Source organism: Coregonus lavaretus (genome assembly GCF_964263955.1).
Source record: "Coregonus lavaretus genome assembly, contig: HAP1_SCAFFOLD_2150, whole genome shotgun sequence".
Taxonomy (NCBI): domain Eukaryota; kingdom Metazoa; phylum Chordata; class Actinopteri; order Salmoniformes; family Salmonidae; genus Coregonus; species Coregonus lavaretus.
Window position 1 is genome coordinate 20851 of NW_028160937.1, and position 67133 is coordinate 87983.

General features: G+C 43.4%; 1 protein-coding gene across 1 annotated transcript; it reads left to right on the plus strand.

The window, feature by feature from the left end:
- Positions 1-27662: 27662 nt before the first annotated feature.
- LOC311121278 (RING1 and YY1-binding protein B-like) lies at positions 27663-57642 on the plus strand. Its single transcript, XM_084195787.1, has 5 exons — positions 27663-27762; positions 28653-28778; positions 51279-52121; positions 52232-52315; positions 53754-57642. The coding sequence occupies exons 1-5, from the start codon at positions 27737-27739 to the stop codon at positions 54001-54003; spliced, it is 1329 nt and encodes a 442-aa protein (XP_084051913.1). The 5' UTR covers positions 27663-27736; the 3' UTR covers positions 54004-57642.
- The last annotated feature ends 9491 nt before the right edge of the window (positions 57643-67133 follow it).

Here is a 67133-nt window from a genome sequence, read left to right on the forward strand (position 1 = left end):
TACTGGCTCAAATAGCCGACCAATCAGCCTGTTACCAACACTTAGTAAACTTCTGGAAAAATTTGTTTTTGACCAGATACATTGCTATTTTACAGTAAACAAATTGACAAAAGACTTTCGGCACGCTTATAGAAAGACTTTCAGCACGCTTATAGGGAAGGACATTCAACAAGCACAGCACTTACACAAATGACTGATGATTGGCTGAGAGAAATTAATGCTAAAAAGATTGTGGGGTCTGTTTTGTTAGACTTCAGTGCGGCTTTTGACATTATCGATCATAGTCTGCTGCTGGAAAAACATGTGTTATGGCTTTACACCCCCTGCTATATTGTTGATTAAGAGTTACTTGTCTAACAGAACACAGAGGGTGTTCTTTAATGGAAGCCTCGCCAACATAATCCAGGTAGAATCAGGAATTCCCCACGGTAACTTTTGTCAATGTTGACTAACGACATGCCACTGGCTTTGAGTAATTTCAGTAAAGCCAGTGTGTCTATGTATGTAGATGACTCAACACTATACACGTCAGCTACTACAGCAACTGAAATGACTGCAACACTTAACAAAGAGCTGCAGTTAGTTTCAGAATGGGTGGCAAATAATAAGTTAGTCCTAAATATTTCTAAAACTAAAAGCATTGTATTTGGGACAAATCATTCACTAAACCCTAAACCTCAACTACATCTCGTAAAGAATAATGTGGAAATTGAGCAAGTTGGGGTACTATACTGCTTGGAGTAACCCTGGATTGTAAACTGTCATGGTCAAAACATATTGATACAACAGTAGCTAAAATGGGGAGAAGTCTGCCCATAATAAAGCGCTGCTCTGCCTTCTTAACAACACTATCAACAAGGCAGATCTACAGGCCCTAGTTTTGTCGCACCTAGACTACTGTTCAGTAGTGTGGTCAGGTGCCACAAAGAGTACACAGCTCGAACACCCATGCATACCCCACAAGATGCCACCAGAGGTCTCTTCACAATCCCCAAGTCCAGAACAGACTATGGGAGGCGCACAGTACTATATAGAGCCATGAATACATGGAACTTTATTCCACATCAGGTAACTGATGCAAGCAGTAGAATCAGATTTCAAAAACAGGTAAAAATACACCTTATGGAACAGTGGAGACTGTGAAGAGACACACAACGGTACAGACACACGCATACATTGTAATATTGTTGTATGGTGGTATTATACATTTTGTATTGTAGATATGTGGTTGTGTAATAATGTTATATGATGTACTGTTTTATATTTTGTTGTTTTGTGCTTTAATGTGTTTGGACCCAAGGAAGAGTAGCTGCCTTGGCACCAGCTAATGGGGATTCCTAATAAATACAAATAGTACTGAGACTGCACTTGTTAAGGTGGTAAATTACCTTTTAATGGCGACAGACCAAGGCTCTGCATCTGTCCTCGTGCTTGACCTTAGTGCCGCTTTTGACACCATCGAGCACCACATTCTTTTGGAGAGATTGGAAACCCTAATTGGTCTACACCGACAAGTTCTTGCCTGGTATAGATCTTATCTGTCGGAAGGATATCAGTTCATCTCTGTGGATGGTTTTTGTCCTCTGACAAATCAATGGTAAGTTTTGTTGTTCCTCAAGGTTCTGTTTTAGGACCACTATTGTTTTCAACGTACAGTATATTCTACCTCTTGGTCATATCATTTGGAAACACAATGTCATATTTCACTGCTATGCAGACATTTTACATTTACATTTTAGTCATTTAGCAGACACTCTTATCCAGAGCGACTTACAGTTAGTGAGTGCATACATTATATATTTTTTTTTCATACTGGCCCCCCGCGGGAATCGAACCCACAACCCTTTCATTGTAAACGCCATGCTCTACCAACTGAGCTACATCCCTGCCGGCCATTCCCTCCCCTACCCTGGATGACGCTGGGCCAATTGCGCGCCGCCCCATGGGTCTCCCGGTCGCGGCCGGCTACAACCGAGCCTGGATTCGAACCAGGATCTCTAGTGGCACAGCTAGCACTGCGATGCAGTGCCTTAGACCACTGCGCCACTCGGGAAACCCACACACTGCTGTACATTTCGATGAAACATGATGAAACCCCAAACTTGCCTACCTTGGAAGCCTGTGTTTCAGACATAAGGAAGTGGATGGCGGCAAATGCTTTCCTTTTAAACTCGGACAAAACAGAGATGCTAGTTCTAGGTCTCAAGAAAGAAAGAGATCTGTTGTTTGATCTGACAATTAATCTTGATGGTACAGTCGTCTCAAATAAAACTGTGAAGGACCTTGGCGTTACTCTGGACCCTGATCTCTCTTTTGATGAACATATCAAGAATATTTAAAGGGCAGCTTTTTACCATCTTCGTAATATTGCAAAAATCTGAAACTGTTTGTCCAAAGATTATGCAGAAAAACTAATCCATAATTTCGTCACTTCTAGATTAGACTACTGCAATGCTCTACTCTCCGGCTACCCGGGTAAAGCACTAAATAAACTTCAGTAAGGGCTAAATAAAGCTGCTAGATTCTTGTCTAGATCCCAAAAATTTGATCATATTACTCCAGTGCTAGCCTCTCTACACTGGATTCCTGTTAAGGCTAGGCTTGATTTCAAGGTTTTACTGTTTACCTACAAAGTATTACATGGACTTGCTCATACCTAACTCTCCGATTTGGTCCTGGCGTACATACCTACACATATGCTACAGCCACAAGATGCAGGCTTCCTTATTGTCCCAAGAATTTCTAAGCAAACAGCTGGAGGCAGGGCTTTCTCCGATAGAGCTCCATTTCTATGCAATGGTCTGCCTATCCATGTGAGAGATGCAGACTCGGTCTCGACCTTTAAGTCTTTACTGGAGACTCATCTCTTCAGTAGTTCCTATGACACCACAAGATGGCGCCGACAGACATGGCAGCTCTGCTTCTAGCTCCTAAGCAACTTTTCAGTATTCTGTTTTGTTGTGTGTTATTTCTTACATTATTAGCCCAGAACTTTTATTACATACAGCCGGAAATAACTTTTGGATATCAGAGCGGCGGTAACTCAAAAGCATTACGACCAGAAATATGACTTTCCTGAATTGGATCCTTTGTTCGTACCCCCTGGGAAATTTAACTTATCCCAGAGGCTGCTCCAAGACACCGCCGGCAGAGAAGAGGTATTCGGAGTGGACTTCTAGTCTGACTCAGGAGGAGTGCACACCATCCACCGCTTCTGAGAATTTTACTCGCTAATGTTCAGTCCTTGGACAATAAAGTAGAGCTCAGGGCGAGGATCTCCTTCCAGAGAGACATCAGGGACTGTAACATACTCAGTTTCAAGGAATTTCAAGGACTGTCCCCGTCCATACAGCCAGCTGAGTTCTCAGTACATCACGCAGACCGGAATAAAGAACTCTCCGGGAAGAAGAAAGGCGGTGGTGTATGTTTCATGATTAACTACTAAGTTGAGTTTGAGTTTATTTTTACAGGGACAGTGCACATTAATCAACGTTTCAGTAAAAGTGCCGGTTTTAGCCAGCCGGCTAATTTTCAACCGCAGTCCCTGGGCAGGTTATTAAAAACAATTACAATATAGACAATAACAACATAGAACAAGACATAGCATACAGACATAGCAACATAGGACAAGCAAGATGTAGCATACAGACAGAGCAACATAGAACAAAAAGCAGCAAGACAAAATTCATAAAAGCAACAAAGTGTTTCCACACCTCACAAGTTACAGACAACAGACATGGAAAGCGGCAACACACAGCTAGGGACCATGTTCACAAATCTGATTGACCTTTAGCCATGTCTTCAAGCATTTTGTGAAAGTGTGATATGTGGTGCAGTTGTGTGTGTCTGATGGCAGTGTATTCCAGACATGGGAAGCTCTCACAGAAAAAGCAGATTTACTAAAGGTGCTTTTCCTTAGGGGAACTACACAGTCACCTCTCATGGCAGACCTTGTGGATCTGCTGCCATATGTTTGGGTTTTCTGTTTAACAAAAATACTGAGTGGAGGGGGAGCCAAGCCATTTAGGATCTTGAATACAAGACATTTAGGATCTTGAATACAAGACATTGCACAAGATTTTCCCAACTCAGGAGCTCATGCTTTCTAAGGATGTGACAGTGATGATGGCTATTGGGCTTCCTATCAAGCACTTTGAGAGCCTGTTTGTAGACAGACTGAATAGGTCTTACTGTTGTACAGCAAGCTTGGGCCCAACTAGTCAAGCAGTATGTTAAGTGGGGGAGTATCATAGATTTGAAGTACAGTTTTGCTACCTCTGTAGTCAAACAATTTCGTATAAATCGGAAATTAGCTAGGTTGAATTTGGTTATTTGAATTACCTTTTTCACATGCTTTTTAAAAGAGAGGTTGGAATCAAGTATGATGCCAAGGTACTTAAAATCAGATACCCCCTGGAGCTTCTCCCCTGACACATAGACTTCTGGCTCAGTAGCATCTGTTGCCCTCTTTGTGAAGAACATGCAAACAGTTTTTTTCACATTGAGATGCAAACACGAGTCACTGAGCCACTTTGTAACCTGGACCATTACAGTAGTGAGTTCTTGTGCAGCTTGTTGTTTGCTCTTTGCATGCACATATATCACTGTATCATCTGCATACATTTGAACTTCAGACCCAGTACAGACAGAAGGCAGATCATTAATGTACAGGCTGAACAGGAGGGGCCCCAGTATTGACCCTTGGGGCACACCCACATCATAGCTAAGAGTGGGCGACAGCTCATTGCTCACTCTGACACACTGAGTTCTGCCTTCAAGGTATGATTTCATCCATCTCAAGGCATCGGGGGAAAAGTTGAACTTGGACAATTTTGTGATGAGAATCTCATGGTTAACAGTATCAAAAGCCTTCCTTAGGTCCAGAAACACAGCCCCAACAACGCCCCCTTTGTCCATCTTGGACTTCACATTCTCCAGAAAAAAGCAGTTGGCCATTTCTGTGGAGTGTTTCGCTCTGAAGCCAAACTGCATGGAATGTAATGTGAAGGGGCTGTTGTTGAGGTGGGCAATCAGTTGTTCTGCTACACACTTTTCAACAACCTTTGACACCACAGGTAGTATACTAATGGGCCTGTAGTTACTCACGTCAGCAGGGTCGCCTGATTTAAAGATGGCCGTTATTATGGCCGACTTCCATACCCTTGGAAACACCCCGAGACCAATAGATGTGTTGGTGACCTTAGTAATGGGGCCAATGAGTGACTCTTTGTAGTTTTTAAGAAAGGTAGAGTCCATCCCAAACACATCTTTGGCTTTAGAGTTCTTTAGTGAGCTAATCACCTTGTCTACCTTTGACTCAGAAACCTCCCTTATGATGAAGACAGGTTGAGCATCATTTACTAGCACTGAGCCCAAGAAACCAGTGGAGGGGTTCTGTGTCAGTACCCTGACAGAGTCAATAAAGTAGGAATTGAAGGCTATTGCTATTTCGACTGCATCCTGTGTTAGATTGTTATTCACCATGATTTCTAGTCTTTTTGCAGTGTTACTATGGTCTTTCCCTGTTAACTTTTTTAGATTCTCCCAGATCAGTTTAGAATTTCCCTTTGCTTCACCAATTATGTTAATAAAAAAGTTTGCCTTGGCCTGTCTGATTTCTTTCATCACCTTATTTCTCAACATGGTAAACCTACGTCTGTCATGCTCTAATTTGGATCTTAGGGCTATTTTTAGATAATAATCTCGTTCTTTCATCAATTTCCAGATTTCTCCATTTAGCCAAGGAAGAGTGCTCTTTTGGCCAGGTTTGGATTTGATTTTTTTTAGGAAACCATTTAATGTAGTCTGGATTGTGGATAGAAAAACTTGACTATCAGCTTCCACGTCTGCATAGGACAAGAGATCATTCCAGTTAATTCCCTTAATTGCATTTTCAAAATAGCTTAATTCACTCTTAGGTATTCTTAGTTGATCAGGCTTTCTAACAGTAGAGAGGTTAAACCTGCTCTTAGACAGCTTTCTGGCTATAAGTGTCAGATTATGATCAGATAGCCCAGTAACCATATTGAATGATTTAGTCACTCTCTCTGGTTTATTACTGAACACCAAATCAATCTGTGTTTTAGAGCAACAAGTCACCCTGGTTGGCCCTTTAACTAGCTGTGTAAGGTCAAAGGTATTAGTGATCCGTTTGAGGGTTTTCCTACAACACTTGTCTTCATAATTAATGTTAAAATCTCCCATTAAGATGACCTCTTTCCCAAAATCACATTCCCTAAGCATGTTATTAAACTGATCAAAAAACACACTTTTGGTGGAAGGTGGCCTACACATTCCAATGAGGGTAAAAGACATTTGGGGAGACAGTGTAATGTTCAGGCCAATAAATTCTAGTTCATTATCACATGACCACTCAATTTGTTTACATCGGATATGTTCTTTAATATAAATCATCACACCCCCTCCTCTTCCTACTCATGGTGTGATTGTGATAATGTACAGGAACTCAAGTCCTTTTGTTCACCCGACCTAAAATATCTCACAATCAAATGTTGACCGTATTACCTCCCAAGAGAATTCTCTTCGGTTATAGTCACAGCCGTGTATATTCCCCCTAAAGCCGATACCACGAAGGCCCTCAAGGAACTTCACTGGACTTTGTGCAAACTGGAAACCACATATCCTGAGGCCGCATTTATTGTAGCTGGGGATTTTAACAAAGCAAATTTGAGGAAAAAGCTACCGAAGTTCTATCAACACATTGCCTGTAGTACTCGCGCTACAAGAAATCTCGAACATTGTTACTCTCCCTTACGGGATGGCTACAAGGCCCTGCCCTCCCTCCCTTCATCAAATCAGATCACAACTCCATTTTGCTCCTCCCTTCCTATAGGCAGAAACTCAAACAGGAAGTACCTGTGCTAAGGTCTATTCAACGCTGGTCTGACCAATCAGAATCCATGCCTCAAGATTGTTTTGATCACGCAGACTGGGATATGTTCCGGGTTGCCTCTGAGAATAACATTGACGTATACACGGACACGGTGACCTGTGTTCATCAGGAAGTGTATAGGGAATGTTGTTCCCACTGTGACTATTAAAACCTACCCAAACCAAAATCCGTGGATAGATGGCAGCATTCACGCAAAACTGAAAGTGTGAACCACCGCATTTAACCACAGCAAGGTGACTGGGAATATGGTCCAATATAAACAGTGTAGTTATTCCCTCCATAAGGCAATCAAACAGGCAAAACGTCAGTACAAAGACAAAGTGGAGTCGCAATTCAACGGCTCAAACACGAGACGTATGTGGCAGGGTGTACACTGACGTCTTGCTCCCGGACAAGATTCTTCGCCCGCTTTGAGGGTAACACAGTGCCACCAATGCAGTCCGCTCCAAGGACTGTGGGCTCTCGTTTTCCGTGGCCGACGTGAGTAAGACATTTTAAGCGTGTTAACCCTCACAAGGCTGCCGGTCCAGACGGTATCCCTAGCCGCATCCTCAGAGCATGCGCAGACCAGCTGGCATGCGCAGACCAGCTGGCTGGAGTGTTTACGGACATATTCAATCTATCCCTATCCCTGTCTGCTGTCCCCACATGCTTCAAGATGTCCACCATTGTTCCTGTACCCAAGAAAGCAAAGGTAACTGAACTAAATGACTATCGCCCCGTAGCACTCACTGCTGTCATCATGAAGTGCTTTGAGATGCTAGTTAAGGATCATATCACCTCCACCTTAGCTGACACCCTAGACCCACTTCAATTTGCATATCGCCCCAATAGATCCACAGATGATGCAATCGCCATTGCACTGCACACTGCCCTATCCCATCTGGACAAGAGGAATACCTATGTAAGAATACATTGACTATAGCTCAGCCTTCAACACCATAGTACCCTCCAAGCTCATCATTAAGCTCGGGGCCCTGTGTCTGAACCCCACCCTGTGCAACTGGGTCCTGGACTTCCTGACGGGCCGCCCCCAGGTGGTGAAGGTAGGAAACAACACCTCCACTACGCTGATCCTCAAAACAAAATGTGTCTTCCGCATTTAACCCAACCCCTCTGAATCAGAGAGGTGCGGGGGGCTGCCTTAATTGACATCCACGTCATCAGCGCCCAGGGAACAGTAGGCTAACTGCCTTGCTTAGGGGCAGAACGACAGATTTTAGCCTTGTCAGCTCGGGGATTCGATCCAGCAACCTTTTGGTATCTGGCCCACCGCTCCTACCTACCAGGCTACCTGCCCCACAAGGGTGTGTGGTCAGCCCCCTCCTGTACTCCTTGTTCACCCATGAGGGTCTTAAGGGTCTTAGGGGCCAAGCACGCCTCCAACTCAATCATCAAGTTTGCAGATGACACAACAGTAGTAGGCCTGATTACCAACTATGACGACACAACCTACAGGGAGGAGGTGAGGGCCCTGGCAGAGTGGTGCCAGGAAAATAACCTCTCCCTCAACGTCAACAAACATAAGAGCTGATCGTGGACTTCAGGAGACAACAGAGACAGCACCCCCCCCTATTCACATCGATGAGACCGCAGTGTAGAAGGTGAAAAGCTTCAAGTTCCTCGGCGTACACATCACTGACAATCTGAAATGGTCCACCCACACAGACAATGTGGTGAAGAAGGCGCAACAGCGCCTCTTCAACCTCAGGAGGCTGAAGAAATTTGGCTTGGCCCCTAAGACCCTCACAAACTTTTACAGATGTACAATTGAGAGCATTCTGTCGGGCTGTATCACCACCTGGTACGGCAACTGCACCGCCCGCAACTGCAGGGCTCTCCAGAGGGTGGTGTGGTCTGCCCAACGCATCACAGGGGGCACACTGCTTGCCCTCCAGGACATCTACAGCACCCGATGTCACAGGAAGGCCAAAAAGATCATCAAGGACATCAACCACCTGAGCCACGGCCTGTTCACCCAGCTATCATCCAGAAGGCGAGGTCAGTACAGGTGCATCAAAGCTGGGATTTGTGTGTATTGTTGTGAATTGTTAGATACTGCTGCACTGTTGGAGCTTGGAACACAAGCATTTCGCTACACCCGCAATAACATCTGCTAAATATGTGTATGTGACCAATAAAATGTTACTTGATTTGATTGAGTGTAGTCTGGCCCAGGGGTGCGAAGGTAAACGGCAAGGCACTGGAGTGACGAACCGCCCTTGCTGTCTCTGCCTGGCCAGGCTCCCCTCTCCGCTGGGATTCTCTGCATCTGACCCTATTATGGGGATTGTCATTGGCTTACTAGTGCTCTTCCATGTCGTCTCTAGGAAGGGTGCATCATGTTATGTCAGGCTTTTTTCGCTATACTCTACTTGATTGGGTTGAGTCACTGACGTGATCTTCCTGTCCGTTTATGCGCCTCCTTGGGCTCGTACGGTGGAGGAGATCTTCGTGGGCTATGCTCAGCCTCAGTCAGTCTTTCCTCAACTCTTAGCTAAGAGAGACTGGCATGCATAGTATTTATATTAGCTCTCTGGTTGCAATGAAGAGCAAGATGTGCCGCTTTGTTCTGGGCCAACTGCAGCTTAGCTAGGTCTTTCTTTGCAGCACTTCACCACATGACTGGACAATAATCAAGATAAGATAAAACTAGAGCCTGCAGGACTTGCTTTCTGGAGTGTGTTGTAAAAAAAGCAGAGCATCTCTTTATTATGGACAGACATCTCCCTATCTTTACAACCATTTAATCTATATGTTTTGACCATGACAATTTACAATCTAAGGTAACACCAAGTAATTTAGTCTCCTCAACTTGTTCAACAGCCACACCATTCATTACCAGATTCAGCTGAGGTCTAGAGCTTTCCTTTGTTTGCTGAAGCACTAAGGCCCACCTGAATTCTTATCTACCAAATGTATTCATTTTGAAATGTTGATTACTTCTCCTTAACATGATCATTGACCTGATGATAAGACAACATTTTTGCTAACGTATGATGGAGGTCCCTGGGAGGGGGTCCCTGGGCAAAAAAAGGTTGAAGACCCCTCTGTTCTATCAGTCAGCTGCAGGGGTGCCTTTCCGGGAAGATATTTGCAGCAGTACAGTAAGCCCCTACAGAAGCTCTAGATTGATCGGAGCGGAGTGGAGGAGATTGGCGTCTAAACGGGACACACAGCAGTGTACAGGAGGAGTGATTGATTCATCTGGCATGAATGGAGGAGTGCCGTCGACAAGCTCAATATCATCATCAGCTGCTTGCATCTCGCGGGCCAGGATAGAAAACAAACAAGGAAGCACATGTCACGTCAGGCAGATAGATGAGGGCTCTGTGTGGAGCTGAGAACAGGATCTGTTTGTTTGAGAGATAAGAGCGCCTCAAGCAGCGCATAGATAGAGGGCCAGAGAGCAGGCAGAGACAAACCGCCACACTCCATACATACCGATACACATGCCAGAACTGCTGTGGAGGAGCACTCATACAGAAGAGTATGAGTTCTGAAGTGATATACCACATACTAGCACAGGCAGCAGCACCAGTGAAGGACATGCTTAAATGAGTGTCAATCAGAAACATAGCTCTCCAGGAGGAGTGTTGGCCACCACTTCTTTGATGGGAGAACTTACCAGGGTCTATGATGCCTACAGCACAGGAGGCTGCTGAGAGGAGACGGCTCATAATAATGGCTGGAATGAAGTCAATGGAATGGTATCAAACACATGGAAACCATGTGTTTGAGTTAGATTACCATTCCATCTATTTCGTTCCAGCCATTACTATGAGTCCATCCTCCCCAATTAAGGTGCCACCAACCTCCTGTGGTCTACAGTATAACTAAAGTGAAAGTGGGTGAGAGAGAGAGTGATCGTGCATCATTGTAGCACATGGGTGGCAGACTATAATATTTCCTGAAGGATATTGCAGAAGAAAGGCTCAGGAGCCAGTGGTGATGATGGTTTCTTAGGTAGGTGGTCTCTGTAGTATTGGGTTAGGGAGATGGATGGTGTCGTTAAGCGAGTCCCAAGAAGAGGCAACCTCCCTAACAGCCCCTAGGTGCCCTAATCATCAGTGTGACTGGGATGAGGTGCAGTATGAGACTGTGGCCCATTTATAGCCTCCTCCATTCTGGGGACTGTGTGGCCCTGTGGGATGTGGATGCCTCTCCCTACTGGCTTTCACATTGATTAAGTGACACTAGGTTCCATAGCCGTTTTTCCTCCTAAAGTGGCCTCGGTATCTCCCATTACCGCAGCCTTCTCAGAGCTCGACAAGAGGACCACAGCCAAGCTCTGCATTTCAGTTTGTGCTTCTGCAATTAATACTGGTCACCAAGGAACATTTTTCAATGGACTACAGTACAGTTTAAATAATGTGCCTTTTATAAATTATACAAGGCATTAATTAATGGAATGTGTATGCCGTGTTTTGACTGAGATTTGATAAATAGGCCCACTTCTGTGGCACTGTGCTTGCCCTTTGACCCCAGGGGTCAACACACAGCAGTAATTACTCTTTGGTCTGGGCTAATGAGAGCGATTGCCCTGTCTATCCATCACTGCTGAAGATAAGAAGAAAGGGTCAGACCAGATTGTAGTTGGGACTGGTGGTGACATCTGCTTTGTGTGAGTAGATGGTCAATTCATTTTATTATTTATTTAATTTAACTAGGCAAGTCAGTTAAGAACAAATTCTTATTTACAATGACGGCCTACACCGGCCAAACCCGGACAACGCTGGGCTAATTGTGCGCCGCCCTATGGGACTCCCAATCATGGCCGGTTGTGATACAGCCTGGAATCGAACCAGGGGATCTGTAGTGACGTCTCAAGCACTGAGATGCAGTGCCTTAGACCGCTGCGCCACTCGGGAGCCCATGGAGTTTGAACCGATGGAAGAGCAACAGTATAATGACTGTCTTGGGTCAAATGTCTCTGAAGACACATGTTCTGCAGAGGAGGACCAATAGTGGTTTACTGTCACTGGTAATGCTTACTGTATTTGCTGAGACCTTGTTGCTCCTCAGTACTAAGCACACTGTAAAGGTGGAAAATCCTACATAAAAATGGGGACCTTTACTGTATTATTCCAGATGGAAAACGCATTTCCTCTCCTGTTTTCAATGGGAGGGCGGGGGGCAAGGACAGTGTAGTCACAGTCACAGTCCTCTCCACACACACAGAGCAGCGGCTTTTAGTTCATACTAATAGTAAACTCCATCTCGTCTCCCCTTCCTGAGAGGCATAGTGATCTTGTGCTTGAAAATATGAATAGCCCTCAAGAAGAAATGTATCAGGTGGTCTCCAGAGCTTGACTCCTCCAATGGGTGTGCAAATATAATTTATTTTGTGCTCCCTCTTTCTAACATGCTGCTATGTGGCGCAGGCGGCTCTGTTCTCCCTTTGTGGCCCTGGTCTACAGTATCATGTTTCCCCAGGCTTCATGGTGCTGAAACCAAGAGCAGCTTCAGAGGACAGGAAGGGAACCAGGTGTCCCGGCCACTACCTCATTTTGTCATGCTTTGTATACCCTCATCATGACATGGCTGACATGAGCTGATGTGACCTCAGTATTGTATGAAAAGTAGGGTGTTGGTGTACTTGGGCCTGTCTGTCTCTCTCGCCCAGCTATTCTGTAGCCTCTTCCCATGGTTTTCACTCTGATACCAGTAGGGTAGACTTCAGTGTTGATATATAGGCCATGTTATAGCACTGAACTGTTGGCCTTCTACAAGTAATGTTTATTGCACTTTTTTCTTTTGACTGCAATGGAATGTTGGAGGTTGTTTCAGGAGTTTCTCCCATTCTTCTCTGCAGATCCTCTCAAGCTCTGTCAGGTTGGATGGGGAACGTCGCTGCACAGCTATTTTCAGGTCTCTCCAGAGCTGTTCGATCAGGTTCAAGTCCGGGCTCTGGCTGGGCCACTCAAGGACATTCAGAGACTTTTCCCGAAGCCACTCCTACATTGTCTTGGCTGTGTGCTTAGGGTCGTTGTCCTGTTGGAAGGTGAACCTTTGCCCCAGTCTGAGGTCCTGAGCGCTCTGGAGCAGGTTTTCATCAAGGAACTCTCTGTACTTTGCTTCGTTCATCTTTGCCTCGATCCTGACTAGTCTCCCAGTCCCTGCCGCTGAAAAACATCCCCACAGCATGATGCTGCCACCACCATGCTTCACCGTAGGAATTGTGCCAGGTTTCCTCCAGACATGATGCTTGGCATTCAGGCCAAAGTGTTCAATCTTGGTTTCATCAGACCAGAGAATCTTGTTTCTCATGGTCTGAGAGTCTTTAGGTGACTTTTGGCAAATGCCAAATGGGCTGTTATGTGCCTTTTACTGAGGAGTGCTGCAGAAATTTTTTTGTATTGTGTGTAGATTGCTGAGGATTATTATTTTTTTAAATCCATTTTAGAATAAGGCTGTAACGTAAAACAAAATGTGGAAAAAGTCAAGGGATCTAAATACTTTCCGAAAGCACTATATGTGTCTGCGTGTATGCACGTGCACAGCATTGCACACCTCTCTCATGATTATACTCCATTCATCTCATTAAACACTGGCCGTCTCTTTTGACACTGTGCTTTTCCCAGCTGTTCCAGAGAAAGAGTCATGAGATGGAGCTGCTAGCAGTGTTCTTTTACACCAGGACAGGTCATAGGGTCATATTAACATTCTACCTGGAATGTTTTGAATGTTGCCCCACGGAATATAATAAACCTCTTGTCTCTGACTTTTTAGCTATTTCCAGTCCTCATCTGGGATTTGTTTGCTTTCCCAGCCACAATCCTTTATTTGTTTTTATAGTTTAAACAGCTGTCAAACATGATTAATATTTTAGCATGAGATACTGCTGGAGGGAGACAGTAAGTGCTGTGGGAGTATTTAAACAACAAGCCAAAGCTACTCCGATGTTCACTCTCGCTTCTTCCCTCTGTCTTCTCCTATCCTCTCTTCTGTTTTTTCATCGTGCTTCAAAGTGCTTCTTTTATGAGTCCTGAAATGAACTAGCGCCGGATGAAGAACAAAAAGTAAACCAGGGACAGGTCTCATAACGTCAATGAGCTCTTGATGGATCACTTCATTTTAAGCCGAGCGCCGGATTTACAATCATCATAAAGGTGCTTACACGTTTCAAGAAATATTTCTTCTTCAAAGCAAAAGAGTCGCTGCGCTGTAGCACTGAGCAAAGAGGCTCACATGTCAGCCTCAGAGGCAGGCAGCATAGCAGGGGCTGTGTTTGTTCTGTGGTTGATGTGTCCAGGGGACACTGACCTCTGACCTCTCTCTGAAGTGCCTGTGTCTGTTCTCCCCTTTCTCTCTGTGCTCAGCACAGACCAGCCTGCACTCTAATGATGCCTCATGGACATTAGCATGTAGCTAACAGGCCTGGAACAAATGCTCTCCATGCACACGCCTCCCTACACACTCTACAAATGAGATCCCTTGACACTCTAAACACAGGCTTCTGGCAGGATTCTACATGCATACACTCTCTGTAAACCGGGTCTACAGTCTAAAGGGCTCCTGCTCCTGTCATTAGCTCTAAGCAAACAACTGCATGGGCTTTCCACTGCAATAATAATCCACTCGATGTTCAAGTTTTATTTGTCACATGCACAAGTACAGTGAAATTCTTAACTTGCAAGCCCTACCCAACAGTGCAGTATTCAGTATCAAAATAGTATAACTAATAAAAAAATATATACTAATAAAAACACGAGAAATAATAAATTAAATAGGAAGCTATATACAGGGTCAGAGCCAGTACCAAATGTACAATGTGCAGCGATACTGGAGTATGTAAAAAGGGCCCTGAGTGCTGTCTCTAGTACCTCACTCTCTAATCTCAGGCTGTTTCTCTCTCCCAGTCTCTCTCCCTTTATCAGTCTGTAATTCAGTCTTTCTCTCTCCAAACGGCTCCCTTAATCTCAGTCTCTCAAGTTCTCATTTTCTCAATGTCCCTCACTCTCTCTCGCAGTCTCTCAATCCTTGTGTCTCACTAGGCCTCTCTCTCTTTTTCTCAACGTTTCCCTCTGTCTCTAACTCCCTGTCTCTGTCTCTCTGCCAGGAGTCTGGCTGTCACACGCCTCCAGTGTTCCGAGGCCATTCAGTTTCACCTCAGTATGCATCACAAAGGTCGCCCTCGCTGCAGCCCCCTGGGACGACATGTATGAAAGCAGATCCCCTTACATGTCGCTACGCCAAGCCTGTCAGCCTGTCACCGAGGAGGCGCCCTCTGTGATTCAATCGCTGCTCTCAGCACTAAGAGGTGTAGATTACATCTGTATGGCACGCCGAGAGAGCCTCTCAGCCGACACACACCAGCAGCACCAGAGAGGGGGAAGAGGTTTAGACGGGGAGAGAGAGGGGGGGGAGGAGGTTTAAATAGTGGGAGGAGATGTGGGAGGGAGCAGCAGATTCCCATCAGCGTGGCATGTCATTAGAACATGTCACATGGCTGTCTGAGCCTTGCACTTCCTCTCTGTTTATTTAGATGGGTCCCTGGGACCTCCTGATTGTCATCACAGGATTAGACCTGAGGCAAAAACGAAATGCGCAAATAAGCGTGTTAGAAGAAAGACAGGAACGACAAGATCGGGACGTCACCTCTTTAAGTAGTCTGTGTGGTAAAGCACAGGCCTCAGTTCCTCTGTGTACAGTACTGTACGTCTACTGTGGTGTGACTGGCAGTTTGTTAGCTGAGGAACGCTCAACTCCGTTCTCTTATATCAAGGTGGTGTTGAGTTTTGATAGCAACAACATTGAGTCACCATCAGTCGATTCTTGTAAAAATGTCAATTCTGAAAACGCAGTGGTTGTATTCGCTAAAAGTTTATATTAAAAGTATGAATTTCAGCACCCCACAGAAGGACCGCAGTTGTACAGGACAAACATAGGTACAGGTAAGTGTTTTCTGAATTAACATTTTTACAAGTATCAACTGATGGTGACTCAATGTTGTTGCTAGCAAATCCTGTGACCATTTATCAAAACTCAACTCCGCCTCGATATAAGAGAATGGAGTTGAGTGTTCCTTGGCTAGCAGTTTGTGGAATTATCCTGACATACAGCAATGGAATACCCATGTAGTATGGTAACGGTGTTTTAGCCTACATTGTGTCATGCCCTGGAAAGTGTGTTGGATGCGATAAAGAATACTAATGGGTAATAAAACTGCTCTGCTCGCTGTAGGAGCTCCACTGGGGAAAGGAGCGCTATTGGCCAACAGGCTCTTACAGAGAGACCATGGAACTCTGGTCCTCCAGTAAGTGCCTGCGGGACTGACCTTTAGATGGGCCGTTCAATGGCGCTTGTTGATAATTAAGTGGGCCTGTGTGTGAATCTATTATTTGTTTATGGGGGTAGTCTGAGGACTGCATCCCTCACTTGGACTATTGAATGTTTTAAGCTGTTATTATCAGGGAAAAATATGGGTCAAAAGCTGTTCTCACTAGTCAGCATTGTCCAGCAGAGCTGATTGTGGTGTTAGAGGAATATGCAGTTCTAGAGATCCATTGCAGAGGTAGATTGATGATTAAGCACTAGGCAGAGCTGAGAGGCAGGCAGGCAGTCTCTGCAGAAGAATCCTCTCTGTCTCCTGGAAGCATAACACTGTGCTAGCACAGACACAACTCCTGACTGGGACCAGACCAGTCTCTGAGCTGAGGACGGGAGGAATTTGCACTGGGGCTAAAGGGGTATGTTCCACTAAATATATCCCATCCCTGAGTGTGTAACCTTAACATGCACTAATCTTTCCGACACAAAATCAATGAGGCGGCCACCCACACACCATTCATCTCCTGTGGTGGCAGACTGTGGGCTCCCAGTTTAAAGTCAGGGAAAACTCCAGCCTCCTCACATCTGTGCAGTGTTATCATTGCTTCCAGATGTATTAGTGTTGAAGAACCACAAATGAGCGCTCACACACCTTCCCTTCCCCCCAGAGCAGCTGCATGGGGTAGCTCCGGAACACATTCTACTGTACATCGTACAGACATTTTGGAGGTTTTGGAAATGTGCAGCATAAGATTATCTTACACTCTTAGATAAAAAGGTGCTATCTACAACCTAAAATAGTTATTCGACTGTCCCCATAGGAGAACCCTTTGAAGAACCCTTTTTGGTTCCAAGTAGAACCATTTTGGGTTCCATGTACCCACTGGGCAAAAACAATGTGATGACGTTGAATCAAAGTGGAAAACTGACTGGACTTGCATAAAGTCAACGTAAGGGAATTTCGTCTTTTTTTTCCACACAACTTTGAACCTAAATCCAATGACATGGTGAATTTTTTCAGGATTTCACGTTGAATTCATGTTAGTTGACAACTCAACCAAATGGATGTCTGTGCCCAGTGGGTAGAACTCTTTCCACATAGGGTTCTATCTGGAACCAGAAAGGGGTTTTACCTGGAACCAAAAATAACTCTTTTGGAACCCTTTTTTGTAACAGTGTACTTTAGATATTCTATAGCATTGAGATTATGTACAGTAGGTCTACATGTGTCAAGGGTTCAAGATTTAAAATACAACTGACAGATAATATTCCAGCTGTTGGGTGGCTGCAGGGAGTAAATCTATGAGAGGAAGGTCTTTGTCTGTGATAGCTACTCAGAGTTTGGTGCCAGAAGTTGCTGCTGGCCTAGCTCTCTGACTGCCCCATTCTTGGAGATGCTCAGATTGGCATCGTTAGGTTCAGCCTGAACAAAAATGTGAAACACTGAACACATCGTGACAGCCTCTAATCATAAACAGACCTGATTCTGAATAACTAGCTAGAGTGAGGGAAAAAAGTATTTGATCCCCTGCTGATTTTGTACGATTTTGTACGCATGTCAAAAATGTTATAAATTGATTTGCATTTTAATGAGGGAAATAAGTATTTGACCCCCTCTCAATCAGAAAGATTTCTGGCTCCCAGGTGTCTTTTATACAGGTAACGAGCTGAGATTAGGAGCACACTCTTAAAGGGAGTGCTCCTAATCTCAGATTGTTACCTGTATAAAAGACACCTGTCCACAGAAGCAATCAAACAATCAGATTCCAAACTCTCCACCATGGCCAAGACCAAAGAGCTCTCCTAGGATGTCAGGGACAAGATTGTAGACCTACACAAGGCTGGAATGGGCTACAAGACCATCGCCAAACAGCTTGGTGAGAAGGTGACAACAGTTGGTCCGATTATTCGCAAATGGAAGAAACACAAAATAACTGTCAATCTCCCTCGGCCTGGGGCTCCATGCAAGATCTCACCTCGTGGAGTTGCAATGATCATGAGAACGGTTAGGAATCAGCCCAGAACTACACGGGAGGATCTTGTCAATGATCTCAAGGCAGCTGGGACCATAGTCACCAAGAAAACAATTGGTAACACACTACGCCGTGAATGACTGAAATCCTGCAGTGCCCGCAAGGTCCCCCAGCTCAAGAAAGCACATATACAGGCCCGTCTGAAGTTTGCCAATGAACATCTGAATGATTCAGAGGAGAACTGGGTGAAAGTGTTGTGGTCAGATGAGACCAAAATTGAGCTCTTTGGCATCAACTCAACTCGCCGTGTTTGGAGGAGGAGGAATGCTGCCTATGACCCCAAGAATACCATCCCCACCGTCAAACATGGAGGTGGAAACATTATGCTTTGGGGGTGTTGTTCTGCTAAGGGGACAGGACAACTTCACCGCATTAAAGGGACGATGGATGGGGCCATGTACCGTCAAATCTTGGGTGAGAACCTCCTTCCCTCAGCCAGGGCATTGAAAATGGGTCGTGGATGGGTATTCCAGCATGACAATGACCCAAAACACACGGCCAAGGCAACAAAGGAGTGGCTCAAGAATAAGCACATTAAGGTCCTGGAGTGGCCTAGCCAGTCTCCAGACCTTAATCCCATAGAAAATCTGTGGAGGGAGCTGAAGGTTCGAGTTGCCAAATGTTAGCCTCGAAACCTTAATGACTTGGAGAAGATCTGCAAAGAGGAGTGGGACAAAATCCCTCCTGAGATGTGTGCAAACCTGGTGGCCAACTACAAGAAACATCTGACCTCTGTGTTTTGCAACGCCAGGGTTGTGGGTTCGATTTCCACTAACTGTAAGTCGCTCTGGATAAGAGCGTCTGCTAAATGACTAAAATGTAAATGTAATTGCCAACAAGGGTTTTGTCACCAAGTACTAAGTCATGTTTTGCAGATGGGTCAAATACTTATTTCCCTCATTAAAATGCAAATCAATTCATAACATTTTTGACATGCGTTTTTCTGGATTCTTTTGATGTTATTCTGTCTCTCACTGTTCAAATAAACCTACCATTAAAATTATAGACTGATCATGTCTTTGTCAGTGGGCAAACGTACAAAATCAGCAGGGGATCAAATACTTTTTTCCCTCACTGTATATTGAGAGAAGACAAGGCATGTTGTAATCTGTCAAGCAGTGGGAATATCTATTTTCCACAAAACAAATATATTTAAATTAAAAGAGTTACTAACAGGTTAGCGCTGAGATATCTTAAACATAAATCAAAGTCAATGACTTCCTCTGTCAGTGTAGCTGATTGACGCTCGTAGATTTTATGTGATGAATCTGGTCAGGCACTTTGTTGAAGAGCGGCGTTGGCAGCGGTCATGGTATCAGTGTATGATATTTTCCTACTGCAGTTCCATGGATCAATGCATTACACATGACTTGCCCTAGGCACACGTTTTACTGTGATAACACTCACTCCATTGGACATGCTACAACCCTCCTTGACTCCCCTGACCACTGGGCTGTGTAAAAGCTGCTTGTCCAAATGGTGATGATGCGCGGTTCAAAATGAGATTCGCTGTTCACATTGTAATGATATTATGTGCATATTTAGAATTAAAATGGGAAGAGAATGATTTGGTCCCTATAGCTTTTCTTTTCCCTAGAAGAAAGGTTGACATTGGATAGGTAGGTCCACTATCCTAATACTGTTGTACATTTACTATCCTCTGTGGTTTGGTGTATTTGACAATTACTTTTTCAGTATGTTTTCATTATCTAATCCTAGACCTCAAACTCAGGAGTCAGTGGTAATAACAACAACTTGTGAAATGTATCATGTATCAGCCACATACACACAGGGGCTAGCATCATTTCCCTGCAGACAGGAAAGGGCAAACTATCACCCCAGGCTAGGAAATCCAGGTGTATTAACAAGTCAATGAGAAATTCATGTGTGGATTATTTCACAGTGAGCACATGTGACCTTTGTTAATGATGCCACTCAAAGCTGCAGGTGGTGTTTCACTGACTGCCAAATTAACTCCCAGAGGACCACAATGCACTGCAACACAAGTACTAAATCCACAGAATTCCTCTTGACCCTATGGTAAGCTGCTGTCATACTGTTTGTGAACAGTAATCTGTGCATAGAAATGTTTTTCACAAGTTTAGAGAAGAAACCAGGCTTTTTCATTCACAGCATGCCACTGTGGAGAACACGTAAATCCTCAATGTGCTGTTTTTGCGATGAATCACTCTTGAGATTATTTTCAATTAGAACTCACAACCCGCTAAAGCTACAAGCAAAGTCAGCCATACACATAAAACCTTTTTCTGCTTAATAAAGACATCCTTACACTCTCTATCCATAGAGCCTTTTAAAGCAGAGGTGGAGCGCCATCTCTCATCTCCCCAACCCTTCTCCTGTGCCCACCTCCTATTACTGCCACAGCATGTTCTTCTCTTTCTATCTCTGTCTCCCCCCATAACCACTCTCCATCTCCTGCTGACTCACCATCTCATCTTCCTTTCCTACCACCTCTCCTTCCGTAGGGGAGAGCCGGGACAAAAGTAACACGCCCATTTCCTCAGATAGCCCAGAAGCTAGAATGACTTAGTGAATGAAATCAGAACGTTCCTAATGTGGAGGACGACCTCCCTGCAAAAAAACCAGCTCAGTCTGACCATGTTATCAACAAAAAGGGGTTTTGAGCGATGTAAGTGTTTTTCGGTTGTAGAGTTGTGTTTAGTTGTTTAAGGTTCCGAACATATGTCATTTTCTTAACACATCTAGTGACCAAAGGACAGCATAGGTTTCAAGTATCATGCTAGCTAGTCTTGGGTGTTAGCTTGGGAGAAGTTACAGGAGAGACGGGTGGGACGAAAGTAACACAATGTAAACTAATGACCTGGAATCATATTGCTTTTATAATGTTAGCAAATATGAACAAGTGACAATGTTTGAAAATGATATATGACATCATTAGAATTATGCCTTAATCAATTGAATGGATGGATCAGCTTCTCAAATAAGCTTTTATTGACAGGTTAGTGGTTAAAAACATATCTTTATGATTCTGGAGGTCAATTACCTTATGTCAAACCATGTAAATGTGATAAGCATGATGAGTTTGCCGTTTGTGAGGAGAATAAAGACATTTATTCTATCAAGACACGAGGAGCGCGCATGACAAGGACAGCTGCAGCGCACCTGATTGGTAGGGCTAAGCATGAATAGTAATTGAAAATGGTGAAAAACATCTCCTACTACATTCTCATTAATGTGAGATGAGAAAATGATGGTTAATATAGCTATTATGGGATCCATTTTAGTCCAGTTAATATTTTAAGGCAGAATATTGTGGTTGTGCAACATTGCCATGGTTCATTTTCATACTTTTTTTACCTATAGCATTAATTATTCAAATCCACACAAACATTACATTATGGCTGATAGTACATTTGTTGAAAGTAACGATCATTACGAACCAGAAACATGGAGTTAAGACAGATTTTGCAATTTATTTTCCAGCTGTTACTTCCGCCCAGCCGGGAGGTACAAAAGTAACGTTGCGGTAGTTCTGTTCTTGGTCTATTTAATTTCAACTCATTTACCCTAGAAATCAAATTACAGTTGCTAATGGAAGAGGACATACTGAGTATACCAAACATTAGGAACGCCCCCTCAGAACAGCCTCAATTCGTCGGGGCATGGACTCTACAAGGTGTCGGAAGCATTCCACAGGGATGCTGGCCCATGTTGACTCCATTGCTTCCCACAGTTGTGTCAAGTTGGCAGGATGTCCTTTCGGTGGTGGACCATTCTTGAAACTGTTGAGCGTGAAAAGCCAGCAGCGCTGCAGTTCTTGACACAAACCGGTGTGCCTGGCACGTACTACCATACCCCGTTCAAAGGCACTTACATTTTTTGTCTTGCCCATTTACCCTCTTAATGGCACACATACACAATCCATGTCTCAAGGCTTAAAAATCCTTATTTAACCTGTCTCCTCCCCTTCATCTACACTACAAGTGACATCAATAAGGGATCATAGCTTTCACCTGGATTCACCTGGTCAGTCTATGTCATGTTCTTAATGTTTTGTATACTCAGTGTATATAAGTTGTTTGTCATACAATATGGTGTCTCTAGCTCTATTGATCTCTGAGTAATTAGGGGAACAAATGTGTGACTTTCATCCCGTTTCTCCCCTACCCTTCCTCTTTCCCTTGTCTCTCCTCTTACTCTTGAGGCTCTTTGCATCTCACGCTTATTGTGTCCAGTATCATAGGAATCTAATGTGAAGGCTGGCCACTCTGGCTGCTTAGATCTCTACATATTGGAGCCCAAGGGTATCTGCAAGGAAGTGTGAAGACTGCATCAAGGTCATTTACTCCACCCTGACGCAAAGTGATGGATGTCTCGATTTGGTTGTCCTACTTGAGGGAGGCACATCCCTTAGCACTTGGTGAGAAGGGGATAGTGTTTCGTTTCAGAGGACGGCCAGATAGCCATCGAGAGAGAGAGCGAGAGAGAGAGACTTGCTTTGGCAATGTAAACATGTTTCCCATGCCAATAAAGCCCCTTAAATTGAGAGAGAGAGAGAGAGTTGGTTGAGAAAAGAAGCAACATAATAGCCATGAGAGCCCAGGGAGGGAATCGTCCATGGGTTACTGTGTCAGGGCTTGAACAAACATTTCACAGGATGATAAAGTATGTATTGATTGCTGGTTGGATGGTGCTCCGTCTATCAATGCACTAATCTGCCAAATTGACAGCAGCTCTGCAGCGTTGTGTGACCAAACAGCTGGATCTAGTCTTAACACCATAAACACTATCCATACATGGCTGAAACCTCTTCCTAGGGCCACTGATTTATAATCAGGGAATTACTATATAAGAACATTGCAGAAAACCTTTCCAATCTCTCTCCCACTGCTTAGTAAATGACGAGCTGACGCACATACACCGGAGATGCATTGATAATATTTCCATGTTTTGACATTTGACTATGGTTGACTATTCTGTCTAAAATATGTGTCCCTCTAGGCTCATGTCTCGCATATTTGTGAGAATGCAATTGAATGATATAGTGAAAACTGGTTGGAATCTTTGTATTTTACACAGATGGTCAATTGCAGTTTGTGGGAGATATTACTTTAACTAAATAATGATGTAGTCTCAAATTATGTCTCAAATGATTTAATGGAATCAGATTGGGGATGTAACCTGCACATAACTGTTATTACCGCTACATTACCAATATGTGCCATGACTCCTCATTACAAGTCACACCTCAGTTGAATGTGTCACCTAAAATGCATGTTACTTAGCTCAATTTAAGATAATGAAGTAGATGTAATATTGAATCTCTCTGATATAAGGGAATTTGGGAAACACAAACTACACACAAATGAAATCACTATCTTATTCTTTATCATCAGGGAGGTAATTGACAAGTGATTTATGATTGTCTTATTCTTTATTCACAGTTGTGTTCCTGGGTTAACAAACCATGAGATTGGGCCGTGCCTCTGCGTTGCACATTCTTAGCTTGCAGGCCTTTTGTTATACTGCCTTTTGTGGAGTCTGCCCTGAATTCACTGAAACTCTCTGCTGTTTAGTGAACTGAAGGAGCCTTTTTCTCACATAATCTCTCTCTCACACACACACACACACACACACACACACTTAGTGTACACACACACACTCGCAGATGCACAAAGACTGAACCGCTGCCAGCATGTCGTGGGATAATCTACCTTCCTGAAGGTTTGGCAAAGCCTCCCCCTGCTCCTCCTTATCGGCGTAGTGTAAGCAGCATGTGGTTTCCTGCCAACATCTTGGGCTGTGAGCTGCTTCTCCAAACAGGAACATGCATGGAGACATTCCTCTGCTGGGGGAGGAAACTGTCCTCAGCCACCACCCCCTAACCCCCTCTTTGGACACTTAAACACAACCCACAACTCCTGACCACACTACAATTCCCCTACACCCACACAGTCCGGTCTGAGGCCACTGTCATTTAACGCTGAGTGCAGGAAGTGTGTGTGTGTGTGTGTGATGCAGGTTATCTATTCTACAGTATACCTCTGCTCCATTTCTATCCCCATTTTGTGTGACAGCTACAGAGGTATTTTCTTCACTGCCCACAAATATGCCCACAGACAGTAAACGACACTGGAGGTAAACACACCATTAGGTGTAATCACAGGGTGAAAGGTCAAGTGGAGTAAATACCTACCAGTTGCTGAACAGTCAAAACAAAGAGGGTCTAATTGCCTGCATGAAAAACCTCAATTTTATGACCAAATGCATCCTGACTTGTCCTTCATAATTAGATGATAATGATGATGATGAGGATGACTAATTGTGTAATTAATTAGGCAAGTAAGACGAGGGACAAATAACATGATGGACTAATTGGGAGCAAGAGGATCTTGAGTGTATTGCAAGCAGTGGCAAATTATTATTTTTTGTTTAGTTTCTTTCCTGTGAGACTTTTATTGATCCTGGAATGTCCTCAGGGAACTTTGTGAGAGACCTCGATTAATCATGAGCTTCTCTCCTCTCCTGTGTGATTCCAGTATCAGGAGTATGTGTCCTCGTCTGCTATCCTACCTGTCGCTTAACAGCCTATTCTCCTCTGTCTGCTCCACTGCCTCTCTTCTCCCTGGCTCAACCTTAATCTGCCCTTCTCTCTCCATCTCTTCCACTCCACTGTTTTTCAGTCCAATTAATGTTTTCCAAAAACAAGTATACAGGAAAGGAACTGTGTGAAGTCCAACACGTTTCCGCTACAAGATGCTGTCTTTTGCCATAAATAGACAAAAATAAACTGCTTTTTCCTTTAGATTACCATCTCTCTGGAACAATCGACCTGTTCACATGCTGAAACCTGATTTCACATTGGATAAATATTTTTTTCAATAGGCCAATAATTATCTTAATTACCATATAAGAAACGAAAGACAGTTTTACTGAAGTGCTATATTCTCAGTTAATATAATTTAATATAAGGAAGTGCTCAAGGCAGAACACCTGCTTTTTATGTAATTGAGCCATCTGTAATCCCTACGTATAATCTCTCATCATACTACACTCAGAGTTAAACACATTTGACTGATCATACCAGAACTTCAGCACCAGGTGTATTTTTCCAAAGAGATTCAGTCAGAGGAAATGTATGTCAGAGCTACCATGCACTTTTGGTTGTTGACAGCTTGGCAACATGCCAATCACAGATGATTTTTCTGAGCAATAACAAGATTCAGTAAAGGAAGGAACTCTGATGTGGGTAGAGCTGTTTCAGTCACACTCTTGAATTGCCTAATGCATGGTATCATTTCTCGTCTCTGTCCCCTCCCCCAATTCTCTTTTCACTTGTTGCTTTTCTTATAATGTCTCCCTTATTACCGTAATGTCAAAAAGGCCCAATTTTCACTTGAATTAATTTCAGAATCAGTCAGGCAATGCTTAATGCTGTCTTGATTGAATTCAGGTTATCAGTACCATGATGAGCAGATGAGCCTCTAGAGCAGCATGCTATGAGCTAAGCAGATATCTAGAACCTAAAATGGTTATTCGGCTGTCCCCATGTAGGAGAACTTTTGAAGAACCCTTTTTCGTTCCAGGTAGAACCATTTTCCACAGAGGGCTCTATATGGAACCCAAAATGGTTCTACCTGGAACCAAAAAGGGTTCTCCTATGGGGGACAGCCGAAGAACCCCTTTGGAACCCTTTTTTTCTAAGAGTGTATAATCACTGGGTAGAGGGCAGAGCCGGTGTGACAGGAATGACAGTGATGCAGCAGAAGTAAGTGATCGTATCCTCTCCTCTCCTCTCCTCTTGGTGGATAGAAGAAGGGAGAGATTCACAATAATATATGCTATTTAGCAGACACTTTAGGACCAGGAGCCATGGCAAGTGGCTAATGAGGCTACATGATTCATGCTTTATCTCCCCAAAGAGAGAGTCTTGTCCTGTGCAGGAGGGAGGGAGGCCTTCAAGGGGTGCATGATGAAGTAGCCCACTAAGGCTAGGAGTATGGGCAGATTATATAGGGGGTCCTCCAGGATGTCTGGAATTTTGGAAATGATGAGTAAGGTGAACATTTGTATCTAAATACAAATGTTCATTCAAGGTGAATGTTTAGTATCTGAGGTAAACCCTTCTTTCTTTGTTTGTCCTATTTGAAACATAAGGCAATCCCAATTTCCTTGAGTCCTTTCAAATGTTAGGCAGAGGATGAAACAACTGAAACATGTCCGTCTCAATGCAATGACAGTAGGCTAATCTCACGGACAGGTATGACAGGCTACATTGACTGGACTGCTCTGATTTACATTTACATTTTAGTCATTTAGCAGACGCTCCTATCCAGAGCGACTTACAGATAGTGAGTGCATACATTTTCATACTGGCCCCCCGTGGGAAACGAACCCACAATCCTGGCTTTGCAAGCGCCATGCTCTACCAACTGAGCTACATCCTCCACTCACTATAACAGGGGTTAGACACTACACAGACTCATTTCCTAGAACTTTAAAACACTGGCAGTTTGTCGACTTCACTTCTTTAGTCTACTCTCTGATCACTCCAGATAGCCCAGTAAATAAAACAAATGCTGACAAAATAGGTGTCAAACCATGCAAGTCTGAGTAGCATGGAATAACATACCATCTTATTGAAAGAGTTCATCAAGAAACAGTTCTACTGCAACTTTTCATGCACAGTGGGAAGTTGGAACGAACAACAAACTTAGTTAGATAGAACCTACTCTTACCATGAGAAACAGATTTCCCCATCTTCTCCTCCTCTTCTTCATTTTTAATGTTGACATTCAGCTTCAGTGTTTGACTGCAGTCTTCCAGCATCACTGATGCCATCTCTTGATCCTGCTTAGCAAACTGGGCTCCACTGTCACAATCAGGACCCAGTGACTCTAGGTTTGGACTCAGTGTGGAAGGAGAGAGGCTGGCTGGGTTTGTCCTCACTATTGATGTTACCCGCCTCAGATTTAATTAGTCTTCCATGAGAAACAGATTGCACTCAACATTTATTTTTGCATTTGGCTTATTAGTAGGCCTAGACATTTTGACTCCTACAGCTGTCACGATTGAAAATGGATGATGGGAATAACTTTCTATGCACCTGTGTCCCAACATGAACTCCACTACCTACATCTTCAGTGTGAGTCTGCATAAAATGCAATGACACCAGCTCATGCTGCATGCTGTGGCACTGCACAGTATGACACTCACGAAACCTGTGAATACATTGTGCTGGCACTGTTATTCCTACATTTCGACTATAAACCGCATCATCTCATTTCGATACAGGATATTATGAGGACATTTCTAGCGATCTACCTATTTCTCTTATTTCCAACCAGACTTTTAAACCGAGGCATGCAGTGATTGGGCGTCTTGGAGTCACGCGGTGTGCAGTCGCGCTGCCGCTGAATGCGAGCTTAACTGCCAGCTTTAGCAGCGGTTCTATCTGGATCCTCCGCGCACAAACTACAACAATTACTGATAATTACTGAAGACCTTTTCTTCTTTTGGAAGACAGTTCTTCACCATGGGCGACAAGAAAAGCCCTACCAGGTATTTAACCGTGTACCCCAGTCCGTTTTGTGTCGATTTAGACTTGTTTTGCGAGAATTCCGTGGCGTTTGCGGTTGATATTCGGATGATTTCTCAAGGAGTGTTTCTCCCTTTTTCAGTGTGTATGCCAGAGCTAGAATAGTGCACAGGCACTATGGCGGCTTCTCGCTCCCTACTCTCTACCAGTCACTCTCAGACAAAGGGAATTTTTCAGTGGATATGCCTGGCATTCTAGAAAATTCTATTCAATGTCAACAGAAGTCGTTCGAAGATCAATGTCGAATGGACATTATTTGACATTCGTTTTCCTAGCTAACATGCTTAGCCCCCGAACAGACATTAGGCTATGCCGCGATACAATCGAATGTTGTAGCTAGCTAGCTAACCGAAATTATAGCTAGGTCGCTTGATTCTAGGGTTAGTGCAATTTTGCATCCTTGGGACATCCCTACCTTAACTCCTACCCCAACCATAACATAACCCTTACCATAACAATTTTAACGTCAACTTCAATGGGAAAGGGACGTCCCAAGGATCCCGGATAGCAAGGACCTTGATTTTAGCTAGTGAGCGATCTAGTCGAGAAACTCGCGCTGCGTAGGTTATTCGGGATTCGAATGGATAACCTGACAGCCAACCAATTATTTTCTGTATTAGTTTAAGTTAGCTGATTTTAATTTAGTGGGTACAGCATGTCATTATCACCAACAACAGTCATAACCAAATTAATTATATGTAATAAACTAACTTGACTTTACATTCTTATATTTCTAAGGCCAAAAAGACGAGCTAAACCAAGTGCTGATTTTAATGTCATTACCACAGTCAACAGTCATAACCAAATCATTATGTAATAAACTAACTTGACTTTACATTTTTATATTTCTAAGGCCAAAAAGACAAGCTAAACCAAGTGCTGACGACGGATATTGGGACTGTAGCGTCTGCACCTTCAAGAACAGTGCAGAGGCTTTTAAATGCAGCATATGCGATGTGAGGAAGGGCACATCCACAAGGTATGTCTGAACGGGTATTTTTTTTACTCTTGCAGGAAAGGGTCGCAATTTATTGAAATCAACGTTAACTGTCTACCAATTTAAGTAGTAATATTTTGACTTATTGATTGACGTTGCATTGTGTGGCCATGCATTTAATTATTGTATGTCTAGTGAGTGAATGGAGTCGTCTAGGTGTGCTGTCGGTTGCCTCGGTAGCGAGAGAGGGGGATGGGGTGGAAATGAAGGACCTTACTTCATAATAGCTGTATGGAGCTGCTAGAATAGAGCAGTTCTGAATTTGACATTAGTATCACCAGATTGAAATAAGACATATGTTGCTTGAAACATCTGTTACAATATATCACCTAGGCTACCTGTAGGATTAAACATCAGTAGTAGCTAGGGGTTCTGAGAGTGCCGCAGCACCCCCTGAAAAAAGAAAAAATATATATATATATATAAATTGAAATATTCCCCCTCCCCCACCAAATTAGTGCACTAGGCCTTTATTACTCCTGTATGAGCAGAGCAAAAATACTCCTCAGCAGAGCTGGGAGAAATGACCCCCCCCTTAGAAACCTATTTCTGGGTTGTCACTCAGAAGTGCGTCTGTAATGGGAAACTAAGATGACATCATCACGATATGCATTCAGAATTTTTTACATGATTCCCTTTAAATTTCATGTTTACCACTCCAGCCTGAGTTCTGGGTACTGCTGATAAGTTGTCTGTGGCAGTGTGAGTTTACAGGCACTTATCATCAGCTGCCTGATGAAATCTAGAGATGAGTCATTTGTGAGCCTGCAGAAGAGTCACTCCATGCCCTAACCTTTCCAGCTGTGGTTTTAGAATGAGTGTTCTGCTGACGCCTTTGGTCTGCCACTGGGAAAACACTGACCGGTTTACTGCTAATCGAAAAGTGTGTTGTGTACTGGGCAATTCCACATGAATGGAATTATGCTTTGATTCAGATTTTTCGTTTTAAAATGTATGCCAAACAAAAAACATTGATTTCAAAGTTTAACAAACCATACAACTCTATGCACAAGGTCTACTTTGAACAATTTACACAGAAAATGTCATAACACATTTACTGGAAGACCTTTGCAGATGCAAAGTTTGGTAACACAATTACGGTAAAATCTCACTCAGATTTTTATGTGAATTCTGCTCCGAATTCAAAGATGCCTTTAGAAAGAATGGGTTGTCAGCTACGACATGACACCTTGAGTTTTGAAAAAAATGATTTTGGTTATTAAACTGCAGTAAATGCAGTGGATTTACATCCGTTACAAAATGACGGTCCCTGATCTGTACTATACAGAAATGCATAATTATGAATATCATTCTCTTCATGGTGATGTGTCCTGAATAGGTACACAAAAGTACAAATATGTAATATCCTTCTTTTGCATATTTGGGTATTATTCTACACACTGGTTATTGTTGTAATGAGCTCCGCTCCCAAAGCACAGGAGGCTGCTGAGTGGAGAACGGCACATAATAATGGCCGGAACAGAGCAAATGGAATGGCATCAAACACCTGGAAACCATGTGTTTCATGTATTTGATACCATTCCACTGATTCCGCTCCAGTCATTACCATGAGCCCGTTCTCCCCAATTAAGGTGCTACCAACCTCTTGTGTCCCAAAGACCACATTTGGTTTGTCCGGACCAGACCAAATCGGAACCAATCATGGACATCCATGTTTCACAAGGTTGGACATCACAGTAGAGTAGCGCAAAGTAGATGGCCAATGTAGAATACAGTACATTATACTGTACTCTACGTTTCTTTACTTTACTGTACTGTTCTCTACTGTGCTGTCCAAACTTGTGAAACATCTACGTCTATGATTGGTTCTGATTTGGTCCGGCCAGGGTAAGTTAGCAGATACTGGTACGTCACAATGGGGGTTAGCATGCTTTATGTTAATGGTGGGAAGTGATGACAAGCATGTCCAAGCCCCTTACCATGGAGCTTTTGGCAGCAGCCCAATTGCTTCTATTTGGTCAATGGAATCGCATGACATCACTGAAGTGGGTTCTCACATTCCCATTTGATCTGAGTTGTTAACCTTTGATGCAGTTGTTTGCTTGTTGTAAGCCTGGCTCTTATTGTAATGAGTACTAATTAGGCATATTTTCTCTCTGTTTGATGCAGTATGCTCTCAGCGAAATTATTCACACTTTAGGAGTGTGTGTGTTGGTGGTTGTTTGTCTTTACTCCTTTTATCTTGTTCTTCTGCCTGAATGGGCCTTTGTGTGAAGATGACGTACACTATATATACCAAAGTATGTGGACACCCCTTCAAATTAGTAGATTTGGCTATTTCAGCCACACCTGTTGCTGACAGATGTATAAAATCGAGCACACAGCCATGCAATCTCCATAGACAAACATTGGCAGTAGAATGGCCTTACTGAAGAGCTCAGTGACTTTCAACGTGGCACCGTCATAGGATGCCACCTTTCCAACAACTCAGTTAGTCAAATGTCTGCCCTGCTAGAGCTGCCACGGTGCTGAAAATGTTTAGGGGCAACAACGGCTCAGCTGCAAAGTGGTAGGCCACACAAGCTCACAGAACAGGACCGCTGAAGCGCATAGTGCGTAAAAATCGTCTTTCCTCGGTTGCAACACTCAATACCGAGTTCCAAACTGCCTCTGGAAGCAACGTCAGCACAAGAACTGTTCGTCGGGAGCTTGATGAAATGGGTTTCCATGGCCAAGCAGCCGCACACAAGCGTAAGATCACCATGCGCAATGCCAAGTGTCGGCTGGAGTGGTGTAAAGCTTGCCACCATTGGACTCTGGAGCAGTGGAAACGCGTTCTCTGGAGTGATGAATCACACTTCACCATCTGGCAGTCTGATAGACTAATCTGGGTTTGGCAGATGCCAGGAGAACGCAACCTGCCCCAATGCATAGTGCCAACTGTAAAGTTTGGTGGAGGAGGAATAATGATCTGGGGCTGTTTTTCATGGTTCGGACTAGGCCCCTTAGTTCCAGTGAAGGTAAATCTTAATGCTACAGCATACAATTACATTCTAGACGATTCTGTGCCTCCAACATTGTGGCAACAGTTTGGGGAAGGCCCTTTCCTGTTTCAGCATGATAATGCCCCCGTGCACAAAGCGAGGTCCATACAGAAATCGTTTGTTGAGATTGGTGTGGAAGAACTTGACTGGCCTGCGCAGAGCCCTGACCTCAACCCCATCGAACACCTTTGGAATGAATTGGAACGCCGACTGCGAGCTTGGCCTAATCTAAGTAAGTGGCTGAATTAATAAGGTGATGGGGCATCATATTGTGTTAGCTTTCTGCTATGTTTGAGAAGTCAAAGCCCCTTGGATGAGTTATGTGTACAGCTGCCATTGCTATGTTGATTTCCTTGAGTTTTTTCTCCTCTCCTTTCTCGGCCCACCTGCTCCTCCCCCCTCTTCTCCGAGCAGAGCAGACTCCACACAGACACAGCGTGTTGACACAGATGGGTTTAGTTATAAAAATCTTTGGTGTAGACATGCTGCTGGAGAGCCAGTACTGCATTCATCAAAACTTTGTTCATTTGCACAATGTCTCTTGTTCGCATTCGCTTGTAAATGTCCAAACTCACCAAAAATGACATTCGGTAGCTCCTACTTATATATATATATATATATATATATAAACTTTGTGAGCTGGATTGCCTGTCTTTGTAATTTATTTATTTTCGTTTGTGCTCGTTAACATGTTTAGCTAGCAGCCTCCATGGAAATTCGCTAGTACTTGTGCTAATTTTGTTAGCATTCTGGTATTAGACACCCAATTGTTTTTTTTGCATTTTTTGGTACTCAGTTGTGTACTAAACTGGTAATTCTGTATATCCCTGGGTGAGAGAAGGATGGTATAATGATATGCAAATCTGGATACCACCCAACCCTACTCCGGACCAGGCCCTAATCTCGGGGACTCGAAAGAGGAAGCAACAGCGCAAGAGAGGCAGACAAGCCGGCATCCAGACAAGACTACTTTGACGAGACTACTCTACCCTCCGTTCTATTGGCGAACGTACAGTCACTAGAGAACAAACTGGACGAGCTCTGTTCGATACTATCCTATCAATTGGACCTGAAGAATGTAAAATTCTATGTTTATCGGAGTCATGGCTAATATACATCTAGCTGGTTTTTCCATGCATCGTCAAGACCGCTCGGCAGCCTCGGGTAAGACTAAGAGGGGAGGGGTGTGTCTCTTTGTTAACAACAGCTGGTGCATGATTTCTAATGTTAAAGGGTAGGTAGCATAAACGTAGCATATGTATTTGCATTAGTATACGCCTTAAAATGCAAAGTTACACCTCACGTTTCTATTAATTTTTTTAGTTATTACATAAAACCGATCAGAATACCGAAGTCATGTCCGTGAGGTGATGTTATATGGCGGACCCGGCAAGCATGTTAGTTTATAATGTAAACTAAGAATGTTAGTTTATAATGTAAACTAAGAATGTTAGTTTATAATGTAAACTCCAACAGAAATAACTTCAAATTAAACCAAATCGTTCGCAGTCATGACTACTGGTTTCAATGTAATTTTCAGCCAACTTACAAGCAGTTACTTTATGAATTTATTGTTACAAGCCAACTAGCCACTACCAGCCTGCTAATGTTATGTTAGCACTACGTGAGTCAGCCAGTTGCTATCAACACCTAGTTTACAGCTACATTAAAGTAAACCAAAGTTTTGGAAATGCATAACTATTTTTGGATCCGATTCCGAAATATTAAAGATGCACTATGCAGAAATCACTCCGCCGTTTCCTGGTTGCTAAAATTCTAATAGTTCCCCTAATTTCAGTTTATGTGACAAAACAAGCAAGTATAGGGTAGACAATCATTGTACCATCTAAAGTATATAAAGTATATTTTCCATAACCAAAAATATTATATTTTCAGCTGTTTGAAGCTGGTGTACCAAACCAAAAGTAAAAGACGCAAAAACAAAACTTAAGAACGGAAAGCATAGAAATAATGCACATCCAACAGTTCTACTGCTTCTTAGACTTGCTTCAATGAAAATGAGATCTATAACTCACATGTCTATGTGAATTTGGTCAGGTCGTCTAGAAAGTTACATATTGCAGCTTTAACCGATATCTGCCGATTTTATTTTAATTATTATAGCTGGAATGAAACAAATACACTTTTGCTGTATGGATTGTGCTTAAAACAGCCCTACAGAGATACTGAGAAAGCTGATTTCTTAAATTTGAAGAAAGCATGAATATGCAAAGCTGATAGACATACCTAAGACGACTCAAAGCTGTAATCGCCGTCAAAGGTGCTTCTACAAAGTATTGACTAGGGTGTGAATACTTATGTAAATGAGATATTTCTGTATTTCATTTTAAATAAATGTGCAAAAATGTCTTAACATGTTTTCACTTTGTCATTATGGGGTATTGTCTGTAGATGGGTGCGAGGAAAAACATCAATTTAAGCCATTTTGAATTCAGGCTGTAACACGAAATGTGGAAGAAGTCGAGGGGCATAAATACTTTCAGAAGCTACAGTGCCTTCAATCTACTCAGCACTCACCGTAGAAGTAGTAACAGTTAGTTCACAGTAGTTTACTCTCCTCTCCGACTGTTGTAGTAGCATTGGGTGATAGTGTCCAGTCTTGCGCACCAAGGCAAGATAGGCTTATAGCTGTGTAAAGTGCACCGTCTTTAGGACAAAAAATGAAATGCAAAAAAAGTATTCTATGAAGAACAGCTTTTTATTTAGCGTTTTCACCGTATCTTATATCGGTCCTTTTTGGTGGATTACACACAGATAGAAATACATCCGTAAAAGAGTAATATTGGTCAACCGATAAATTGGTCGGGCTCAATACATAACGCCATCTAACCAGTTATCAAAGAATGTTAGTTATATGTTGTTATCTTAGCCAGCAAGCTAGCCAGCCAGCTATTTAGCCAACTAGCTATTAGCCTAGCAAGCCTAGCCAACCACCACGGTTATGGTCAGCAAGCTAGAGCCCAACTACTTGAGAACAGCTAGAACCCAACTAACACAACACACAACTAAAACAACCACAGATCAAAGCAAAGAGGGAGCAGAGACTTGCAGATTGATGGCTGGGGCTCATCCGATGGTAAAACTTTTAAAAGCGTGCAGGCCGAGTTAGCTACCAAAGCCAGGGGGAGGCGGGTGCTTCACCGGCCAATGGAGAGTCAAGGAAATCCCAAATAGATAGCTGACGGATATCTGGAATCTATCGCGCTAGCACTAAGCCAAGGTGGAAAAGGTTACAAAACTCCCATAGCATAGTTCACAGAGAACATGCCGAAAAGTTGACAAAACAAAAAGGAGAACAGACGAGGTGCTACAAAATTAGATTTTCTGTTTCGTTTTAAGCCCACGGGAAGAAGGCATAATGGCCTGCCATGCTAACGGGTTCCCACTAGATAACACAGCCACAAAGTCTGTGCCCCATCAACTTCTTGTTTACATCACACTTACTGCGATTGGTGGATTGTAGCTCACCACTGCCAACACTTGGTTTGGAATGTAATTACATGCTATCATGGCTAGTGACTAACGTTAGCCAGCTTATGCTAGCTGCTCAGTAGCACAGAGTAGATCCTCCATATGACGTTGAGAAATAGTGCATTGTGGGTAGTTTAGTTTAGAAGATATCCAGAAATAAGTTAAGAAATATTTAAAACATAACAACTATTTTTGTACTTAAAGGTAACCAGATCGTGACTACAGCGATGTTACTAAGTCTTTGACCACACTGTGTTGTTACATGCTTCCTACCCTTTAAGGAAGTCTCAAGTTTTTGATCGCCTGAGTTAGAATACCTCATGATAAGCTGCAGTACATACTATTTACCAAGAGCGTTTTCATCTATATTTTTCGTAGCTGTCTTTTAACCACCAGAAACCAACGCTGGCACTAAGACCGCACTCAACGAGCTGTGTAGGGCCATAAGCAAACAAGAAAATGCACATCCAGATGCGGCACATCTCATGGCCGGTGATTTTAATGCAGGGAAACTGATCCGTTTGACAATTTTTACATTTACGTCATTTAGGAGACGCTCTTATCCAGAGCGACTTACAGTAGTGAGTGCATACATTTTCATACTTTTTTCATACTGGTCTCCTGTGGGAATTGAACCCACAACCCTTGCGTTGCAAGCACCATGTTCTACCAACTGAGCTACACGGGACCAGCATGCAAGGCTCTCCCTCGCCTTCCCTTTGGCAAATCTGACCATAACTCTGTCCTCCTGATTTCTGCTTACAAGCAAAAACTCAAACAGGAAGTACCAGTGACTCGCTCAATACAGAAGTGGTCCGATGAAGTGAATGCTAAGCTACAGGACTGTTTCGCTAGCACAGATTGGAATATGTTCCCGGGATTCATCCGATAACATTGAGGAGTTTACCACATCAGTCACCGGCTTCATTAGTAAGTGCATCGACTATGTCATCCCCACAGTGACTTTACGTACATATCCCAACCAGAAGCCATGAATTACAGGCAACAGCCGCGTTGAGCTAAAGGCTAGAGCTGCCGCTTTCAAGGAGCAGGACACTAATCCAGACGCTTATAAGAAATCACGCTACGACCTCCGAGCAGATGTTGCAGGGCTTGCAAACTATCACGGATTACAAAGGGAAACCCAGCCGCAAGCTGCCCAGTGACGTGAGCCTACCAGATGAGCTAAATGCCTTTTATGCTCGCTTCGAGGCAAGCAACACTGAACCATGCGTGAGAGCACCAGCTGTTTTCGGATGACTGTGTGATCTCGCTCTCCGTAGCCGATGTGAGTAAGACCTTTAAAAAGGTTAACATTCACAAGACCGCGGGGACAGACGGATTACCAGGAAGCGTACTCAGAGAATGCGCTGACCAGCTGACAAGTGTCTTCTCTGACATTTTCAACCTCTCCCTGACCCAGTCTGTAATACCTACATGTTTCAAGCAGACCACCATAGTCCCTGTGCCCAAGAATGCCAAGATAACCTGTCTAAATGACTATAGCCCCATAGCACTCAGATCTGCAGCCATGAAATGCTTTGAAAGGCTGGTCATGGCTCACATCAACACCATCATCCCAGACACCCTGGACCCACTCCAATTCGCATACTGCCCCAACAGATACTCGGATTACGCAATCTCTATTGCACTCCACACCGCCCTCTCCCGCCTGGACAAGAGGAACACCTATGTGAGAATGCTGTTCATTGACTACAGCTCAGTGTTCAACACCATAGTTCCCTCCAAGCTCATCCCTACGCTCAGGACCCTGGGACTGAAAACCCTCCCTCTGCAACTGGATCCTGGACTTTCTGACAGGCCGCCCCCAGGTGGCGAGGGTAGGCAACATCACATCTGCCACGCTTTCTCATCCTACACAGTTACAAACAACAACAACTCCATTCAGAATATATATTTCAGCCAGACCCGTTGCTGACAGGTGTATACAATCGAGCACACAGCCATGCAATCCCCATAGACAAACATTGGCAGTAGAATTGTCCTACTCAGTGACTTTCAACGTGGCACCTTCATAGGATGCCACCTTTCCAACAAGTCAGTTTGTCAAATTTCTGCCCTGCTAGAGCTGCACCGGTCAACTGTAAGTGCTGTTATTGTGAAGTGGAAACGTCTAGGAGCAACAATGCCTCAGCCGCGAAGTGGTAGACCACACATGCTCACAGAACGGGACCGCCAAGTGCAGAAGCGCGTAGCGCATAAAGATAGTCTGTCCTTTGTTGCAACACTCACTACCGAGTTCCAAACTCCCTTTGGAAGCAACGTCAGCACAATAATTGTTCGTCGGGAGCTTCATGAAATGGGTTTCCATGGCCGAGCAGGCCGCACATAAGCCTAAGATCACCATGCGCAATGCCACGCGTCGGCTGGAGTGGTGTATAGCTCGCCGCCATTGGAATCTGGAGCAGTGGAAACGCGTTCTCTTGAGTGATGAATCACGCCTAATATCACTTTGATGACTTACGATTGGCCAACAACAACAAGCTACACGCGCCACTCTAGTGAAAAGCAAAGAGCATCAGCATAAATTATACAAATTCTCTCTCTCTACTGCAGAAGGCGCATTCGTATCTGTATGGGTCCTTCCGGACAAGTCAGTTAAAATTACACCTACCCGAGACACGTGACAATCATATCAGGGTCCTGGATCTGGCCTCGGGTATTCAGGTACAGGTGGATCCGTGAAGACCTCTAGTGCTAACATGTGGCTGTATGTGTGCTACAGAAGCAAGATCAGGAAAATGCTTGCAATATCAACATGCATGGGGAGGCCCAACTCTCACCCAATCCCACTTAATGCCCAAGTAGGCCAAATCTAGCTGTGCACTGCCACCGCACTCACTTTGGTTCTCCAACAAGAAGGCACTGTGTGTTTGTGACCTGACCTCCTGAGTTCTGCCGTTAATAGTTGGAATACGTTTTTCAAGCATTCTTATACGAGAGGAGGCACATCTTGAGTAATTTTTTGAAAGGTTTGCGTTAGCTGATCAATGCTGTCAGGCATATGCTGCTATCATATTCAAATGTAGCCAGCACAGCACCTGAAACCAATCACTCTGCTCCTAGAATGTGACACCTTGCTGCTGGATCAGTTTTCCTGATGGCTGTGCTGTGTGTTGGTATGCTGTACCTCGAGTACTCCAGGTCCCAGGGAGAACCCAGCGGGGCCTTTTTAACTTGATTAATGGTCGGGATCAGGGGCCAATGTTCTTTGGCTGTTGTGACGTGATGCCTCAGTCTGTGGGTTTGGGGATGTGACTTTCCCTGTTGATTGTTGCTTGCCACTTTGTTCCAGACATGTTTATGCAGAGGTAGGATTTTTGGCTCACTGCTGTGCGTCACGCTGGTGATTCTCGTATTCCAAATCAAATGATTAGAATTGCGTTAACTCTGCTACTGTTGGGTATGCACAGACTGCAGCCTGTTGACGCTTCACAACGACATTTTGATGTCCAGATGTTTGTGAGTGTTGGTCAGTTTAGTGGGATGGTGTTAAACTGAGGTTTGCAGTAGCACTCAGACTGAACTTGCACATTCACAAATGTTCTGCTCTGCAAGAATAGGCTTCACTTAAGTGGAGGGAATGGGAGGCATGTATTGCTCAATATTTTAGCGTAGCCTCACAATAGAGAGGGAATTCAATGGTAATTGAATTATAAGACTTAGGCCTACTTCAATATTTATATCCTCTTTGTGACTGTTTTGATCGGGTCACACTGAAAGCAATAATAGCCTACAGCGCGTGTGTGTGTGTGTGTATGCGCGTCTGTTAAAATGATTGAATAGAGTCATTATAATCCGTGGATTTTACCACTGTCACATTAACACAAATTGTCAAGGCTAATGGAATTACTTAAGAAGGACGTGCTGGCACACTCCATTTGTATCTGCAAATGCTTATCAAGCATTATCAGCATCTGCATTAATCCTTAAGCATGAGCAGGTAGGCCCTAATCTTAATGTGTTAATTGGTAGATTTAAAAGTTCTTAATTACTTCATGAGATTTGAGAGAATGTGAGTGATTTTTAAATACAATGGCTCATTTGGCAATCTGACAAATGGAGAAACGTTGAGAGAACGAGCTGTTGAATTGAACTTGTCCTCAGAGGAGGGTGGAGAGAGAGAGAGAGCGAGTGCGAGAACAAGACTGAGAGAGACGTCTAGAGTGACTGAGTGGGGAGGCAAAGTAGCCTGGAGAAGAACTGAGAGCAGAAGGTACAGAGGGACAAGGAGTATCAGAGAGCAGAGAGGGGATATGAGAGTGAGTGTGGGCTGGAGTGGCTGGGCCCGGCCATGCTGTGAATGGGTGGGAGGAAGGGGGGTGAGGCCTGCTGGTCGTGATGGACTGCAGCGGGGGGATGTGTTCACTCAGCCAAGAGTCTCCTGGGGGATGACAGAATGGCGCACATTATTACCCAGGGAGGGAAGGAAAGCGCTGGGCTGGCCCTCACACACGCCTCTTTCCACCACGGTCATCCCTCCTCTGGATCACAACTCCATCCGTGTCAGTCACAACACGAGACAGGGAAAGAAACAGCTCAGCGGTAGTGTCATCTGGAAGAATTTATTGGATTGTCTTTTTATTCAGGTAAGATTATTATATGTGACATGATAGTCTTCTGTGTATAGAATTCTTCGTCATTTGGAGACTGGATCAGTGGTATTTCCATGAAAGCAAATTTGTAATGTCACCAATGTTCCCTCTAATTTTTGGGGGCACTGAGCACATTTTTGGTATTGTGAGCAGAAACTTTAAGGTTTCTCTGATTTGTATATAGGCTATGTTTCTGTTTTGGTCCCTTTGTATAGTGTACAGTGCATTCGGAAAGTATTCAGACCATTATTATTCTAAAATGGATGAAATAAAAAAAATACAATCTCAATCTACACACAATACCCCATAACGACAAAGCAAAAAAACAGGTTTTTAGACATTTTTGCAAATGTATTAAAAAATAAAAACAAAAATTGAGCTCAGGTGCATCCTGTTTCCATTGATCATCCTTGAGATGTTTCTACAACTTGATTGGAGTCCACCTGTGGTAAATTCAATTGATTGGACATGATTTGGAAAGGCACACACCTGTCTATATTAGGTCCCACAGTTGACATTGCATGTCAAAGCAAAAACCAAGCCATGAGATCGAAGGAATTGTCCATAGAGCACCGATACAGGATTGTGTCGAGGCACCGATCTGGGGAAGGGTACCCAAACAATTCAGCAGCATTGAATGAACACAGTGGCCTCCATCATTCTTAAATGGAAGAAGTTTGGAATCACCAATACTCTTCCTAGAGCTGGCCGCCCGGCCAAACTGAGCAATCGGGGGAGAAGCGCCTTGGTCAGGGAGGTGACCAAGAACCCGATGGTCACTCTGACAGAGCTCTAGAGTTCCTCTGTGGAGATGGGAGAACCTTCCAGAAGGACAACCATCTCTGCAGCACTCCACCAATCAGGCCTTTATGGTAGAGTGGCCAGACGGAAGCCACTCCTCAGTAAAAGGCACATGACAGCCTGCTTGGAGTTTGCCAAAAGGCACCTAATGGACTCTCAGACCATGAGAAACAAGATTCTCTGGTCTGATGAAACCAAGATTGAACTCTTTGGCCTGAATGCCAAGCGTCACATCTGGAGGAAACCTGGCACCATCCCTACGGTGAAGCATGATGGTGGCAGCATCATGCTGTGGGGATGTTTTTCCGCAGCAGGGACTGGGAGACTAGTCAGGATCGAGGGAAAGATGAACGGAGCAAAGTACAGAGAGATCCTTGATGAAAACCTGCTCCAGAGTGTTCATGACCTCAGGCTGGGGCGAAGGTTCACCTTCCAACAGGACAATGACCCTAAGCACACAGCCAAGACAACGCAGGAGTGGCTTCGGGACAAGTCTCTGAATGTCCTTGAGTGGCCCAGCCAGAGCCCGGACTTGAACCCGATCTAACATTTCTGGAGAGACCTGAAAATAGCTGTGCAGCGACGCTCCCCATCCAATCTGACAGAGCTTCAGAGGATCTGCAGAGAAGAATGGGAGAAACTCCCCAAATACAGGTGAGCCAAGCTTGTACCGTCATACCCAAGAAGACTCGAGGCTGTAATTGCTGCCGAAGGTGCTTCAACGAAGTACTGAGTAAAGGGTCTGAATACTTATGTAAATGTGATTTTTTTTATTTTGTATAAATGTGCATACAATTCTAAAAACCTATTTTCTAAAAATACATTTTAGATTAAGGCTGTAATGTAACAAAATGTGGATCTGAATACTTTCTGAATGCACTGTACAACATGAAACGCCTGCTGTGAACCGCTGTGTCCCCCTGAGCAGTGTTGCTTGATGACTTGTTGAGCTAATTTGAAACAGTACCTGTTTACACAAGAGAGAGCATGCCAGCGCATGACCGCATCAGGGTGACTGGGTCCAACAGACACTGGCAGACACCCCTCACATAACAGGGAGAGGCAGGCAGACACAGAGGAGATATACTGCAGGGAGAGAGAGGAGCTTGAGGTAAGAAATGAGAAATAACAAGGGAAGGAAGAGTGAAAAACAGTGAGTGAGTGACTGACAGCACAGAAAAGGTATAGCAGGGAAGCAATAGATACAAATTGAGAATGGGGACTGGAGACAAAGTGGATGATACACTTGACTAGAGGTAAAGAGAAGAGATAATGATTCAGCAGGGAAAGAGAGAAGGGTGAGAGAGCGTGATTCAGTAGGGAAAGCGAGGGCGGAGAGAGCGCAAGTGATACACAGAGGAATGTGTCATGGAGCCTCTGATGGAGGGAGCTCATACATGCTTAGTGCTGTCACAACGACGGCTGTCAATCACCCTGAGGGGAAGCAATTTGTAGCCTGAAGGTCAGACAGAGGGAATATCTCGCAGTGGGAGGCCACACACATACACACACTCAGAAGCCCCACACTGGTCTGGGTTAAAGGGTGGTAGTTATTTTTATAAAAAAATTATGAGGGACTTATTTCTTGCCCCATTTGTTTTTTGAAAAAGATTTCCATCGATTTCTTTTCTCTTTTGTCAACTGTCCCGAATAGTTGTCACTGCACATCACCGTGGGAACTAAATGTCATGCTCAGCTGCCTTGTTGTCGTGCTCTTTTCCTCTGTGAACATGACAGAGGGCGAGAAGGAGGAGGGCTCTGCAGGGGCCCACTGTGCTCACTGAGTACCTGGGGCATGGGGAGGCATGCAGGGGCATCCCCCTTGGGGGTGCAGGATTCTGTGTCTGGAGGAGATGGATGATTGTTTAATTCAATGTTTTAATAATGCCCTTGGCTCTAGCCAGCAGTGAGTCATGCAGACAGTGCTGCAGACTGGAGCTGTTCTCTAGGGCTGCACGATTCGGACAAAATATCTAATAGTGATTTTCTTTTGTGGGGGGGGGGGGCTAGATATTGTGGTTTTCAAATGCTTGGGTGAAAACTTCGTAATTCCATCAGACATGGTTAAACCAAGTGTCAGGGTAGAGAAAATCACTTCTAAAAATTAGATCATATGAATGAATACATACTGTGCTAACTGAATACAAAACCAAATGAAACGGATCTTTTTTAACATTGTTATATGCTACATATGATAATAGATAGGATTATTACACCTACATCTTAACAAAAATACATGTTTAACATGATCATCAAAATATTGCACTATAGGCCCAGCACTTATGAATTAATTAATGAATAACATTTTGACTTCCTATTTCTTATTTCACCATTTTGAGTTTTTAAATAACCTAAGTTAATTATGTATTCAGGCAGCCATAGGCTACAGATGGAATAGGAAACTTATGATTGTGTAATTATGTATAAGTAGGCTCAATCATGATTATAATTTAAATGATAAGTCAAAGTGCCTTAAAAACATGTAACACGTAGCCTACCGATTGTAAGGTGCAGCCTGTGTCCAAAAACTGTGTCTGGTCCAGTCATTTGACGTGACATGTTTCAACTTCACCCTTAATTCTGTTGTACAGTGTTGGGATGGCGACTTGGGATGCTGAGATGGAATTTTGTATGTCCTGTCCAGCTTGTTTATCATCTTCTTGAAGCTATCTTTGCTGACGGTGTAAATAGGAACCATGTCTTTGGCTATGTGATAAGTTATAGCCTCTGTGATTTTTATGTGTCTGCGGGATGTTTTTCGTAGGGCGTTACACATGAAAATGCATCGACAATCAATGCCTGTTTAACGTAGGTGGCTGATTGTGGCTTAAGGGCTTTGCTGCTGTCAGGTGCTTTTTTTTACCACGCAATTGCCACAAAGTAGGGGACTGTTATTCTTCAAATGATTGAATAAATTTGTCGTGTTGCCTCTTGTTTTCACCACAACTCTGAGGCACTTTTTGCACAACACTTGCATTTGGTAGCCAAAATACTCCCATACCACTGAAGATGCGCCCTTCTTTGGCACCAAATCGAAATTCTAATTAGCACTAGTAGCACTCATGTTTCAGATACACACTTTGAGGTAAAGCCACAGAGTTTCTGAACCTCATACTGTACTGTCTTTGGTAAAGCCCCTTCTCTCCTCACCAACACAGACGCATGTGATTGGCCAGCATATGCATGTCATGCAGAGAGTGGGAGAGCCCGCTTGTGATTGGCCAGTATCCTCTGTGCATGTAGAGGGTGAATGAACAGGGTCTAGCGCCTCTCATTGGAGGAGGTACCGCAGTCTAGTTTTTCTTGTATTAACAGTGTCAAAGAAGGAGAAAATTGCAGCCTCTTGCGATATGGATATTGAACATGTCAATATCGCAATTTCGATCTGAATACGATTAATTGTGCAGCCCTAACTCCAGGTGCTCTCTACAGGCTCCTACACTGTTCAGTACTGTACTGTATTCGCGACCGGCTGGAGCAAACAGGCTCTACACCACTAAACAGTTAGCAGACTGGTTTATGGGAGCTGGGTGCCACAGCTTGTTTAACATATTCCAGAGCAGCCAGTTTTGCCTCTGCTCCATCAGTCCCTCTCTGTACTGAGGGGGTTGGGTTATGCGTAATGATCAAGGCATGCTACACATTTTTGACACTGATGACTGCAGCAGCATGAAAACGTTGGCGCGTAACAAGATTTTGATGCTCCGTTAACATGGTGTGGGGAACTGTTCTGATCAAACTGAAGCCCAATGGATCACACGATTTTGAATCTGAAGACTGTGCACACTATGGCTGTGATTTAGTAGAAAATCCAGTCTTGATTAGGCCTAAACAGAGGAAGAAGATGGGACTTAAATACGAAGAAAATTCACCTCACAGATGGGGCTCTCTCGGCTCTATTGACTGAGAAGAAATGCTGTTACACAGCTTGACTTGCCATATGGACAACAAAATAAGTATTTTAGATTCAGATGATGATGTCTTACTGTCTGACTACAGTTGGCTGTCCCTGGTAGAGGGGACCTTTTGTCTAGGCCCATCTCTCTCATCTCTCTTAGAGCTGCCACTGCTGCATGCTCTGGGTCTGTGGCTGGCTGGGAGTAATTGCCTGTCCTCCACTTAGCACTCAAAATAAAGAGCCGTGTTAATGAGGGCTTTCCTGTGGTCGCCTCTCTCCGTCTCTTCTCTCTCTACAGAAGTGCTCAATATCTAAATTCTGTCACAACACTGCTTGGTTTCAAGTTCAACAGTATGTTTTTTGCATCTCTCTGTCTCCACTCGCTATGCTCTTCAGGTAGGAGGGTAATATTGACATGCATGACTAGTTCCTTGGAAGTACCTCTTATGATTGGGTCAATATAGTGGGTGTGGCTGGCAGTATAACCATAGGTCTCAGTCTAACTGGGTTTAGAGTGTTTAGTGCTGATGACAGTCATTTCATAGCCTCCTGGGGAGTTAGAATCCACACCCCATATCAAGGGGAATTTAAGGGGAGGTCAGCAGAGAAATTGTCAATCATTATCTATGGAGGTGTGAAAAGGAGGAAGTTAATCGGTCTAGGCTTATCTGGTGTTTTTCAGTGAGAAGTGGCTTGGTACAGACGCAGTGGCTCTGGTTTCCTGCCTACCAGCAAGGTGAGTGTGGCCAGCCCGGTGATGTGGATCCAGCAAGCAAGCCGTGTTAATGGGTCACAGAGTGGTGTTGTTCAGAGTAGCAGTGACGTAGCTGCTAAATTAATAATACACTGTAGAGTAAGCGCCAACGGGGAGCAGCGCTCCGATCATGATCATGCCAGCAACAATTCCATGGCTGAGTTACAGCTGGCACTGAATCACAGCTTAACTACTGGGGCTGTTCCTGTTGCCTCCCTCTCTCTGGGCTGAGCTCTGCTGCTGCTGCGTCTGACACAAATCTCTGGGGCGATGGGCCAAGGAGGCGGTGAGCTAATCAATCAATCACGCTCACTTTCTACCTCCAGCGCTCTGCTGACAGCTTAACCTGCCACAGGAAATTATTTCTGTTCCCATCGGACGCGGGCTGCACTGAGAACCTGTTTACGAGTGTTTGGGCTGCGTGCGTCCTGCCAAATCCTGTGAAGGATTGGCAACAATATTCCCTGCCATTGGAGACTAATAGTTTTGGTGCGTTTGAGTGCTTGTTGCAAAGTGACTTTGGGTGCCAGTGTAAGAGTACAAGTGAGGCTCCTCAAGGGTATTGAGAATTGACATTGATATGAAGTTGTGAAACCTTGTCAAGTCACTTAGGTTTCTTTGAGTGTCTCATCATCCAGATGCTACTGAATGTGAGCATGTCGATCCCTCCCCTCTCCTCTGGAGTGTGACTGGCATTGATTCTGCTGGAGTGAGTGAGTAGGCTAGCTCCAGAGCCATGCCAGCTGTGCTGGGTGGAGTCACTACAAGGTCCTCCTCATCAGCATTCACCACAGCCTGCCTATTGATTGGAGCGCGAGCGCTACGACATGATGCCCTATTATGGAGCGATTGATTGTCTTCTGATCGACTGGTACCCCGAAGGAGAGACGGTGGGTTCTCTATCTGCTGCAGAACGGGGATAGAGAGACAGACAGGTGGTGGGGAAATGGCAGGAGCACAGGAAAGATGGAGGTGGAGAGAAAGGTGGGTGAGAGGGAGGGGTGGGGGCGTAAGTAATGGTGGAGATGAGTGGGGAGGTGGGAGACCGAGAGAGAGAGAGAAAGTTAAAGGGTTGATATCTAGGATGTGCTGTTTCTCTCTAAAGTAAACCACTCCAGCAGCCTTGTTAAAACCACTCTCCTCTCCACAGACAGAACTCATCAGCCATGCATCATTATCAATGTACACATTGTAATCAGACAACCGCATCTGAAATTAACCATAACTCAAGCCTGAGGGCCATGTTGTCAAAAATATGTTTTGGGCAGCGCCAGCTGTATCATCAGAACAGCCCCACTCAGTATTGTCATCAAGTTTCTGCTCATGTTCTGACCCACTTAACCATAACAGACTCTGAGAGAACCAGTCAACACCTCATCGGTATTCTAGTCAACAGGTAGGCTACATTTTCTATGAGCCAGACAGAGCTTGTTTATCAGTTCAGTCTGAGGCTCAGACAGGAGGATCAGAAAGCATGGAAGTCCCCATCTGCCCTCAAACTTCCAGAGAGTTTCTTTAAACATGACACACTCTGAGCTAGACAATAAAGAGGACCTCCTGGCAATTCAGTAGATGAGATGTGGAGGCGATGCCATAGGTGGATTGTGCCTGCAGAAGTGTCTCCTGAGTAGCTGGCAAACCATGCACCACTTAGGCATGGTTGAGTGTGTAAATGTGTGGTATACTTTGGTATTTCTCACTGAGCTGACCCAGTCCAGTGATATGATTATCTGTGCTGGTGAGAGCCAAATATTGGCTAACCCTGTGTCTATGGCACTCTCTGGTCTTCTCTCTCTCTGCCCCTGAGACCCTGCTCTTCCCCACCTACATCTGCCAGCTGTTGTCCATTATGCTGTTGGAGCGTGTGCTGGCTCAGGGAGGCATGCGGGACACGCAGCACTCACCCCTCACATCTCAGACCTCCAGTAGAGAACTGTGTGTGTATGTGTGGTGGCACTGTGGGTGTATATGACACTTGAGCATGTCCTTGTTTGAAAGAAAATAAAAAAATGTTGTCTATTAAAATAACATCAAATTGACTAGAAATACAGTATAGACATTGTTAATGTTGTAAATGGCTATTGGAGCTGGAAATTGCATATTTTTAATGGAATATCTACATAGGCGTACAGAGGCCCATTATCAGCAACCATCAGTCCTGTGTTCCAATGGCACGTTGTGTTTGCTAATCCAAGTTTATCATTTAAAAAGGCTAATTGATCATTAGAAAGCCCTTTTGCAATTTATGTTAGCACAGCTGAAAACTGTTGTGCTGATTAAAGAAGCAATAAAACTGGCCTTCTTGAGACTAGTTGAGTATCTGGAGCATCCGCAATTGTGGGTAAGATTACAGGCTCACAATGGTCAGAAACTTGTCAACAGTGAAGAGGTGACTCTGGGGTGCTGACCTAGGCAGAGTTGCAAAGAAAAAGCCATATCTCAGACTGGCCAATAAAAAGAAAAGATGAAGATAGGCAAAAGAACACAAACTGGACTTTTTCTTTGCAACTCTGCCTAGGTCAGCATCCCGGAGTCGCCTCTTCACTGTTGACATTGAGACTGGTGTTTTGCGGGTACTATTTAATGAAGCTGCCAGTTGAGGACCTGTGAGGCGTCTGTTTCTCAAACTAGACACTAATGTATTTGTCCTCTTGCTCAGTTGTGCACCGGGGCCTTCCACTCCTCTTTCTATTCTGGTTAGAGCCAGTTTGCGCTGTTCTGTGAAGGGAGTAGTACACAGCGTTGTACGAGATCTTCAGTTTTTTTGGCAATTTCTCGCATGGAATAGCCTTCATTTCTCAGAACAAGAATACACTGACAAGTTTCAGAAGAAAGTTATTTGTTTCTGGCCATTTTGAGCCTGTAATCTGAGTCTGTACGCCAATGTCTACACTGTATTTCTGATCAATTTGATGTTATTTTAATGGACAAAACATTGAAAACAAGGACATTTCTAAGTGACCCCAAACTTTTGAACGGTAGTGTGTGTGTGTATATATAGTACCAGTCAAGTTTGGACACACCTACTCATTCCAGGGTCTTTCTTTATTTTTACTATTTTCTAAATTGTAGAATAATAGTGAAGACATCAAAACTAGGAAATAATACAAATGGAATCATATAGTAAACAAAACAGTGTTAAACAAATCAAAATATATTTTATATTTGAGATTCTTCAAATAGCCACCCTTTGCCTTGATGACAGCTTTGCACACTTTTGGCATTCTCTCAACCAGCTTTACCTGGAATGCTTTTCCAACAGTCTTGAAGGAGTTCCCACATATGCTGAGCACTTGTTGGCTGCTTTTCCATCACTCTGTGGTCCAACTCATCCCAAACCATCTCAATTGGGTTGAGGTCGGGTGATTGTGTAGGCCAGGTCATCTGATGCAGCACTTATCACTCTCCTTCTTGGTCAAATAGCCCTTACACAGCCTGGAGGTGTGTTTTGGGTCATTGTCCTGTTGAAAAACAAATGATAGTCCCACTAAGCCCAAACCAGATGGGATGGCGTATCGCTGCAGAATGCTGTGGTAGCCATGCTGGTTAAGTGTGCCTTGAATTCTAAATAAATCACTGACAGTGTCACCAGCAAATCACCCCCACACCATAACACCTTCTCCTCCATGCTTTAAGGTGGGAACTACACATGCGGAGATCATCCGTTCAACCACAACGCGTCTCACAAAGACACGGCGGTTGGAACCAAAAATCTCAAATTTGGACTCATCAGACCAAAGGACATATTTCCACCGGTCTAATGTCCATTGCTCTTGTTTCTGGGCCCAAGTAAGTCTCTTCTTATTATTGGTGTCCTTTAGTAGTGGTTCCTTTAATTACTGATTTCTGAGGCTGGTAACTCTAATGAACTTATCCTCTGCAGCAGAGGTGACTCTGGGTCTTCCTTTCCTGTGGCGGTCCTCATGAGAGCCAGTTTCATCATAGCACTTGATGGTTTTTGCGACTGCACTTGAAGAAAATGTAAAAGTTCTTGACATTTTCCGGATTGACTGACTTTCATGTCTTAAAGTAACGATGGACTGTCGTTTCTCTTTGCTTATTTGAACTGTTCTTGCCATAATATGGACTTGATCTTTTACCAAATAAGGCTATCTTCTGTATACCAACCCTACCTTGTCACAACACAACTGATTTGCTCAAACGCATTAAAACTAACTTTTAACAAGGCACACCTGTTAATTGAAATGCATTCCAGGTGACTACCTCATGAAGCTAGTTGAGAGAATGCCAAGAGTGTGCAAAGCTGTCATCAAGGCAAAGGGTGGCTATTTGAAGAATCTCAAATATAAAATATATTTTAATTTGTTTAACACTTTTTTTGGTTACTTCATGACTCCATATGTGTTATTTCATAGTTTTGATGTCTTCACTATCATTCTACAATGTAGAAAATAGTAATAATAAAGAAAAAAAACCTAGAATGAGTAGGTGTGTCCAAACTTTTGACTGGTACTGTATATAATCGTAGGGACTTAAAATCTGTTATAATACAGTTTGTTTGGATCCTGGATGCTGATTGGTTGATAGCAATCCCCAGGGTAATGCCTGTTAACAGTTCCACTGTCCCACAGCCATGCCTGGTAATTCATAAACTTAATCTCCCCAGGAAAAAAGTGTCTAGCCATTATTTCCCCATGTTACTCGGTTAGCATTTGGTAAGCAACAGTTGGGCTTAGTCTAAACCTTGCTGCCTTCCTCGCTGACCTGTGCAACAATGTTGCAGTTTTTTTTGCAATCTCCAGCTGCCATAGAGAGAATGAACGTGAAGAGACTGACAACTTCTGAGCCAGGTGAATTCATTTATCAGGATCATTATAATGGATATATCCAAAGAAATGGCAATAGAAACAAATGAGAATTCAATTTGCGGTCATTTCAGCTGCTTGGTGTGATTGTGTGCTAGCTTTAGTTGGTAGCTACTGTAGCCTGCCTGGCAACCTTTATTGCTTAGAATGTTTGGAATGGACGACCAGCTCATTTGGCTAGCAACTTCGTCAGGTGGAAGGATGAAAGAAAATTAATTGACTAATGAAAATAAATGTTTTATTGAAAACATGTAATCTTAGAAATAAAAAAAATGGGGTAACCGTTTTATAAAAGCAATAACCCAGGAATTATTGTGAATATTACCCTCCAAAGGGCTGTTTCCTAAGAACAGCCCTTAGTCGGGAGTTATTCACACGATAATCCCCGGGTTCTCATTCAGTTGACTCAAGTGTTTTTAAGAGAGGAAACGTACATTTGTTTTTCATGAGGTACCTGTCCTAACCTCTCAGGATGAAGAGTGATGAGCTCCCACTGAGCCTTTTATCCTAGATACTTTTATTCATATACGAGGCACTCATTTGTCTCCATCTCTCACTCACAACGCATTTGCCTGCTGAATGAGAATGGTTTGGCTCAAAGAGAAAAGGCTAGGTGTTTCTGTGTGTGAGTGACGACAGAGCGAGCCACAGAGTGACTTCATTCTGCTCTGGTAGGCTAGCCAGCTAGTAAGTGAGCGGCTGCACGTCCCTGTGTATCCCAGTCTGACAAATGGGGCCAACGCTGCAGTAATCAGATTAGAGGACGTAAATGACGGGCTGCAAATGTCCCACCTTGTGATTCCCACATTCATTTTATTACAGCACTGAGCTAGTGAGATTACTCTTCAAACAGACCAGCCCGACCAAGAGCTGTCACTTACACCCAGCCAGCCAGCCGTGTGTGTACATTAACCCTTTCACTCCACAGAGGCACTGTGGCTCAATCCAGCAAACTCCTTATAAGATGATACAGAGAGTGTGTGTTGCTATGTGGTCAGGCAGGGGCTGCTCATGGTCATCATGTCCTGAGTAAGCTGAGCCTGGAGTCGCTGCTGCCTGCAAATCTCTGTTTGTGCCCTGGCCTCTATAGGAAACCCAGGATCAACTCCCAGCTGGTGGCCCAGCAGGTGGCTCAGCAGTACGCGATGCCTCCCCCGCCCAAGAAGGAGAGGAAGGAGAGGCCTGAGATGGAGCACGGCCCGGACGGGGAGCTCTTGGACGGGGAGGGGGAGCACCCTGAGGGAGAGCTTCCGGAGAGAGTGAGGCCAGAAGGAGAAGAAGGAGAAGTAGAACCTCCCCTGGATAAAGACCAGAGGGGGAAGGAGAAGCCAGACAAGGACCAAGCAGAGAAGCCAGAGAAAGAGGAGGAGAAAGAAATAGGGAAAGAGATCAGCCCAGCCAGGCCCATCGCTAAGAAACCCAGCATCAAAGACATCAGCCCAGCCAGGCCCATCGCTAAGAAACCCAGCATCAAAGACATCAGCCCAGCCAGGCCCATCGCTAAGAAACCCAGCAACAAAGACATCAGCCCAGCCAGGCCCATCACTAAGAAACCCAGCATCAAAGACATCAGCCCAGCCAGGCCCATCGCCAAGAAACCCAGCATCAAAGAGATCAGCCCAGCCAGGCCCATCGCTAAGAAACCCAGCATCAAAGACATCAGCCCAGCCAGGCCCATCGCCAAGAAACCCAGTATTAAAGAGATCAGCCCAGCCAGTCCCATCGCTAAGAAACCCAGTATCAAAGAGATCAGCCCAGCCAGGCCCATCGCCAAGAAACCCAGCATCAAAGAGATCAGCCCAGCCAGGCCCATTGCCAAGAAACCCAGCATCAAAGAGATCAGCCCAGCCAGGCCCATTGCCAAGAAACCCAGCATCAAAGAGATCAGCCCAGCCAGGCCCATTGCTAAGAAACCAAGCATCAAAAAGATCAGGTCAGTGTGTATTTATAAAGGAATAAGATGTCTGTTCAGTGTTTGTGCAAGCATCTTTCCTCTCCAGACATGAACTTTACTAATATACTCCTCTGTGTTTTCCTGTGCAGACCCAAGACAGACATTCATCAGAGTCCACCCAGCATACAGTCTGGGGAGTCAACAACCAAGACCAACAACTCTCACATCTCTAGGTGGGTAATTCTCCTCTTACGCATGTCTTCCACTACTAGTACTGACAGTATCTTACAGTTGACAAAAATTGTCAAAGACTCCAGTCACCCAAGTCATAGACTGTTCTCTCTGCTACCGCACGGCAAGCAGTACCGGAGCGCCAAGTCTAGGTCCAAAAGGCTCCTTAACAGCTTCTATCCCCAAGCCATAAGACTGCTGAACAATTAATAAAATGGCCACCTGGACTATTTACATTGACCCCCCCCCCCCCCCCCCCTTTGTTTTTACACTGCTGCTACTCACTGTTTATTGTCTATGCATAGTCACTTTACCCCTACCTACATGTACAAATTACCTCGACTAACCTGTACCCCCGCACATTGACTCAGTACCGGTACCCCCTGTATATAGCATCGTTATTGTTATTTTATTTTGTAATTTTATTTGTATTTATTTAGTAAATATTTTCTTAACTCTATTTTCTTAAAACTGCATTGATTTGACATTGTGAGAATCTGTCATGGGATTTAAATTGGAACTCATACAAGATATTCTAAAATGGGCAATCAGCGGTTGCTACATCCATTTTTGGACTAATAAATTAATTTTTATGTACCCATGGATTCTTGAAGAATATAACAAATAAATGTCTCAGGAGCTTAGTTCAACTGTCAAACCCTACCAGAACCCAAAATATAAGCTTGTTTTACGCCAATGTTTGTAAACAAAGTAAATGTAAACATACACTATATAGTCTCAAAACATGGTTAAAATTATAATTTTTGATATTATGGATCCGTAGCTCTGTATATTAATTTTAGAGTGGTTACATTTATCCAGCCCATTCCTCCGCTTTTTACCGAAACGGGGGTGAGGAGAACACTATTATTGTTTCAACTGCTGATTGCTACTTTAAAGGGATACTCAGAGTCAGATTAATTTATGGTTACCATTTTTATGTCTCTGCATCCAGTATGAAGGAAGTTAGAGGTAGTTTTGCTAGCCAATGCTAACTAGCATTAGTGCAATGACTGGAAGTCTATGGGAGCATGCTAGTTGTTACCATAGACTTCCAGGCATTGTGCTAATGCTAGTAAGCAATTGCGCTAATGCTAGTTAGCAACTTTCTTCAAACTGCACTCGGAGACACACAAATGGTATCCACTAATTAATCTGACTCTGGGGAAGTAGATAAAGGACTTAATTGCCAAAATCACAAAGTATCCTTTTAAAGGCCAAATCCGTAGGAAACCTCAAGTGATTCATAAATGGTATTTCATGTTCTACACCCACTCTCACTTTCTCCCTCTTACTCCTGGTTGGTCTTGTAGTATACAGTGAAATGAGCAGTTGGGTCTAACCACCCACACTGTGCTGCCCACCTCACTGTGGTTGTAGCTTAGTAAGGCAGTTTTATCAATGTAATCCTAACCCTGTGTTTTCCCCCCTGCTGACCAGGCCCAAACTGAAGAACATTGACCGGAGCACCGCCCAGCAGCTAGCCATAACGGTGGGGAACGTGACAGTCATCATAACGGACTTTAAGGAGAAGACCCGCTCCTCGTCCACATCCTCGTCCACTGTGACGTCCAGCTCCGGCTCCGAGCAGCGGCACCAGAGCTCCGGCTCCGAGAGCATGGACAAGAGCTCGTCTCGCGCCTCCACCCCCAAAGGAGAGCTCTCTGTGGGGCATGACGAGTCCTTCTGAGCCCTACAGTCCAGGTGCTCCAAGAGGACTCTGTGGATCGGATCCCTTAGGGGGAGATATTTCACCTTCCTACCACTGCCTCTCCCCCTGCCTCCGCCTTCATTCCATCACCGTCCCTGGATGCTGAGAGAGCTAGCTGATTGGAGCCGTCTGATTGGAGCCGTCTGATTGGAGCAGCCCAAGGCGTGCGTCTGATGGAGAAACGTCCAATCATGGGTACACGTTGAGCATGGCCCAGGCGGGAGAGTGGGGCTGACGGGAATAGCGCCCCCCCTGGTGGCATCCTGACACTTGTATGTATTGTTTGATATTTGTACGTGGACGTGTGGCCGACATTTTGTTTTTGTGTAAAGAAATGATCTGCTGTGCACAATAACCACCATCATTTTAACAACTGAAACATTATGACCCTTATTTATTAGTTGTTGCACCTGTATACTTTGAGAGACTTTTCTTTTGTTGAAGCTTTGCTGTGTAGTTGTACCTATCTCTCCCTTTGACACTTGTTTTGATGGTTGAACTGGTAGGATGGGACAAGACTCTTGAGACCACTACACACTGGTGCTACATCGATACACTGTGAAACAGTTTCCGACGTGGGACTGTCATTCACACGATCCAACAAAGTGCTAATAACCCAGAAATGTTCTCTCACGCTCTTACACTCTCACTCTGATTTTAGTTTGGACCTCCATGTGGTCTTTCAGGTTGATATGTAGAGGTCAATGTGCAGCATAAAAAGTTAACTTGCTTGGTTTGATTTGAAGGTCGTACAATGTCAACTCAACACACACCCAAACCTTTGCTTCTAGCTTTCTTTGTCTATGATTTAGTCTGATATATAGCTTATATCTTATACAGTCAGTGTCTCCTGTCCTTAACTGTATAGTGTAGGCTATTGTGAAAAACACTAAAGTTGTTGATGTTTTTGCATTCCGTCGATTCAGTATTGGTTAGCCAGTTGAGGGAAGGTGTGGTACCTTCTGCTTTGAGACAGGTTTATTTCTGTAATGACTGAAGGAAAGGTACAGTGGCTTGCGAAAGTATTCACCCCCCCTTGGCATTTTTCCTATTTTGTTGCCTTACAACCTGGAATTAAAATGGAATATTTGGGGGTTTGTATCATTTGATTGATGCCTACCACTTTGAAGATGCTAAATATGTTTTCTTGTGAAACAAACAAGAAATAAGAAAATAAAAAGAACTTGAGTGTGCATAACTATTCACCCCCCCAAAGTCAACACTTTGTAGAGCCACCTTTTGCAGCAATTACAGCTGCAAGTCTCTTGGGGTATGTCTCTATAAGCTTGTCACATCTAGCCACTGGGATTTTTTCCCATTCTTCAAGGCAAAACTGCTCCAGCTCCTTCAAGTTGGATGGGTTCCGATGGTGTACAGCAATCTTTAAGTCATACCATAGATTCTCAATTGGATTGAGGTCTGGGCTTTGACTAGGCCATTCCAAGACATTTAAATGTTTCCCCTTAAACCACTCAAGTGTTGCTTTAGCAGTATGCTTAGGGTCATTGTCCTGCTGGAAGGTGAACCTCCGTCCCAGTGTCAAATCTCTGGAAGACTGAAACAGGTTTCCCTCAAGAATTTCCCTGTATTTAGCGCCATCCATCATTCCTTCAATTCTGACCAGTTTCTCAGTCCCTGCCGATGGAAAAACATCCCCAAAGCCACCACCATGCTTCACTGTGGGGATGGTGTTCTCGGGGTGGTGAGAGGTGTTGGGTTTGCGCCAGACATAGCTTTTCCTTGATGGCCAAAAAGCTCAATTTTAGTCTCATCTGACCAGATTACTTTCTTCCATAGGTTTGGGGAGTCTCCCACATGCCTTTTTGGCGAACACCACATTTTTTTCTTTAAGCAATAGCTTTTTTCTGGCCACTCTTCCGTAAAGCCCAGCTCTGTGGAGTGTACGGCTTAAAGTGGTCCTATGGACAGATACTCCAATCTCCGCTGTGTAGCTTTGCAGCTCCTTCAGGGTTATCTTTGGACTCTTTGTTGCCTCTCTGATTAATGCCCTCCTTGCCTGGTCCGTGAGTTTTGGTGGGCGGTCCTCTCTTGGCAGGTTTGTTGTGGTGCCATATTCTTTCCATTTTTTAATAATGGATTTAATGGTGCTCCGTGGGATGTTCAAAGTTTCAGATATTTTTTTATAACCCAACCCTGATCTGTACTTCTCCACAACTTTGTCCCTGACCTGTTTGGAGAGCTCCTTGGTCTTCATGGTGTCACTTGCTTGGTGGTGCCCCTTGCTTAGTGGTGTTGCAGACTCTGGGGCCTTCAGAACAGGTGTATATATACTGAGATCATGTGACAGATCATGTGACACTTACATTGCACACAGGTGGACTTTATTTAACTAATGATGTGACTTCTGAAGGTAATTGGTTGCACCAAATCTTATTTAGGGGCTTCATAGCAAAGAGGGTGAATACATGTGCACACACCACTTTTCCGTTAGTTATGTTTTTAATTTTTTTGAAACAAGTTATTTTTTTCATTTCACTTCACCAATTTTGACACTTTTGTGTATGTCCATTACATGAAATCCAAATAAAAATCTAATTAAATTACAGGTTGTAATGCAACAAAATAGGAAAAACGCCCAGGGGGATGAATAATGTTGCAAGGCACTGTAAAGTTCAGATCACCTGTCAAGACCACAGTTTGAACTGTAATATAGTGATGCCATATACCGTTTATGATATCCAACTTATGCTAAGGGACTTCAGGTTTTTATAAGTCCTAGCGAACGTTTACTAATGTTCTTTTTGAATGCTCTGGTTTACAAAGTTTAGATTTTTCTGGTTTATTTAGTGCAAATTCCTGGACAGTTCATGACGATTGAGAATTGATTTGAGTTACTTTTTCTGCTAAGATATATTTAAAACTCCAATATGTAGGTTAATTGAAGGCATAAACATTGCAAGTAGATGATATAGCTAATAGAATGTTATTGAATTTTGTTTAGCATTTTCAAAGCAGTAAACACTTACCTAAATAACCAATTAAATGGTTCTAATTCTCATTCTCCTTAGACAAAAATAGACCAACGTAATTTCCTCTTAACTGTATTAAATTGTATAAAGAATAAATGTGTATATCTTAGTTTTATTTATTGAAGGACCAAAGGAATTTCATAATGACATGTTACATAGACAAATGAATAACAATTTGAGATGCAATTATAAAATGTGTGAAATGAAATACATTTTAAATAAAGACTAATATAATCCATTTAAATGGTGTAATTATTGTCCACTTTATAAGGAACTCACCTAGATAAACCTGAGAATAAGCTGAACAGAAAACGCTTTAACATTGTTTCACTCACAAGTCAGTTTCTCTACTTAGAGAACCCATGACTAGAGGCAATGAGAAGCATTCAATGGGCAGTGAGCTGTGGGAACTCTGCAGTGTCCAGAAGCTCTTGGAGCCATGTAAAGCCCGGTGCTCTGAGCCTCTGCTCTGCTCCGCTGTCCTCAGTACAGTATCTCCCCCTGCAGAGAACCAGTTGGCCTGAGCAGGCCAGTTCAATCTCTCCCTATAGACTTATCTCTAAAGCAGGTCAGGCAAGGTGGGCATACCCTTCTAACTTACCATGACCATGAGTCCACAGGACAGGTGTTGTAGTAAAGACTTTACTATCTATTTAGTGTAGATACAATAATCATATTTGTGCGTTGTGAATTAGCAATGTTTGTTGTCCAATAAGGCCATACAATGTTGATTTACTGTTTAACAGATGCCCGTTTCACATTTTTCAACAACACATTTTTCTAACGATTCATTTGATTCATATGAATTGATTCTTTTAAATGATTTGTTGATGAAACAAACGATTCACTTCGCTATTGTTGGTATCCGGTTCAATTGCTGTGAATCAAATCATGTGAATCAAAATAATCATTTGTGAATTGCGAACAGTATTTGTAGGGAAAAAGATTAGCTGTAGCCTTCCTTTTGGATTATGTGGCTACAAAACTTGTTTTGTAGATACTTCAAGTTGAGTTGGGCATTCAATTTATGGAACATTGCAACTCAATAGATGCTAGTCAGTGTGCAAAGTAAACACTTCTAAGGTAAGATAAATATGGCAACTAGAAAAGGTACATTTCCTGAAGAAAATGTGTGTGCTTGCTTCCGCTGTCTAAAAATAAGATTTGTATGGTAGTGGGAGATGTGATGAATGTAGAATTCAAGCTGAATAGAAGCTGAAGCAGTTCATTATAGTAAGAGTAGGTCTGATTTCTTTAGAAGACTGCTATATATTTCAAATAGCACATCAATTATTAGAAATGGCAGAACTATGCCTCTGAAAAAATGAACTGTGCCTAAAACTGAATGAACTGTGGCAGGACAGGCTTTCAATAGTGCTATCCAACTTCTGACACCAATGTAGTTAATTAGGGGGGGTACCCTGACCAGGACTTAAACCCTGATCCCTGTGACTGTCATTCCAAAACCATTTTACCAATAGGCAAAAATCTCTTGGTAATGTTGCTAGGTGTTGTACTTAAGGGTGCTTTAGTTCAATTATTTTTTAAATGTATTTTCTTTTATTTGCTCAGTCGCCTCAGTTTAAAAACAATGAAATCCGTTAAACAGTTAATCAACTTTGTATGGCCTAAGCATAAGTTTTAACTTCTTCTGACTCCTCCATGAGTTTCGTTTTGCTGTTCAGCTATATGATTATGATATGTAATAATTATGTATTTAAACTACATTTTGTGCAAAGATATGGAGTCTCTAGGCTACATTGAATGAGGGAGAAGATCAGATTTATTCAAAGAAAATGCAATGTGAACAGAATTAATTAGGTGTCTGGTTGAGATATGAAGAAAAATATGTTATCGGTCACATTTTTACTGAGAATATTAACTCTTTGCATTGTAATGCAATCCAGAAGAAATTGGCCTAAAAAGCCATATTTTCACATGCCTTACCCGCAACCATAGTCACATGACTGACTTCTGTGACATTATTATAGAATTGATTCATTCTATGTTAAATTATTGAAAATTGCCATTTGCTGGGTATATAAAACTTTGCTTGTCGTGTATAATCTGAAATGGTGCAAGAGCAAACTTTATGAGAATAATGGCATTGGCGCTAAGTTGTTTTATTTTATATATTTTTTTCCTTTGTTTCTTTTACGCACAAGCAGTTCTGTTCTTGTGCGACCAGTAACCTTAATTTACTGTGTAAAGATGGTTACATTTTTTTTAGCTTTGTTTGTCAAAGACCTAAATATAGAATACTTGTTTACTGACTGAGTAACATTAATCTCTTGAATTTCCAATTTAAATGTATTATACAAGGGCAATTCCACAGTAAAAGAGTGATGCTGAGACTCACTTCTTTCACTTTAAAATGTATGTCAAACAAAAACCAATGATTGCAAAGTTAAACAAACCATACAACTCTATCCATAAGGATTATTTTTAACAATTTCCACTGAACATTTTACAAAAACACATTTACTTGAAGAACAGTGTAGATCCAAAGTTTGGTAACCGTCATTGTGTTACCAAACTTTGCCACTGGGCAAAAACTGGTTGAATCAATGTTGTTTCCACGTCATTTCAACAAAAACATTCAATGTGATGACGTTGAATCAACGGGGAAAACTGATTGGATTTGCAAAAAGTCCATCAACGTAAGGGATTTGTAAAAAAACAACAACACCGAAAGTAAATCTAAATCCAATGACATGGTGAATATTTTTTTTTAATTTCACATTAAATTTACATTAGTTGACAACTCAACCAAATGTAAATCAAAACTAGACGTTGAAATTACATCTGCCCAGTGGGTTGCATCTGCACTGTTCTTCAGGTAAATGTTTATTTTTTTGTAAAATGTGTTTTAAAATGGTAAAAAAAGGTGTCCTTGTCCATAAAGTTGTATCGTTTGTTTAACTTTACAATCATTGGTTTTTGTTTGACATACATTTTAAGGTGAAAAGTCTGAGTCTCAGCATCACTCTTTTATCATGGAATTGTCCACAAGCTGTTTTCATTTTCCCCTATTACAATGTCTTGTACAATGCTTTTCATGTTAATGCTCAGTAAAAGTATGTAGGGTCAGTATATTAATCAATTTTTTTGTTTGCTTTCTGTTTCCTTTCTTACTACTTGCTGATGTGTCATTGGTCACCCTATGAGATGGTCACATTACTTCCCTAGTGTGGAAATGTATGGAGCGAATTTCAAAGGATCACAGCTTCTTGTCTACTAGCTTGTACAATGTTGAATAATACATGTTTCCTGGCATGTGCACGACTTAACGCTTATAGGCTACCTTATTATTTCCTCTGCTTCAAATAGAAATGTATATTTATGAATTTTGCTTGTAGTTTTTCACAAATAAAATTGTTAAAGTTATCTATTCCTTGGGAGTTTTGTTTTGTTTTTCCTCCTCTGATGGAGCATAGTGACCTGAGCTGTGGCTTCCATGTCTTATCAGTTATCTCTGGCTGCCTTCACAGATCAGCTGTCACGCCGGCCTGGCCGTCTCCCGCACTGTCACTCGGACCTGACTGAGATGTCTGAGTGTATGAGGAGGGAGGGAGGTGAGAGTGTGTGTGTATGAGGGGGATTTCCTTCTACACAGTGCAGTGACACGAGACGCGGGGGATCCTTACACGTAGGCCCCCCACCCCAGTCATCTCTGCTGGGGCAATCCTTCCTCCCCAGTGGCTGGTTAGCAGAGCAGCAGGGCAGCAGAGCTCTCAGACAGTGGGATGAGGAGGGGCTCGGAGCAGAAGCAGCAGCCATCTGCTGTCTGTCACAACCTGGATGACTAGACACCACAGATGAGTCAAAGATACATGATGATTAGAAGCATTTTGCTGCACCTGCTATAACATCTGCTAAACTCTGTACCTGAATAATAAACTTTGATTTGAATTAGTTAAACTTAACGGTATCTTGAGTTGCTAGCCAATTGCTTGCCATTTCGTCATCTGCTTGCACTATGTTGCAAAACCTGATCCTCAACTGCTCCTCAACAAAAAATAAAGACCAATTAAGTATAATTTTACACCTTGTAGAATCATAAAACCTTTCTCCTATTCCACCTCTGTTGTTGTGGCTCTAGTCTCAGATTGTGCAGTAGTTATTGTGGGTCATTACAGTCCTTGTAATGTCTTTAGGCTATCCAGTGACAGGGTTTGGCCTTCCCTGCTGCTTTCTCCACGCTGCCTCTTCCAGACTCTCCCCTAGAGAGAGACGCTCTTCAGAATGGCTTCTGCTCCACGCATTTTCCAACAGATTGCTCTCTTCCACTGGAGACCCCCTCTTCTCCTCCAGCCAAGACTTCACCGCACTGCACTGTGAATGAAAACATATGGTGAGGAAGGATTGAACATCTGCAGATAAGAAAGCAGCTTTGATATGAAGAAGAAATCAAGACCCCCAATGTTGAACAATGGGTTTAACAGAAGGAGAATGTGCCTGATATTTCTGCAATCCAAAATATTTTAGTAGTGCCTAATTTATAATGTAGAAATTATGCCAGATATATTTGCTGTTATTGATTATCACAACAGAGAGGGTCGTCTGCATGATTATCTTCACATTGCCATTGCCAGGAAAATGACCTCTCACTCAACATCAACAAAACAAAGGAGATGATCGTGGACTTCAGGAAACAGCAGTCGACGGGACTGCAGTGGAGAAGGTGGAAAGCTTCAAGTTCCTTGGCGTACACATCACAGACAAACTGAAATGGTCCACCCACGCAGACAGTGTGGTGAAGAAGGCGCAACAGAGCCTCTTCAACCTCAGGAGGCTGAAGAAATTTGGCTTATCACCTAAAACCCTCACAAACTTTTACAGATGCACAATTGAGAGCATCCTGTCAGGCTGTATCACCACCTGGTACGGCAACTGCACCGCCCGCAACCGCAGGGCTCTCCAGAGGGTGGTGCGGTCTGCCGAACGCATTACCGGGGGCAAACTACCCGCCCTCCAAGACACATACAGCACCTGATGTCACAGGAAGGCCAGAAAGATCATCAATGACATCAACCACCCGAGCCACTGCCTGTTCACCCTGCTATCATCCAGAAGGCGAGGTCAGTACAGGTGCATCAAAGCTGGGACCGAGAGAATGAAAAACAGCTTCTATCTCAAGGCCATCAGACTGTTAAAAAGCCATCACTAGCACATTAGAGGCTGCTGCTGCCAATTGAAATCACTGGCCACTTTAAGAAATGGAACACTAGTCACTTTAATAATGTTTACATATCTTGCACTACTCATCTCATATGTATATACTGTATTCTATTCTATAATATTCTACTGTATCTTAGTCCATGCCGCTCTGTCATTGCTTGTCCATATATGTATATATTCTTAAATCCCATTCCTTACTTTTTTGTGTGTATTAGGTATATGTTGTGTAATTGTTAGATATTACTGCACTGTCGGAGCTAAAAGCACAAGCATTTCACTACACCCGCTGTAACATCTGCTAAACACGTGTATGTGACAAATAGCATTTGATTTGATTTGATTTCTTAGCTAGCGTGTCAGCTAAACAGGGAATCCAGAGCATGTGGCAAGATCAAGCATCATGGTTAAAACATCAGTCGAACACCAGTTTGATTGATTGGGTATGACTACAAAGTATTGTTTTGACAGCACACAGCACTAGTCTGCTTCCAAACAGAATCAGTGGTAGGCTAGTCTAAAAACAAGACCGTCCTCTTTGTCTCTATGCAGACTTCACTTCCAAGTTTGCATTTGTCTCCTAGCAATTAGTTCATTGAAAATGTGCAGCTATTTTCTCTATCGTTTCCCAGATTGCCCCATGATTCTAGCATTCTCAACCACATGGTAGATGTTAACATTTTGCAGAATGCATGAATTATGGATGTGTATGTATTGCAGGTTGGAAATATGGGTATCAGTGTGTATTGAGCAGATAATACAGCAGGAGAGGTAGTAGGCCCCTGGGAGGGGGCCACCAGAGGGTCCGGGGGAATGACTGACAGCCACTGCATCTCCTCAGACAGCCAGGCCCTGTATAGAGCTGCAGCTCTCAACTCCCTCCCTCCTCAGCAGTCAGACCTTTGTCAGAGCCTCTCCATATAATGCACCATCCAGGAGCTGAAATTAAAGCACTCTGCTGGTTGAGCACCACCGCTGAGATGAACTGTTTCTTTATACCTTGGAATCGCTTGAGTGAAATCTCTGCTGCATTTCTTTCAGTTCCTGGTGGATTATCTCTGCAGAATGTTAACACCTTCATAACTGCAGTGGCTTGGAGCGCAGTAGAGGTTGTTGCTGGTCTACAAGCCCCACATGCCCTTCGAACTCTAACTATAACAGCTGACAGAAGAGATTACATGGTCCATTTGATACCTGATGTTGTTTGGTGCCCAGCTGCACGCACAGACAATTCACTTAAGAAAATTGAATTGAACGCGTGCTTAGAAAGTTTATGTTGGTCCACTGCTTGTTTGAACATTATTAGGTTCTCTCACTCCAACACGAGACTCCAGCAAATACGAGAAATGTTGCTGCCCCTGATTCAGCTCCTGAGATATTCCACTGAAAAGTTTTGCATTGCTTATCATGAATACAAGTCACACCACACTCACATCTCACTTCTCCACTGCAATCAATTGGGAGAAACCATTTAGTTTGATAGGTAAGATTCAATATTACATTGATGTCCAGTATATGTGAGAATGCTGTTCATTGATTACAGCTCAGTGTTCAACACCATAGTGCCCTTCAAGCTCATCACTAAGCTCAGAACCCTGGGACTGAACACCTCCCTCTGCAACTGGATGCTGGACTTCCTGACGGGATGCCCCCAGGTGGTGAGGGTAGGCAACAACAACTCAGAGGTGCGTGCTTCGTCCCCTCTTGAACTCCCTGTTCATCCACTATGTGTGGCCGCGGATGACTCCAAAACGATCATTAAGTTTGCTGACGACACAATGGTGGTAGGCTAGATCACCAACGACGATGAGACCGCCTATAGAGAGAAGGTCAGTGACCTGGCAGTGTGTTGCCAGGACAACAACCTCTCCCGCAACGTCAGCAAACAAAGGATCTGTTTGTGGACTTCGGGAAATGGAGGGCTGAGCACGCCCCCATCCACATTGACGGGGCTGTAGTGGAGCGGATCGAGAGCTTCAAGTTCCTCGATGTCCACATCACTAAGGAATGAACATGGTCCCAACACACCAACACAGTCGTCACATCCGCTGCTGCTACTGTTTATTGTCTATCCTGTTGCATAGTCGCTTTACCCCTACCTATACTCTTACCTATATGTACATATCTACCTCAATTACCTCGTACCCCTGCACTAGACTCGGTACTGGTACCCTGTGTATATAGCCAAGTTATTGTCACTCATTGTGTATTTATTCCTTGTGTTATTATTTTTCTATATTATTCTCTCTGCATTGTTGGGAGGGGCCCGTAAGTAAGCATTTCACTGTTAGTCTACACCTGTTATTTTGCCAGCAGCAACAGCTGAACTGGTGAGAATACCGGATTGCCACCCGCTCCTCATGAGTTGACTAAAACACAAATAGCACATTAAGAGCAGACATGATTTGTGATAGACACATAACTACTAACTATATTTCAATTATTGACATAGTCTTATAGTGCCTGTATACATGGATGGCACCGCGTCTTGGTTCAGTCAGAATGATTTTAACACAATCCCCATCTGTCTGCTGAGAACAAATCATCTTCCAATAAAAGCCCAATGATAAAGGATTTATTGAGCAGCAGCTCCAGTGCTCATAAACTGGAATTGTAAATCTCTGTTCAAGAACTTGGCTTCTTTTTTTCCCACCATGTCTGTGGGAGGACCCATTTGCTTTTACAGCTGCCACACATTTTCTTCATATTTGTGCCAGGAACTGAAATTAAATGGAGTATATAGTTTATTTCAGACAATCCATACTTTCTAGGAAATTGGACAGCCTTGAATCCTCTTTCTTACACTGACCATATTGTATGATCTTTGCCTGCCATTATTATGTGCATATTATACCTTCTCATGATGACATGAGATAATGAGGATAATTTCATAACATTCACATTATCTCTGTGTGTGAGCCACATGAGGATGCTGAGGGGAGAACGTCTCATAATCATGTCTGGAACGGAGCAAATGGAATGGCAACAAACACATTTGATGTATTTGATACCTTTCCACTCATACTGCTCCAGCCATTACCACGAGCCCATCCTCCCCAATTAAGGTGCCACCAACCTCCTGTGGTGTCCGTCCGTGCTCATGTGTGCGTTCGTGTGTGTGTTTTTCTTATACATAATGACTGCGCTTAAGGATAGTGTTAACACGAACAGCCGTGCGGTAAATTATTGATGAACTCTGGCGCCTTGAGAGGCTTGTAAAGCAGACGTACCTGGAGGTCAGAAACCCAGCCTCTGATAGCTATCACGTTTCTATCTGTCATGTCTGCACCTCAGGGCCTGGTTTCAGCTTCACCTGCTCTCTGGGACCATTTACACGGCCTGACTACCTGAAACCTGGCTCGGTTGCTGTCTAAGCTGTCTTACACAACACTAGCCTAAAGGCTTTACCATTGTCTCTTTTTACTGAATACCTTTTTGATTGATGTCATGCTGAAATGAATGAGAACAACAAAACCGGGACTAATGATTGCCCAGTGCAACTGCAGTTGTTTTACCGTTATCAGAGGGTGAAAAAGATTGTGTTGTCTTCATACAAATTGGATGACCATTGTTGTTTATTATTGTCTTAATTTCCCAGTGTTAAAGTGGTTGAACATGTCCTATCCTCTCTCCCTTAATGCAGTGCATTGCTCTATTATTGGGGCTAATTACTACTGAACAAATGGCTGCTCACTGTCTCTCTGGTGCAGTGTGTAATCATTCTTGACCTACTCACTGAACTCCACTTATTAAGTATGTGAACTGTATAACACTCAACATCACCGGCTTCTCATTAATGGGACTAAATTGCAGTGGATGCACCATCCATTTAGTCTAAGGCCTTAATCACGGTAGTCACACAGAGCTTGGTTGATTCTGGAGAGAAAGCGTCTGTGCAGGCTTTGGGTTTGTGTTGTGTTCTCCAACCTGCCTTATTGCTGGATGGACTAAGTCATGTTTTCATGTGTGAACAGGGTGTTTTCCAATGTTACTGCATTTACTGCATTTTGTGCCGTTACTGTATGATTGTGTAGATCTAGGGAGCTGATGATGAGTTGGTCTTGTCTGTTTAAAGCATTGGGCTCTAAAATTGTGCTTTTGTCTTAGAATCAGAAATTATTCTGCATACTCATCACCAGGATAATGTGAAACTCTCCCTGAATTAATTCAGGACTTTCTCTGGGTGTTTCACTCAGTTGGAGGATTTTGGTGGGTTCCAGTGACTGCCCTGTACTGCATGATGGGCCTCTCTCTCCAACGAGCAGCCATTATTCACACTGCAAATCATGCAAGAAGCTGACAGCCTGGCACCACTCCAAATGTGTGTTTCCATTTGGAAGCCATCCAAACAAATCTCTGAGTGCTCGGCAAAGCAATCATAATGAGAGATCCAGGGAGGAGGGGGTTGGGGAGGAGGAGGAGTATAGGAGGAGGGGGAGGAGGGGGAGGCAAACGAGAACTCTTTCACTCAATCGACCAAAGGCTTAAGATAATTTCCTTTGGAATCAACACATCACAGCAGACAGGCTTGTCCTTAGCCAGGGTACTTTTACAGTGTGATTTGCAGATTATTCAGAGCTACAAGAATGTAGAATACTTTGAAGGCTGGTTTTAAAACGATTCAAATTAATCAATAATGATTTCCAATCAATGATCTTCTTTCTTTTATTTATTTATTTTACATATTTAGTTACACCGGAGGCTGCATGGCTAGTGTACACATGCAACTTAATCTGTGTTGCTGTTCTTTTTAGTTTTCAAATGATCCTCTCATCCCCTCTGTGGACAAGCAAACTTATATTTTTTGCCTCTCAATAGCTCGACAATGCAGCCTCAGTGTTATCCTCCCCTGATTAACTAGTCTACTCTACACGCTGACAAATGTTTGGTGGCGAGCCACTGATGTGATTCATTCCTACTCTTATTCATTCACCAAGACTG

Coding starts and splice junctions, on each gene's coding strand:
- LOC311121278 (XM_084195787.1), top strand. CDS start 27,737: ATGGGCGACAAGAAAAGCCCTACCAG. Junction 27,763..28,652: donor GACAAGAAAAGCCCTACCAG/GTATTTAACCGT, acceptor TATATTTCTAAG/GCCAAAAAGACAAGCTAAAC. Junction 52,122..52,231: donor CCAAGCATCAAAAAGATCAG/GTCAGTGTGTAT, acceptor TTTCCTGTGCAG/ACCCAAGACAGACATTCATC.